Below are 72,089 nucleotides of genomic sequence, written 5' to 3'. Positions count from 1 at the left end.
CCCAAACCATGATGCTGCCACCACCATGTTTGACAGTGGGGATGGTGTGTTCAGCTGTGTTGCTTTTACGCCAAACATAACGTTTTGCATTGTTGCCAAAAAGTTCAATTTTGGTTTCATCTGACCAGAGCACCTTCTTCCACATGTTTGGTGTGTCTCCCAGGTGGCTTGTGGCAAACTTTAAACAACACTTTTTATGGATATCTTTAAGAAATGGCTTTCTTCTTGCCACTCTTCCATAAAGGCCAGATTTGTGCAATATACGACTGATTGTTGTCCTATGGACAGAGTCTCCCACCTCAGCTGTAGATCTCTGCAGTTCATCCAGAGTGATCATGGGCCTCTTGGCTGCATCTCTGATCAGTCTTCTCCTTGTATGAGCTGAAAGTTTAGAGGGACGGCCAGGTCTTGGTAGATTTGGAGTGGTCTGATACTCCTTCCATTTCAATATTATCGCTTGCACAGTGCTCCTTGGGATGTTTAAAGCTTGGGAGATCTTTTTGTATCCAAATCCGGCTTTAAACTTCTTCACAACAGTATCTCGGACCTGCCTGGTGTGTTCCTTGTTCTTCATGATGCTCTCTGCGCTTTTAACGGACCTCTGAGACTATCACAGTGCAGGTGCATTTATACGGAGACTTGATTACACACATGTGGATTGTATTTATCATCATTAGTCATTTAGGTCAACATTGGATCATTCAGAGATCCTCACTGAACTTCCGGAGAGAGTTTGCTGCACTGAAAGTAAAGGGGCTGAATAATTTTGCACGCCCAATTTTTCAGTTTTTGATTTGTTAAAAAAGTTTGAAATATCCAATAAATGTCGTTCCACTTCATGATTGTGTCCCACTTGTTGTTGATTCTTCACAAAAAAATACAGTTTTATGTCTTTATGTTTGAAGCCTGAAATGTGGCAAAAGGTCGCAAAGTTCAAGGGGGCCGAATACTTTCGCAAGGCACTGTATGTATATATATATATATATATATATATATATATATATATATATATATATATATATATATATATATATATATATATATATATATATATATACTGAGATCATGTGACAGATTATGTGACACTTAGATTGCACACAGTTGGACTTTAATTAACTAACTATGTGACTTCCGAAGGTAATTGTTTGCACCAGATCTTATGTAGGGGCTTCATAGCAAAGGGGGTGTCACGTCTGTCACCCCCCCCCCCCCCCCCCCCCCCGGTGCTTGAGGGCGCCAGGCTGCCCTGCATCACGCACTCCTATCATCCATTACACACACCTGCCTTCCCTTGTCACGCGAATCAAAGATGTTGGACTCACTGATTGATTGTTTTTTTGTCTTTGTTTCTTGTATGCTGACGCTGTTCCTGTCTCGTTCCATGTCCATTCTTTATTAAATGTTTTACTCCTCGTACCTGATTCGTCTCTCCAGCGTCAACTCATGTGACAGGGGGAGATAATACATACTATGCACGCACCACTCTTCCATTTTTTTTAAAATAAATTTTATTAAACAAGGTATTTTTCTCATTTCACTTCACCAATTTGGACTACTTTGTGTATGTCCATTACATGAAATCCAAATAAAAATCCATTTAAATTACAGGTTGTAATGCAACAAAATAGGAAGCAAATCCAAGGGGGATTGTAACATCTGCTTCCAACTCACACAATCAAACATGTAGATCTCCTGAACGCAGCTCACTTTCCAGGTCACACTCTCAAACACACAGCTCCCCTGAACGCAGCTCACTCTCCAGATCCCAATCACCGGAATTCTGATAACCTGTTCACACACCTGTATGTCATTATCACACACTATTTAGTTCAGTTCTTTACACCCCATCATTGTGAGGTATCGTTTGTTTTGTGACACATGTCTATTCGGAGCGCTTGGTTTCCAGTAATTTAATCCTCCCGTGTATGGGTAGCCTAGTGGTTAGAGTGTTGGACTAGTAACCGGAAGGTTGCGAGTTCAAACCCCCGAGCTGACAAGGTACAAATCTGTCGTTCTGCCCCTGAACAGGCAGTTAACCCACTGTTCCCAGGCCGTCATTGAAAATAAGAATTTGTTCTTAACTGACTTGCCTGGTTAAATAAAGGTAAAATAAATAAATAAAATAAATATGATAGTTTTGGCCTCCCTCACTAATGACGCCTTTTGCCTATTCGCTGCCGGTACTTTAGCCTATCAGATTTCCTGTTATCAACCTATTGCCTGATCTCCCGGATGATGTTACTAGCATTTTCCCTGCCTGTACTGTTGCCTTTTTGGACCCCCTGTGTATGACCTTCTGCCTGCCCCAGGACCCAGCCTCCTCCTTTGGGCCTTTATAAATAAACACCTGCTGCGCCCTGCGCTTGAAACCAGCTTTCTGTCTCCCATCGTGGGATGAATACTTTGCAAGGCATTATATGTGGACACCCCTTCAAATTAGTGGATTCGGATGTATAGTACTACCCCCCCAGCGCTTAGATTGACTATTGCATTAGGTTTGTTAAAATAGAGCCCTATGAGGTCGACATAACACTCAAATTGTGAAAATTATGATAATGCCCTTTTTGTGTAAGAGCTGTTTGAAAAAAATAAATTCAGACTGGGTGGGGATGTAATTTTGGCTTGCCGTGTAACATCACCCTGTGGTCTGATTACCAACTAATGTTCATAGTTTATTTACAAATTCCCTCCTACTTTTGGTACTGGTCCCACCCAAAAGTAAGAGAGATTATGGCTGCTTTCCACTGTATTCCATCTGAACAATCACTTAGTCTGATTTGTCTTCGATAAATTTTTCATCACCTTCTGCACGCTATTATTGTAAATCAGGCTAGTTAGTTAACATGTCGATTTCCCAGCAGCTCCATCAAGCATCGCATGGATCTTGAAATCGGCAGCGGCAGCAACCATTCATGATGTGTCTAGATATACATGTTTCAATTCTATAATTAAAGGACATGCTAGTCATGGTTTGCCTGCTTCATCACAATATTGTTTTGAAAGTTCTCTTGAGGACTGATGCCCGGATTAACATTCTACTAGTTACTCAATGGCATTCTCTGCTCTGCCATGTGTGATGAAGATTTAGTCTAAAGTGCATTATAGTGACTTGGAAAGACAATTACATTCCTAAAGAAAGCAAATCATTATTACGAAAATCTTTTGTCATCACTGTGATGTCACCAGATTATTTTTGGAGTATAACTTTAGCTAGCTAGCTAAGATTGAGGGACAGGACCAGATAGCCATATCTCTAAAGTACGTTTGACAACATGATAATGATGGCAAACCGGTTTCCTACTAATTACTTGCCTACTTTAGCAATGTCGTCGTATTTTCAGGCCACTATAGTGTCTCCTCAGATAATGTTACTGTAGCTAGATTGCTAGTTACCAAAGTCTGAGATAAATAATGGTAGCTAGCCTGTTGACTGTTGTTCAAGCTGTCAGACACCCAGAACAGAACATGGTAGCCTACTTGATTTAGTTTGTGTCTTGTCTTTTTTTATGTTTCTTTTCTTTGATGACTATACAAAATAAAATGCTAAAAGTTACAATTTGAAGAGTATTTGTCATTAGTTAAGTATTAGAGTGAGAACAAACTGGCTTGTGATTGGATTTGTAGCTATTAGTTTGCCAGCCAGAAGAAAAAGGATAGCTATTATTATGAGCTAACTAGATATCTCATTAGGCGTATGTTCATCTGTGATATGATTCCTAAAAAATGGTCAGCCTTCTGGCTGTTGAATGCAAAAATGAATGTATAACCCTTATGATGGATCATATGACTTATGAAAGCTCAAGCTGGAGGTCTAGATGGTTTGACTCTGCTACATGATCACATTATTTGAGTTATGGACCATCAGATATGACATTTTTACGTTTTCTCAAATGTAACTTTGTCACTTTACCAACAGGTTGATAACTTGTAGCTACACAATTCCCTTCCATTCATGATGCCCTTTCTTATGGGCTAAAGGGCCATCACTGAAGAAAGCCTGCAGGATTTGGAGGACCATGAGGTCATGGACTTCTTGGAATAAGATGCTTTTGATGAGCAGTTACTTGGTGAAGACTAGGACGAAAGGTATGAGACACACACACACACACACACAGGACAGACAGATGAACATCGACTGGCAGAGAAGCAGCTAAACTGGTTCCCCCCCTAACCCTCCTAGGTTGATGCTGGTGGTGCCTGCTGTACAGACCAAGCTGGTGGTGCAGGTCATAGAAATGCTATAGCCTGGTCCCAGTTATGTTTATGCTGTCTTGCCAACTCCTAATTTATGATAGTTGTCATGCCATGATACCATAACAGTTGGCTTGGCTTTACATAGGAGTTAGCTGTATAGCACAAACAGATCAAAGACCAAGCTAACACTTGGCTGGTTGCCAGAACAGAAAGAGTGAAACTTCAATGTACTACTCTAGAAATTGTTGTCTTTGTTACAGGAAAGATAGAACAGAGAATATGGCGTGGTTTGCGTGTGTGGCACCTGAATGTAAGGGCAAGCATTTGTGTATGATGTTATGGTTATGATGTAACTTGCACTTTGTTTTCCTGTTTGAATGAGACAATGTACTCCCCTAAACTTATTCTTTCAATAAATTTATTGTTTTATTAATATTAAATGACTTGTGTAATGTCTTTCTTATTATAAGTAAGACTCAATGCTTTCTGAAATTTGTTTTGATGCGCACAATGTGTTTAATTTACTATCCCCATAAGAAAGTGTCTGATCACGGAAAATTCCATAGACCTTTTGAGAAATACCGTCAGTCACTAAAACAGGTGTTCCTTATTTTGTAAGGTTTCAAATAGAAATAACTATTACTGTGAGCGACTTATACCTTGCAGAGCTTGAGTTGTAAAATCAATAACTTGAAAAGATACTTACAGTACATGCCATGGTTTTAACTTTCATTATAACCTTGTTTATGACCCGAGATACATGTAGACAGTTTAATTTACACAAATACAATGGAGCACTCTGGCAGTTTACAATGAAGAACGCATCATAAACAGACGCACTTGCATTTCAGTTGTGTAAATAACTGACAAGAGAATTTATGAAGAATGACAACCTTTCCTTGCAGTTCTGGTTTCTTTATTTACTTTCAACAACTTAATTCAAGAGTGTTTACTCATTAGAATTTAAAAAAATAATATATATCCAGTATCATCACAAAGTCTATTTTGCAAAATGATGAAATAGACGTTAGGGTTAGGGTTATGATGACACTGAAGATTCTACCATGGGCCATTGTATCTCTGATGCCTAACACAGCAAGCAATACTAAGTATACAGTACTTAACAGTACTTAGTATTGCTTACTGTGTTTGGCCTCAGATGCCGAGGGCCTTTTGTCTTCCCTGTAGATAAATCATGGATTTCTGCAATGAATAGATGGCAGACAGGCTGTTCTGGACCTATTGAAAACAGTACAACAGTGACATAGAAAATGATGATGCATTATGTATGCCTATTGTTTTTAATGACAAAACAAAGTATCATACCCACCTGTACAGCGGAGGTTTGTTGCTTTCAGGGTCCAACTCCAGCTCCAACTGACCGGTTGAATAACATGTGCCTTTGTTGTTGTTTTTTGAAGGGGTAAGGGCTCTAGACCATCCTATCAGCCAATCAGGCTGTGTATGTCATTTCATATTTTATTTGGTTTCCTAATGCCCACACGATCAGGCTGAGCATTTCAGTGGCACAAGGAGGCTCGGGGAAATAAACTAATATATTTTGGAGTTAATTTTAAAAAAAATGAACAGTGATTTATTAGACATAAGAGATTATTAAAACATTGAATTAAAAAGACTGCAAAGGGGCTTTAAATTGCTTAGATCGTAAAAGCCATTGTGCTGCCTTTAGTTATAGACCTTTCCAAGGCCTTCGACACTGTTGACCACTGCATTCTCATTCAAAGGCTGACTGAAATATGCCTGGATCATGTTTCTTTCAAGTGGTTTGATAATTATCTGTCAGATAGGACACAATGCGTGATTTCTGTTGGTGTCAAGTCTAGTTTCCTGGATATTGAAACATATTGGGACCTGTCCCTGTATATAAATACTGTTGGTCTATCTTTTAAAACTTGTAATATTCATCTGCATGCAGATGACACTTATGTATGCTATTGCCCCAACTGTTGATCAGGCTATGTTGCCTTACAGAAAAGCCCTAGTTGGTTTAAAACTGGTAACGCGGGCAATACTAAATATACAGTATCTTGTTCTCAAATTCTCACAAAACAGTTTCAGATGGACTACATATTTATTCATTGGATGGTTCTCCCATCAATCTGGTTCCCGCCTATAAATATCTGGGCATTAGGATTGACAAAGACTTCATGTTTTTAAAAAAACATATGGATGAGCTTTTTTAGAAATAGATCTTACCTCTCCTTAAATAGCAGGAACCAGATTGTACATGCAGTTCTTGACTATGGTGACACCATTTACCAGATTGCAGCAGCCACGTACTACTTTTAAACCTTTGGATGCAGTCTACCGTAGCGCCCTTCACTTTATCACAGGTGACAGTTTTAATAATCACCACTGCATCCTGTTTCAAAAGGTTGGCTGGTCCTCATTAAAATTGTGTAGATCACTTCACTATTCCCTTTTTGTTTACAACGCTCTACTACACAACTTTCTGACTTACCTAACTTTGCTGTTAAAATATAAATAAAACATGAGATACCAAACCCATTCCCACGGCTGGTTAACTCTTGAGGTTCCTCGGGTCTCCACCGAACTAGGAAATTCCACTTTTAGTTTTAAAGCACCTCATTGCTGGAACCAACTACAAAATACATTACAATTGGATGTTTGTTTGACCACCGGTAGGTCCCCATCTACAATTGGATGTTTTTTGGACTACCGGTAGGTCCCCATCTTATTGAGGAATGTATTTGTTTCTCTTGAATATTTGTGTTGTGCAGTGTTTTACTTGTTTTATATTGTATTTTATTTTTGATTTTGTCGTATGAAATTGTTTATCCAGGGTTCCTTTGTGAAAAAGACCCTGGTCTCAATGGTGACTCACTGCTTAAATACAAAAAAAGGGGCGGACTGGCATGATGGACCCCGCCGAAACCCAGAGCAAACTGATATGTGCCCTAATAACCACATAACAATATAACGTCAGCACTCAGGCACATACAACTAACTATCCCACTCACCTCACAGTTCCTTGTACTCAGGGAAACACACAAAGTCTCTGAAGTGACCCGGTGTCACGACTTCTACCGAAGTCGGTTCCTCTCCTTGTTCGGGCGGTGTTCGGCAGTCGACGTCACCGGTCTTCTAGCCATCGCCGATCCATTTGTTTTGTCTTGTTTTCACACACACCTGGTTTCAATTCCCTAATTACATGCTGTATATTTTCCCTCTGTTTCCCCCCATGTCCTTGTCAGGAATTATTTATTTGTAAGTACTTGTGCTATGTGTTACTGGTGCGCTACAGGTTTTGTACCCATGTGTTTGTTGTTTTGTATGCTGTTAGTTTTATATATTAAACTGCTCCGGCTACTCACCAAGTTCTGCTCTCCTGCGTTTGACTTCCCTGCCACCAGTTACGCACCCCTTACACCCAGAGGTCTCCTTTGTGTGGTTGTGACGGGGCAGTATGTCCCCCCCATGCCACAAGGTGCTCAGTCTGTGGTATGGGTCTGTCCTTCTGGGCCACAGGGGATGAAGGCAGGGGATACAGGGGAAAAGGAAGGAGAAACAGGGGAGGGAGGGACTGGATGAGTGGGTGGTCTGGAGACCTGTCTGCGAGGCCTGTGTGGGTTTGTGGGGAATATCATTGCCACAGGGAGGTGTTGTGGGGGTCTCTGGAGTTTATGGAGGAAAAGCGGCTCCTCTGTATGGGGTTAACCTGTTCCGGTGCAGTGCCACCTTTCTCCCACTGGGAGACAGCTGGACTGGGTACACCATCTCCCCCATGCTCTCCAAGACCCTGCAGAGACCCACACAGTGACTGTCCATCTTGGGACAGCACCCTTTCTTTCTCAGGGAGCTGTAGACCCAGACCATCTCCCTAGCCTCAAAGGGCCTCCCCCGGGTTTAAATTACTATCATTAATCCTGAGTCAAGTCTCAAATGTGGCTCAAGACCTGTCTCGAGACCACATATTGAGTGTCTCTTTCTTGTCTCGACGTCGGATACAATTTTCCTTGGTCTCGGACAATAAGGGCTCGTAATTTCTTCTGAAGACCAGCTGAGACCAGTGGAGTAAAAACCTAATAATTATCAGCTCCCATTCAGTCAGTGCATAAAACCACTTTGCCAGGCCAAATATCCACACACCAGTCGTGACACATTAATATCAAATCGTGGGCTTCCTACTTCACTTCATGTCCTTTAGTAACATTAATGTCCTTCAATTTCGTGGAAAAATATCCTAACAATCTGTCTGGCTTTTCAGAACTTCCTTAATTCGTTGGTAGGGAAGAGTGGAAGAAATTATTTGAAGTTGCATGCTCACTATTAATAAGGTGAGACCGGTGGAAGTTGTAACATATTTTGTATTTATCTATTATAGACCCGTTTGGGTTTGTGATAATTTATAGTGGGTCTCTATTTGCCCTCGGCATGCATTCTTTTCACAATTCTGAATGCCTAAAACAGTCTTTTTGAAAGTATGGGTCGTAATGCTAATGTATTTATTTTTGTTATTTTTTACTTTTGAAAGTCAGGGTCTCAACTTACTGTTGAGAGTTAGATTATATATTATATGCCAATTAGCAGATGCTTTTATCCAAAGCGACTGACAGTCATAAGTGCATACATTTTAAGTATGGGTGGTCCCAGAGATCGAACCCACTACTGTGGTGTTAAAATCGCCATGCTCTACCAACTGAGCTACAAAAGACCACCAATTTCATGTACAATAGTAGAATACCCAGCAGTTTCTGTTATGTCAGTCACTGACAGTCACTGTAAGGGTTTTCCTCCTCCTCTTCGTCTGAGGAGGAAAAGCGAGAAGGATCGGAGGACCAATATGCGGCGTGGTAAGTGTCCATGGTTTTTAATATGAAAAACTCAACATGAACACAAATACGAAACAATAAACGTGAACAAAACCGGACCAGTACCTTGTGGCGAACAAACACAGACACGGAAACAATCCCCCACAAAACAACAGTGAAACCCAGGCTACCTAAGTATGATTCTCAATCAGAGACAACTAACGACACCTGCCTCTGATTGAGAACCATACTAGGCCGAGCACAGAAAACCAACCTAGAAACACAAAACATAGAATGCCCACCCAACTCATGTCCTGACCAACTAAAACAAACAAATAACACAAGAACTAGGGTCAGAACGTGACAGTCACTCAATTAGTTGTGTCAGCTAACAATTTTTCGATTGGTAAGTTAGTTTAGCCAACTATATATACTTGTACTAATCATGGTTGAATACCAACCGAGCAAGCAGGGCACATGCCCAGGGTGCCCCCCCACCCCACCACACATATTAACATGGCAAAAGTTATTGCTGAAATTAGCCTTAAAACTGCAAAGATCTCTCCATCTCAAGGCAAAATGGGTAGAATTGCAGGGAATTATTTTTAAAACTGCAATTTTCTTATCTCTTTCCCATGGCAAAATTATTTGTAGAATTGCATTAAATGTGTTATTACGTTTAAAACATTTTTCTCCACCCCATGGAGAAAATGTGTAGAATTGCAAAAAACTTGCTTTAAAACTGCAGCATTTTCTCTCCCCATGGCAAAACGTGTAGAATTGCAGGAAATCAATTTCTCTCTGCTGTCAAGAGGTGGGCCACTAAAATGTTTCCCCCAACCAAATCTTGCTTAGGACCCCCAGAAGGGCGCATGTTGAATTTCTCATTTGGGTCCAAGGCTGAAAAAGTTAACAAACCCCTAGTCCTAAAGAATCAAAACAGTGCCTTGCAGAAAGTATTCACACCTCTTGACTTTTCCTCAATTGTTTGTGTTTCAAGGTGGGATTAAAAATGATTTAATTGCAAAACTCTAATGTCAAAGTGGAAGAAAAATTATAATATTTGTTTAAAATACTAATACTAAAATACTTTGTTTAAAATACTAAATACTATACTACTAAAATACAAAAGTATTCAACCTATGAGTCAATACATGATAGAATCACCTTTGGCAGCATTACAGTTGTATTTCTGGGTAAGTCTCTAGGAGATTTACACACCTGGATTGTACAATATTTGCAAATTATTATTATTATTATTTTTTAAAGTCAAGTTGGTTGTTGATCATTGCTAGACAGTTATTTTCAGCCCAATTTAAGTCAAACTGTAACAAGGCCACTCAGGAACATTCAATGCCGTCTTGGTAAGCAAATCCAGTGTATATTTTGTCTTGTGTTTTAGGTTATTGTCCTGCTGAATGATAAGAGATGTCTCCCATTGTCTGTTAAAAATCATTCTGAGCCAGGTTTTCCTCTAGGAGTTTGCCTATTCTTAGCACCGTTTTCTCCTCCCACATCCATTAAATGCTGTTACTACTTTAAAGTCCCCATTGGACTCATGGTGAAATCCCTGAGCAGTTTCCTTCCTCTCTGGCAACTGAGTTAGGAGAGATGCCTGCATCTTTGTAGGGACTGGGTGAATTGATACACCACCCAACGTGTAATTAATAACTTCACCATGTTCAAAGAGATATTAAATGTCAGCTTTTTTTTTACCCATCTACCAGTAGGTGCCCTTCTTTGCGAGGCATTGGAAAACCTCCCTGGTCTTTGGGATGAATCTGTGGTTGAATTTCACTGCTCAACTGAGGGACCTTAAAGATAATTGTATGTGTGGGGTAAAGAGATGAACCAGCAAACCTGGTTTCAAAAAACAGATGAAACAACACCTCAAAGCACAACGCCTCTCCCCTATTTGACCTATAAAATGTGTGTATGTAATGATACTGTATGTAGGCTACATTTTTTAAATTATGTAGCTCTGTCCTTGAATATTAAATGTCATGTATTACAGTGCCATCGGAAAGTACTCAGACCCAATTACTTTTTTCACATTTTGTTATGTTACAGCCTTATTCTAAAATGTATTAAAATGTTTTTTCCCCCTCGTCAATCTACTCACAATAACCCACAATGACAAAGCAAAAACAGGTTTAGATGTTTTTTTATAAAAAAAAAAACGGAAATATCACATTTATGTAAGTATTCAGACCCTTTACTCAGTACTTTCTTGAGGCACCTTTGGCAGCGATTACAACCTACAGTCTTCTTGGGTATGACGCTACAGACTTGGCACATCTGTATTTGGGGAGTTTCTCCCATTCTTCTCTGCATATCCTCTCAAGCTCTGTCAATTTTGGATCGGGAGCGTTGCAGCATAGCTATTTCCAGGTCTCTCCAGAGAGTCCGGGCTCTGGCTGGGCCACTCAAAGACATTCAGATACTTGTCCCGACGCCACTCCTGCATTGTCTTGGCTGTGTGCTTAGGGTCATTGTCCTGTTGGAAGGTGAGCCTTCACCCCGTTCTGAGGTCCTGAACGCTCTGGAGCAGTTTTTCATCAAGGATCTCTCTGTACTTTGCTCCGTTCATCTTTCCCTCGATCCTGACTAGTCTTCCAGTCCCTGCCACTGAGAAACATCCCCACAGCATGATGCTGCCACCACCATTCTTCACCGTTGGGATGGTGCCAGGTTTCCTCCAGATGTGATGCTTGGCATTCAGGCCAAAGAGTTGAATCTTGGTTTCATCAGACCAGAGAATCTTGTTTCTCATGGTCTGAGAGTCTTTAGGTGCTTTTTGGCAAACTGTCATGTGCCTTTTACTGAGGAGTGGCTCCTGCCTGGCCACTCTACCATAAAGGCCTGATTGGTGGAGTGCTGCAGAGATGCTTGTCTTACTGGAAGGTTCTCCTGAGCTCTGTCAGAGTGACTATCAGGTTCTAGGTCACCACCCTGAGCAAGGCCCTTCTCCCCCAATTGCTAGAAATAGTCTTGGTGGTTCCAAACTCCTTCCATTTAAGAACGATCGAGGCCACTGTGTTCTTGGGGAGCTTCAATGCTGCAGAATGTTTTCGGAGCTCTACAGACCTTCCTTCAACCTCATGGCTTGGTATTTGCTCCTGACATGCACTGTCAACTGTGGGATCTTTATATAGACGGGTGTGTGCCTTTCCATATCATGTCCAATCAATTGAATTTACCACAGGTAATCAAGTTGTAGAAACATCTCAAGGATGGTCAATGGAAACAGGATATACCAGCTCAATTTCAAGTCTCATAGCAAAGGGTCTGAATACTTACGTAAATAAGGTGTTTTTTATTTAGAATAAATTAGCAAAAAAATCTAAAAACCTGTTTTCGTTTTGTCATTATGGGGTATTGTGTGTAGATTGCTGAGGATTTTTTTTCCCAATCCATTTTAGAATAAGGCTGAAATGTAACAAAATGCAGAAAAAGTCAATGGGTCTGATTACTTTCTGATTACTTTCCGTATGTCATATTTTGTGTGGACCCCAGGAAGAGTAGCTGGGTCGCCACCGATGGAACCGGGGGTGCCTAGCCAATTCGTCGGGCTTCCACGCCTTAGCTGGCTCAAGAGGTTTCTTTGCCCCGGTTGGCGCCCATCAGCCCGATCGTCAGTTCATGTTCGCCCAGCCGGTCCAGGACATTTTTTTTGTGTGGTGAAGTCGGGGTGGATTCCGCCGCCGATGGATGGCGCCCCAAGAGGGGGGAGGGGTACTGTCGGTACCCCCCCCCCCCCCGGCACTTGAGAGCGCCAGGCTGCCCTGCATCATGCACTCCTGTCATCAATTACGCTCACCTGCCTTCCCTCGTCACGCACATCAGCCTGGCGACGGGGAGTATCCAGCCAGGTAGGGTTGTGCAGGCCCGGTGCTAGAGACCTCCAGGGTGCCTCCATGGTCCGGTCTATCCGGTGCCTCCTCCACACATCAGCCTGGCGACGGGGAGTATCCAGCCAGGTAGGGTTGTACAGGCTCGGTGCTAGAGACCTCCAGGGTGCCTCCATGGTCCGGTCTATCCGGTGTCTCCTCCACGCATCAGGCTGGTGGCAGCCCCATGCACCAGGCTGTCTCTCCGTCTCCTTCCTCCAGGTGCTAAATTTAACAAAAATTCATTGAAGAAAGGCCCATTAATGTGGTGAAAAATATGAACGTGCTAAAAAATATAGAAACCATGAACCTATTGTATGAGAGCCATGACAACAAAGAGCCTTTGATCACAAGCTGGAAGAATACATTGAGCATGCATCCTCTCTCACTGGAAAAATGATATAAAAAATGAAAAAGACATACACCATGCGTAGAACTAGAGCATAGCTTCAAAATATCAATCATGAAGTTCAAGAGGGTGGATACGGAAAACGTTTCATAGGATAAAGTGTGGGTCTTTTTTCTAAAAATCTGTTTTCAGTTAATTTTTTAAACCTTTATTTAACTAGGCAAGTCAGGTAAGAACAAATTCTTATTTTCAATGACGGCCTAGGAACAGTGGGTTAACTGCCTGTTCAGGGGCAGAACGACAGATTTGTACCTTGTCAGCTCGGGGTAACCTTCCGGTTACTAGTCCAATGCTCTAACCACTAGGCTACCCTGCCGCCCCATTGATAACAGTGATAAATGGTACCCACAAACTGTTAGGGCCTATATAAGCTGTCCTAACTGCAGAGTTTTCTTTTCAGCACCATGTAGTGAATCCTTTCCACTGCTACACCTGGCTATCAGCAGAGCCTTGTCTTGCAGCGAAACAGTTCATTCAGCCTCATTTACTGCCTTCAAAAAAACATAGCTCATATGGCTGACTGCTTAAACAAATGTTGATTCTACTGACAATTGAGATGTATAAACTACGGCATAAGGGGACAACGAGCGAATAAGAGGACATCCATAATTTGGATTAAGACATTAATGAGCGAGCTAGGACGGACATAGTTAATATAACTGTTTGTTCAGCACTTTTGAAATATACAGCAACACAATATTTTCCCTGTACACCAAGTCAGAACCGTAGGATAAATAAAGGGGGCATATAAGCAGACAACGAAAGCTCTTACATGTAGGCTATAGCTATAGGCTACATGCACGCCACCAAGTCAGAACATTATCCTAAATTATGAGGGGTAAGGGACCAAATTATTAGGGTGAGGCACATGGGATACTAACAGCTTACTACACAATATACTGTAAGCGTAGTATTACTTTATTAGCTAAAGTTTACATATCTCCCTGGCAAATTACATAAGTTATGCAGCATACAATACCTTGTTGTGCTCACTTGAACAGGAAGGTGGTGTGGTGGTCCTTCATGTGAGCTCTAGAAAGAGGTCCAAAATCCCAACTTGGAATTCCGAGTTGTTAAAAATTATCATTTTCCCAGTCGGAGCTAGTTTTATCCAAGTTCCCAGTTGTCTTGAACTCCCTGAAGTTTGAAATTTCCCAGTTCCGAGTTTCCAGTTGTTTGAATGTGGGAGAAGTCATGATGGATTGATAGCATGGCCAATGTATTCAAACTTTTCTGTCCCATGGCGTTACCCCCTTTTTCGTGATATCAAATTGGCGCCTCTGGTGTGGGGACCCTCGCCACCGACCCTGGACTGGGACACCTGAATGGTAAAGAAGGACACCTGAATGGAGTAACAATAACTCAGTTCCAGGTCAGTATGAAAAATAAATGGAATGGAGCTAAGCACAGGCCAAATCCTAAAAGCTGGTTCAGTCTACTTTCCACCAGACACTGGGAGATAAATTCACCTTTCAGCAGGACCTTAATCTAAAACACAAAGCCAAATCTACAATGGAGTTGCTTACCAAGAAGACATTGACTTTTCCTGATTGACTGACTTAGTTTTGAATTAAATCTTCTTGAAAATCTATGGCAAGACCTGGAAATTGTTGTCTAGATTGATCAGCAACCAATTTGACAGAGCTTGAAGAATTTTGAAAAGAATAATGGTCAAATGTTGCTCAATCCAGGTGTGGAAAGCTCTTAGAGATTTACCCAGAAAGACTCACAGCTGTAATCGCTGCCAAATGTGCTTCAAAGTATTGACTCAGGGGTGTGAATATTTATTTAAATGGGATATTTCTGTATTTAATTTTCAATACATTTGCATGCAAATACAATACAAATGTCTAAAAACATGTTTTCACTTTGTCATTATGGGGCATTGTGTGTAGTTGGGTGAGAAAAATATATATTGAATACATTTTGAATTTTAACACAACAAAATGTGGAATTGTCACACCCTGATCTGTTTCACCTGTCTTTATGTTTGTCTCCACCCCTCTCCAGGTGTCGTCCATCTTTCCCATTATCCCTGTATTTATACCTGTGTTCTCCGTTTGTGTCTGTTGCCAATTTTTTTTCCCCTGTGAAACCTACCAGTGTTTATTCCCCTGCTCCTGTCTGTTCTTGCTCCGGTTTTCTAGTCCTTCCGGGTTTTGACCATTCTGCCTGCTCTGAGCCTGCCATTCTATACTTTGCTGGATTATTGACCCCTGACCGCCCTGACCCTGAGACTGCCTGCCGTTCTGGACCTTTTGCACCCTCTCTGGATTACTAACCTCTGCCTGCCTTTGTCCTGTTGTTTGCCAATCCCTGTACTAGAAATAAACATTTGTTTCTTTGACACTGTCTGCATCTGGGTCATACCTGATAGTATGAACTGGCCATGACTGACCCAGCAGACTCAGACCAGCTCCACAATGCTGTCTCCCTGCAAGGAGCCACCCTTGGAAGACACAAGGAGTTACTTCAAAGTCTTATGGAGGGACTCCATACCCTGACAGAGCGCCATGACCAGGCATTCGATACCTTACTGGAGCAATTCTGTGGATTTTCCACTGGGCAACAGGTCACACCTGTAATCTCCCAGCCTACCCCAGTGTATCTCCGGAGCGCTTCGCTGGAGATAATGGAACCTGCTGGGATTTTCTCTCCCAGTGCTCCCTCATTTTTGAGCTGCAGCCTTCTTCGTTCATGGAGGAGGTTCGGAAGGTGTTTGATTGTCCGGGAGATAGGCAGCCGCAAGCTACTCCAACTACGTCAAGACTCCCGTAGTGTGGCAGACTACGCTGTGGATTACCGCACGTTGGCAGCTGAGAGTGCTTGAAACCCAGAAGCGCTGTTCGACATGTTCCTACACGGTGTATCGGAGAAAGTAAAGGATGAGCTCGCAGCCCGGAAACTACCGATGGATCGCCTTGACCATTCAGATTGATGGAAGGAGAGGAGATTCGATTTCACTCGCCCATCCAAAGATTCCACCTTGCCTCCAAGCTTTCCTGGAAGTCCCCTACGGCTCCATTGCAGAGAGAACCTGAGGCTACCCGAGTTCCCCCGAGAGCCTCCAAAGACTGCCGACTCACCTCCTCCTGAGCCTATGCAACTAGGCAGAGCTAGGCTGTCTCCAGCTGAACGGCTATACTGGCTTCACACTAAGAGCTGCCTGTATTGTGGGACTACTGGTCATTTGTCCACTAAAAGACCAGGCTCACCGTTAGGAGTGAGTACTCTGGTGGGCCATACTGAGAACTTTTCCTCTCCCCTTACTCGCATCCCTTTTCATGCCATGTTGCTGTGGGGGAAACAGTTGAAATCTCTCTGGGTCCTCGTCGACTCTGGGGCCGATGAGAGCCTTATGGACGCTACCCTGGCTTCCCAGCTGGATATCCACACTCAGCCCCTCTCTATTCCCATGGATGTTAGAGAACTGGCCGGGCGCTCTATACCACCCTTATCAACCTATGTGTCAGGGAACCACAGCGAGACGATCCAGTTCCTGCTCATTAAGCCTCCTCAAGTTCCCGTGGTATTGGGATTCTCCTGGCTCCAGTGACACAATCCCATCATTGAATGGTCTGGTCTGGTCTGCCATCATGGGCTGGACCCCGTTTTGCAACGGCCATTGCCTGAAGTCAGCGCAGCCTGCCCCGGGACGTTTTCCTGGGGGCTCTGAAGTTGCCCCGGACCTCTCCGCCATTCCTGCGGAGTACCAGGACCTCTGGGAGGTGTTCAGTAAGGCCCGAGCCACTTCGCTTCCACCGCACCGACCATATGACTGTGGGATTTACCATCTCTCAGGCACCACTTCACTCGAGCCACTCCAGGGGGCCACGTGTTCTCCAAGCTGGACCTACGGAACGCCTAGCACCTGGCGCGGATATGGGAAGGGGACGAGTGGAAGACGGCCTTCACCACGGCCAGCGGTCACTATGAGTTTCTGGTCATGCCATTTGGTCTTACTAACGCCCCTGCTGTGTTCCAGGCTCTGGTTAATGATGTTCTCCACGACATGTTGAACCGGTTCTTGTCTTCTCCCGTTCCACCCAAGAACACAGGCTCCACGTCTGACAGGTTCTCCAACACGTCCTGGAGAACCAGCTTTTTGTAAAAGCAGAGAAGTGTGAATTCCATTGCTCCACCATCCCTTTTCTGGGTTACATCATCGCTGCAGGGAGTGTACAGATGGATCCTGGGAAGGTGAGAGTGGTGGTGGATTGGCCCCAGCCTACGCCCAGAGTGCAGTTGCAATGCTTCCTGGAGTTTTACAACTTTTAGCGCCTTTTTACCCGGGCTACAGCACCCTGGCTTCCCCCTGTCTGCACTCCCCTCTCCCAAGGTTTGGTTCACGTGGTCCCCAGCTGCTGACCGTGCGTTTTCGGATCTTAAACACGGCTTCACCACAGCTCCCATCTTGGTACATCCTGACCCGTCCCGCCAGTTCGTGGTGGAGGCCGACGCTTCGGATGTTGGAGTGGGGGCTGTCCTGTCCCAGCGGTCTGCCCTGGACCTCAAGTTACATCCCTGCGCCTTTTTCTCCCACCGCCTCAACGCCACGGAGAGGAACTATGATGTGGGGAATCGTGAACTTCTTGCAGTGAAGATGGCGTTGGAGGAATGGAGGCACTGGCCAGAGGGGGTGGAACATCCTTTTATGTGTGGACCGACCACAAGAATCTGGAATATCTCCACACCTCCAAGTGTCTCAATTCCAGGCAAGCTAGGTGGGCCCTACTGTTCACCCGGTCCAACTTCTCCCTCTCATACCGGCCGGGATCCAAGAATGTCAAGCATGATGCATAGTATGCATAGTGACTTTACCCCTACCTACATGTACAAATGACCTCGACTAACCTGTACCCACGCACATTGACTCGGTACCGGTACCACCTGTATGTAGCATCGTTGTTATTTTATTGTGTTACTTTTTATTACATTTTTTACTTACGTTTCTTTAGTAAATATTATCTTAACCAACAATACAGTTCAAGAAATGGAGTTAAGGGCTTGTAAGTAAGCATTTCACGGTAAAGTCTATACCTGCTGTTTTCGGTGCTTGTGACAAATAAAATGTGATTTGATAAATATTTAATTTGACCAACAAATTCCAAATACAACTTCATAATTACATTATACAATGCTGCCTGCAGCTACAGTCACTGGATGCGTGGAGAGTAGGCTAATCCACTATGAACCTGTGCTACAAAGTGAGTTACAAAACCTGGCCAGATAACTTCAAGTCATCAGTCTCAAGTCAAAGTCGAGTCCCGAATCTTGAGGCTCCAAGTGCGAGTCAAGTTATTTTATTTTCTATCCAGTCCAATCAAGTCATCAAATTTGGCACTGGAGTTAGACTCGAGTCCAAGTCATGTGACTTCGGTCCACACCTCTGCCTTAAATGATGATGCATTGTGGGAAAATTGTTGTATTTCAAATGGTATTGTAATTCCACCCCATCAGAATAAAGTATCATATAGTATCTTGGGAGCACCAAAACCCTTTTCAGCACCAGTGAGTGAATGGTAAGGTTGTTGTATTCGGCGCATGTGACAATTTGATTTGATTTGGAATTGTTGTTTCAGGCCTATTAACACATTTTGAAGCGTGCCTTGTAAGAGGCTTTATTTGTTGCACTGGTGAGGGGGAATACTGTAACAATTTAACTCCTATGTGATTATAGTGCCCCATCAATTTAAAATGTATAGGGGACAGATTAGATAACCGTGTATATAGCCAAGTTATCATTACTCATTGTGTATTTATTCCTTGTGTTATTATTTCTACATTATTGAATTTTTGGGGGCCCGTTAGTAAGCATTTCACTGTTAGTCTTCCCCTGTTGTTTATGAGGCAAGATTGGAGTTGCAGCTAGTCTTAACCTTAACAGGTTGAGCATCTTGCCATGTCCTTTTTTCCTGTTGTCGCTGCCAGTTTGGAAGACTTTGTTAGGCCTCTAGAAGTGCAAGTGATATAAAACACCAAATATGAAATAATATGCTGTAACGTGTAAATACTTTACCTAGCAGCCAACCTGCTTGCACCAATCCCTTGTAATTACAGTAAAACACTGAAATACAAGCCCCTCCCCTCGATACATTTCATTCATCCATTCCAATTACGGTAGCATTATTATTTTTTTAAGTATAATAAAGTACATTTTATGGTATTGTACTGTGTGTCATTACACAGTACTTGCTTCGATACCATCTTTATATTACAGTAGATGTACTGTAATATTAAATACAGAATATTATTTACCACAGAGCTGCCTGTAAACTACTATCAAATTCAAGGTAACCTCTTTACAGTGTAACTACTGTCAAAATTAGAAAAAATAACTATTTCAGCAAGAAATTGCATTGTTGATGCAATGGTAGCCTCCGTGCAAGTATACAAGCACAGCCAGCGCAGGCCCATATTTATGGATTAAGGAATTAAAATAATGATTTCTTAAATGTGGTAGTACCAAATACTATAGACAGATAAAATAATCAAAAAATCCAATCTGTTTGTCATTCAGTTTTAAATTAAAGCGGAATGTTTTGTTATGCGATGGCAATGAAAACTGCTGAAAAGTGTTTTGAAAACGGAGTAAAATGTATTGTCGAATAAAATGGTCACAGCCAATATAAGTTTACGGTTCCCCACAATATGACAACTATTTCAATTGATGAAAGTATTTTCAATAAAAAACATTTTTAAATTAGAAATGCCCCAAAATGCCTGTAGTTTCAAAATTACGCATAAAAAAAGCATATTCACAATATGAAAGTGAAAGTCAGCGGATTTGTCGCAAACCGACCTCATTTGCACATCTGACAAGTAGCTAGGTTTTGCGTTTCCTCGAGGGCAAGAGTTGTTGCGAGCGAGTCGACTACCGGTTATATAAGCGCATACAAGATGCTGCTCATCAGTCACCTATTTAGTTGTTGGTGTGCCTTCTCAAGACTTCGATTCTGCCCCCACACATTCATTTATAAAGTGTTCGTTTATTTGCAGCACTGCTTTTGCCCTTTTGATTTGCCGTTGCTGTTTTCGAGAATGCAGGCTCACTTTGAATATCTTTGAACTCTGAATAACTGTGGATTCGTCGCTTTGGTCCAAAATAGGTTATTTCATTCAAAATGCGGATATCAAGATCTGAAGTTCAACCTACTCAATGACAAGTAGTCTATTAAAGATTTCAAGCGATGGCTGTTGATCCAGTCATTTTTTTCAAACGAATGTTTTTTTACGCGCGAGTCCGAGGATGAGAGTCCAAATTAAGTTGTGAAAATGAGACATATGGACCACAAAATCTCAGACCCTTTACATAACCCCCAAGGTCAATATTAATATTACTCTAAGGTCGCGTGCAATTATTTGGACATGGACAATGGATACTTTAAGAATTGCAGTAAATGGTGTTTCTTATACCGAGGCATCAGAGATCTACAAACCACATGCTGATCCGTTCACTGGTCCAATAACAAATCTTGCACCTTGGAATTTCGCAGTTTTGGCTACCTTGATGTTTGTTATAACATCTCTGTCTCTCTTTGAAAATTTCACTGTTATGTTGGCCACTTACAAGTTCAAACAACTGAGACAGCCCTTAAATTATATCATAGTTAATTTATCTCTCGCTGACTTCCTTGTGTCACTCACCGGTGGAACCATAAGTTTTCTAACTAACGCCAAAGGGTATTTTTTCCTTGGAAATTGGGCTTGCGTTTTGGAAGGTTTTGCTGTCACCTATTTCGGTAAGTTCAGCATGGTTCATGGTTATGTATCTGAATAAATTGGATGCTGGGGTAATTTCACACTTACTGTAGGTGTCAGTGTTGGAGCTGTTTAGATTCCAAAATGTTGCAAAAAGAATAACATTTGAAAGTCAAAGACTTGATTGACTGTTTATTTGTTAGATTGGTTTCTTAGACAGTTTTTTTTTTAAGACAGCCGAACAGAAGCCATCCATAATTTGTAGTGCATTTCGCAGTTCTTTTAAAGCACTTTGTTTGCGGTGAAAAATGTACCTAAAACTGATGGCAAAATGACAAACAGATATGGATCGTGTGATAACATTGTCCAATTTAGGAAACACACACATTTTTTGTTGCACAACATAGCCTAATAGTCAACAGTGAAAACACTTTGTTGCTGGGAAAGTAGGCTACAGTAGCTACAGTAGCTACTCATTACATCAGAAGGCAGTAATCTGTTTAGTATGATGCCTTAATCCATTTGTTTTTGAGCTGGTTTGTATGTAAGACATGCTGAGAGAGGTGAGGCCCCTGGAGAGAGTATGTCACACACGCAGTAGTGGGTTATTTCCCTGCTGGTCCGAGGGAAACGCATAGGCAGTCTAGGTTAGGGAGTATGACATTCAATAAAAACTTGAGTGGCAGTTTCAAAAGCTTTCCGGGAAGTATTTAGACTTCAGAGAACATGCTGCCTGCCCAGTTTCATATGTCTTTGGGGATTCGTGTGTATTAGTTGATCGTGATGGAATAGAATCGAGATCGACTATACACAAGTTGCTGTTCTGATCCAACAGGATAAATAGTTGTCAGACATAGTTAAAAACAATTGTGATCCTCATTGAGAAAATCCCAGCTGGACATTTTTGGGGTCAAACAAAGAAGGTTCCATAAATGCACAAAGCTGAATGAATTATTAACATAGTTGTATCCAATTGTCTAATAAATCAAAGTGATTGTAGATACCTTTGTAGCATTCTCAGACAGTTATTTGAACCAAAGGGCAGTAGGGTAAAACTTGATAATAAGTTTACCGGTGTAATATCACTGTCATTACACTAGTAACAGTATTGTATTAACATTAGCATATTATTAGTATAGCAATGGAGTTGAGCACTTTTCATAATTACACAAAAGGAATAGGGGCTGCTCCTTATTTCACGTGTGACCCAAATAGCACTTATTTGGGTCCTTTTATATGCTTTTCTACAACAACAATTCTGAGAGACTGTAGTCTTGCCCCAGAGACTGTAGTACATAAGCAAACCTTTGAGAGTGAATTATACTGTAATTAAGTACAGCTTTTTCACTCTATTAAAGAGGCAGCCTAATGTACCTTTACTGCATCATTAGTCTATTTAAGTGTAAGTGTACCTCAATATGTACCTCTTACATGGATTATATATATCCTGCAAATTGCTGTAGCTATACCCTAAGTGCTGTCACATTTGCATAACTCTCGCTGAGACTGTAACTCAAAATCCTATTGTGGTTGGAATCATAGTGCGCTGCCTTTTCTCTGACATTGTCACAATGCTATGTGAATATCATGTGCATGCACTCTTTGAAAAAGGAGCTACCTAGAATCATAAAGTGTTCTCCCGCTGTCCCTTTGGTAGAACTGAACCCTTTTGGTTCCAGCTAGAACCTTAACACCGAAGGGTTATTTGAGGGTTCTACCTGGAACAAAAAAGTGCTCTATCTGGAATCAGACAGGGTTATCCTACAGGAACAGCCTAAAATCCTTTTAGGGTTCTAGTTAGCCCCTTTTCTTGAATTTTCCATGCATTTCACTGTTAGCTTCTATATTTCAAAGGGAGCCCTCAATCGTGTTTATAAACTTGTACATTTGACTCTGTTCCACAATAAAACATATTTGAAACAGTATTTACCCTTCATAATACCCTTCTTTCAGGGATTGTGGCTATGTGGTCCCTGGCGGTCCTGTCCTTCGAGCGCTACTTTGTGATCTGCCGGCCTCTGGGGAATGTCCGTCTGAGGGGGAAGCATGCAGCGCTGGGCCTGCTGTTCGTCTGGACCTTCTCCTTCATCTGGACTATCCCTCCTGTGTTCGGCTGGTGCAGCTACACCGTCAGTAAGATCGGCACCACCTGCGAGCCCAATTGGTGAGAGGCAACAGAGAGAGCAGAGGGCACACATCCTATAGTAAACATACTGTGGATGTACAGCAACATCAACCTCCTGTTTGTATCATACACGCACTTAGGTACACACGGGTCATTCTTGAATAGCATTGGGATTTTCTAATTGCAGTGGCATTTGGGCATGGCAAAAATTGTTGTGTGAACTACAGATATCCCCTGTAAAAGAATAGTTAACATTGTCATAATATGACTGGGCCATGTAGAAAATGGTGGAAATGTAATTCAAATGTTTATGATCTACTTTCCTCTGACCTCAGGTATTCCAACAACATTTGGAATCACACCTACATCATCACCTTCTTTGTGACCTGCTTCATAATGCCCTTGGGGGTGATCATCTACTGCTATGGGAAGCTCCTACAGAAGCTGAGGAAGGTCAGTTTCCATGTATAGAATACTGGCACTACCGGGAGAGGATACAACTGAACCAAAGTAGTCCTTGGTTGACTAGCAAGCACATGCTTGGGAATATTTTTTGTAATTGTCCTGTCATTATGTCCTGGTGTATTCAAGACTTTCAGGTCAGTTCTTAAAGTCTTTAAACAAACTTACATAACAGACTTTATAGCTCAATAACCTAAGCTGTTTGTTGTCACGTCACTCCTCAGGTGTCCCATGGCAGGCTGGGTAATGCCAAGAAACCGGAGCGCCAGGTGAGCCGCATGGTGGTGGTGATGATCGTCGCTTACCTGGTGGGCTGGACACCCTACGCAGCCTTCTCCATCATTGTCACAGCCTGTCCCACCATCTACCTGGACCCCAGACTGGCTGCCGCGCCCGCTTTCTTCTCCAAGACGGCCGCAGTCTACAACCCAGTCATCTACGTCTTCATGAACAAACAGGTATCTCCCTCTTTCCCCCCTTGAACGCATGGCTACTTATGACATTCTCTGAGTTGTTAATTACACTGAAGGCTTACACCGTATGGAACCGTGATATTGCTGTTGTTATTGTTGTCCAAGGTTTTAGACAACCATTCCCAGGTGTACTGTGAATAAGGCCAGGATACAATCAGATCAACAGTAACATAGTTTGTGATGGCTTTTGTTTCGGTGGTGTCAGAGGTGTAACTGTGTTAGAGCTGTCATATCCACAAGCTGCTCCTGGCATTACCTATCGCGGACATGCCATTGGATGCACTGAATTGCATTAGTAGAAATCCCATGCAGCTACATTACAAAATTTGAACACTGGAATGTGTGATATAATCTACACCTCGGTCAGGCTTCTATAAATCCCTATTATTGGTATCGTTATTTCTATGTAGCCTACACTTTCTCATTCTGAACATCTAACACGGGTTGGATTTAAGGACAGGTGTGGTTTCATGACAATTACCACAAGAGCAGCAAATTACCGATTTGACAGCTCTAACGCAATTACACCGCTGACACCGCCTAAACAAAAGCAATGTAAAATGATGCGTTTGTCGGCTAACATGGGTTACTGCTGATCTGATTTAATCCTGGCCTGTTGCTTATGAATTCTCTGAATTCTGCAATATGAATGGAAATACAATTTGGCAGTTTTCAGGAGGAAAAATGCCCACCAGTTCTCTGCCAGGTTGTGGCAAGTCTCACTCAACTGACACAGAGCTGAGAGGCATCATCAATTGTTAGTCCTGGGATGAAAGCCTTTGAGGAAAACTCAGCTGACAGTTCTTTTTTGTTTGTTTTGGGGTGTTAGCCTGTCCTTAAATAATGTAGGGTGTATGAATAAATGACGTGAAATATAGAACTGTCCATGCTGGCTGGCTGCTTTAAAAATACATCAGCTCCTCGATCCGCAGGGAGGTACCAGTTTTTTTTGCAATTACCAAAAGATATTCTGCACATTGAGAATGGGATATGCGTTAAACAATGTATTATTCTTATTATCCTGAGTGGCGCAGCGGTCTAAGGCACTGCATCTCAGTGCTCGAGGCGTCGCTACAGACCCTGGTTTGATTCCAAGCTGTATCACAAACGGCCATGATTGGGAGTCCCGTCGAGCGGCGTAAAAATTGGCCCAGCGTCGTCCGGTTTAGGGTTTGGCCGGGGTAGTCCGTCATTGTAAATAAGAATTTGTTCTTAACTGACTTGCCTAGTTAAATAAAGGTTAAACAAAAAATATATAAATATATTATTATCAGTGGTTCTTGATTTCTCTCTGCTCATTTAAAGAGAAATATACAGAGTATTCAGACCCGTTGACTTTTTCCACAATTTGTTACACTACAGCCTATTTGTAAAAACAACATTTTACTCATCAATCTACACACAATACACCACAATGTCAAAGCCATTTTGTTATGCAAATGCATTCAATTAAAAAAACATTTACATAAGTATTCAGTCCCTATACTCAGTACTTTGTTGAAGCACCTTTGGCAGTGATTAGAGCCTTGAGTCTTCTTGGGTATGATGCTACACACTTGGTACACCTGTATTTGGGGAGTTTTTCCCATTCTTCTCTCCAGATCCTCTCAAACTCTGTCAGGTTGGATGGGGAGCGTCACTGCACAGCTATCTCCAGAGATGTTAAATTGGGTTCAAGTCCGGCCTCTGGCTGGGCCACTCAAGGACATTCAGAAACTGGTCCGAAGCAACTCCTGCGTTGTCTTGGCTGTGTGCTTAGGGTCATTGTCCTAAAACTTTGCCTCAGTCAGTGGTCCTGAGCACTCTGGAGCAGGTTTTCATCAAGGATCTCTCTGTACTTTGCTCCGTTCATCTTTCCCTCGATCCTGACTGGTCTCCCAGTCCCTGCCGCTGAAAAACATCCCCAAAGCATGATGCTGCCACCACTATGCTTCACCGTAGGGATGGTGGAAGGTTTCCTCAAGACATGACCCTTAACATTCAGGTCAAAGAGTTCAATCTTGGTTTCATCAAACTAAAGAATCTTGTTTCTCATGGTCTGAGAGTCCTTTGGGCTGGCATGTGCCTTTTACTGAGGAGGTGCTTCCATCTGATGGAGTGCTGCAGACATGGTTGTCCTTCTGGAAGGTTCTCCCATCTCCACAGAGGAACTCATGTCCTCATTTTGCCAACAAGTGCTCAGCATATGTGGGAACTCCTTCAAGACTGTTGGAAAATCATTCCAGGTGAAGCTTGTTGAGAGAATGCCAAGAGTGTTCAAAGCTGTCATCAAGGCAAAGGGTGGCTATTCAAAGAATCTCAAATATAAAATATATTTTGATTTGTTTAACACTTTTTTGGTTACTACATTATTCCATGTGTTATTTCATAGTTTTGATGTCTTCAGTATTTTTCTACAATGTAGAAAATATTACAAATAAAGAAAAACCCTTGAATGAGTAGGTGTTCTAAAACTTTTGACCGGTAGTGTATGTAAATAAGTCATTTCTGTTTTCATTTATTTTGTAAATACATTTGCACAAATTTTAAAAACTTTTCTTTCGCTTTGTCATTATTGCTGTAACGTAATGAAATTTGGAAAAAGTTAAGGTGTCTGAAAACTTTCAGAGTGCACTGTAGATTTAGATTTACACAAAGCCACAATGAATTTGGTCAATGAAAGACATTAAATAACACATTTTTAACCAAATCTATATTTTTGATGTAAATGGTTGTTACAAAGCCTCATGCGCGTGCTTTCTCGTTCCCATTGTGGTGATACTGATGGTTTCTCGGGACTGATGGCTTCTATGACAACCAAAATAAATAGTATTCTCTCTGATATAAGGGCATTTATTCTTGTTTTCTGCATGCCCTCGTGTTGCCAAAGGAGCCTGAGGATGTCTATCACTGTGGTGGGGTACGTTTTTCAAAACCAAGGAAAATCACAAAAATAGTATCTAAAAACTTTTGATTTGGTAAAAAAAAAAACGGAACATATGTACGTACTTGGTTGACTGTCCTGTATAGTATACTGTATTGGTCAGGGAGATTTTGGTCACCCGGTGGGTGCATGAATTCTGCCGGTCCATCTGACTGGTTGCTCCACTTTAGATCTGTCCTGTAAATAGGTCACTGTATTTATAAAAGAGCAGGGGATGTGAATAAATATAAATAAGGAAAGCTAGCAGGCAGATCCTGGCATCAACATACCTCAGATGTAGGACAGTTGGAAAAGTCAACTGACCTTAAGCAATGGGGTCTGTGTGGAAGTTACACAATAGTGTCAAAAGAGACATAGGAGGCTTCCTACAATGGATGACTTCTGTACAGTAAAGCAGATTTATACCATAGACAGGTTCAAAGTATATCATACACAGGTCACAGCAAGGTCAAGGGGGAACGTTCTACCATTATCCTTTGATATTTCTTAAAAGAACGAGCAATGATCTCACAAGGTCAGTCCCTCAAAATACAAATGAGGAACCACAGTCCCCAAAGATCACAGTTGTCAGGCAGAAGTTTTTGATTAATAATTGAGCAAATTAAGTCTTGTCTGTGGCTGTGTGATGAATGGTTGGCATGCCATAGTCTCTCTCTTGTGCCATATCAAATCACATCACATTTTTATTTGTCACGTGCCTAATACAACAGGTGTAGAAATGCTTATGTACAAGCCCTTAACCAACAATGCAGTTAGGAAACATAAGTGTTAAGTTAAAAGTAGAGATTTAAAAAAACATTTTTTTTAAAAATAACAGTAGCGAGGCTATAAACAGGGGGGGCACAGGGTAGTCGAGGTAATATGTACATGAAGGTAGAGTTAAAGTGACTATGCATAGATAGTAAACAGGAAATAAAAGAGGGGGGGGGACAATGCAAATAGTCTGGCTAGCCATTTGACTAGCTGTTCTGGAGTCTTATGGCTTGGGGGTAGAAGCTTTCGGTGCGGTAGCAGAGAGAACAGTCCATGACTATGGTGGCTAGAGTCTTTGACAATTTTTAGGGCCTTCCTCTAACACCGACTGGTATAGAGGTCCTGGATGGCATGGAGCTTGGCCTCAGTGATGTACTGAGTCGTATGCATTGCCCTCTGTAGTACCTTGCGGTCGGAGGCTGAGCAGTTACCATACCAGGTAGTGATGCAACCATGCTTTCGATGGTGCAGCTGTAGAACTTTTTGAGGATCTGAGGACCCATGCTAAATCTTTTAAGTCTTCTGAGGGGGAGTAGGTTTTGTCGTGCCCTCTTCATGACAGTCTTGGTGTGCTTGGACCATGTTAGTTTATTGGTTATGGGGACACCAAGGAACTTGAAGCTCTCAACCTGCTCCACTACAGCCCCGTCGATGAGAATGGGGGCCTGCTCGGTCCTCCTTTTCCTGTAGTCCACAATCATCTCATTTGTCTTGATCAAGTTGAGGGAGAGGTTGTTGTCCTGGCACCACACGGCCAGGTCTCGGACCTCCTCCCTATAGGCTGTCTCATCATTTTCGGTGATCAGGACTACCACTGTTGTGTCATCGGATAACTTCATGATAGTGTTGGAGTTATGCCTGGCCATGCAGTCGTGAGTGAACAGGGATTACAGGAGGGGACTGAGTACCCCTGAGGGGCCCCCGTGTTGAGGATCAGCACGGCGGATGGATTGTTACCTACCCTTACCACCTGGGGGCGGCCCATCAGCAAGTCCAGGATCCATTTGCAGAGAGAGGTGTTTAGTCCCAGGGTCCTTAGCTTAGTGATGAGCTTAGAGGACACTATGGGGTTGAACGCTGATCTGTAGTCAATGAATAGCATTCTCACATAGGTGTTCCTTTTGTCCAGGTAGGAAAGGGCATCGTAGAGTGCAATAGAGATTACATCATCTGTGGATCTGTTGGTGTGGTATGCAAATTGGAGTGGGTCTACAGTTTCTGGGATAATGGTGTTGATGTGATCCATGACCAGCCTTTCAAAGCATTTCATGGCCACAGACGTGAGTGCTATGGGTCGGTAGTCATTTAGACAGGTTACCTTAGTGTTCTTGGGCACAGGGACTATGGTGGTCTGCTTGAAATATGTTGGCATTACAGACTCAGTTAAGGAGAGGTTGAAAATGTCAGTAAAGACACTTGCCAGTTGGTCAGCGCATGCTCAGAGTACAAATCCTGGTGATCCGTCTGGCCCTGCAGCCTTGTGAATGTTGACCTGTTTAAAGGTCTTACTCACATGGGCTACGGAGAGCGTGATCACACAGTCATCTAGAACAGCTGATGCTCTCATGAATGCATAAGTGTTGCTTGCCTCAAAGCGAGCTTAGAAGTAATTTAGCTCATCTGGTAGGCTCATATTATTGGGAAGCTCACGGCTGTCCTTCCCTTAGTAGTCTGTAATAGTTTGCAAGCCCTGCCACATCTGACGAGTGTCGGTGCCGGTGTAGTACGATTCAATATTAGTCCTGTATTGACGCTTCACCTGTTTGATGGTTCGTCAGAGGGCATATCAGGATTTCCTATAAGCTTCCGGGTTAGAGTCCTGCTCCTTGAAAGCGGCACCTCTACCCTTTAGCTCAGTGCGGATCTTGCCTGTAATCCATGGCTTCTGGTTGGGGTATGAATGTACAATCACTGTGGAGATGACGTCATTGATGCACTTATTTATGACTGATGCGGTGTACTTCTCAATGCCATCGGAAGAATCCCGGAACATGTTCCAGTCTGTGCAGGCAAAACAGTCCTGTAACTTAGCATCTGCGTAATCTGACCAGTTCTTTCTTGACCGAGTCACTGGTACTTCCAACTTTAGTTTTTGCTTGTAAGCAGGAATGAGGAGGATAGAATTATGGTCAGATTTGTCAAATGGAGGGCAAAGGACAGCCTTGTCTCTGTGTGTGGAGTAAAGGTGGTCTAGAGTTTTTTGTTCCCTTCTGGTTGCACATGCTGGTAGAAATTAGGTAAAACGGATTTAAGTTTCCCTGCATTGAAATCCCCGGACACTAGGAGCGCCACCTCTGGATGAGCGTTTTCATCAAATCAAATGTATTATATAGCCCTTCTTACATCAGCTGATATCTCAAAGTGCTGTACAGAAACCCAGCCTAAAACCCCAAACAGCAAGCAATGCAGGTGTAGAAGCACGGTGGCTAGGAAAAACTCCCTAGAAAGGCCAAAACTTAGGAAGAAACCTAGAGAGGAACCAGGCTATAAGGGGTGGCCAGTCCTCTTCTGGCTGTGCCAGGTGGAGATTATAACAGAACATGGCCAAGATGTTCAAATGTTCATAAATGACCAGCATGGTCAAATAATAATAATCACAGTAGTTGTCGAGGGTGCAACAGGTCAGCACATCAGGAGTAAATGTCAGTTTGCTTTTCATAGCCGATCATAAGTTGTATCTCTACCGCCCCTGCTGTCTCTAGAGAGTTGAAAACAGCAGGTCTGGGACAGGTAGCACGTCCAGTGAACAAGTCAGGGTTCCACAGCCACAGGCAAAACAGTTGAAACTGGAGCAGCGGCACAACCCAAGGAGGGGGGGGGGGGGGGGCAACTCTATGCAGCAGCTGCTTGTGTGCAGTGAATGTTTGCTTATGTTTGCTTATGGCCGTACACAGCTCATTTAGTGCGGTCTTAGGGCCAGCATCGGTTTGTGGTTGTAAAGACAGCTACAAAGAATATAGATAAACTCTCCTGATAAATAGTTGGGTAATAGCTTATCTTGAGATACTCTACCTCAGGCGAGCAAAACCTCAAGACTTCCTTACTATTAGATTTCGTGCCCCTTGTCTTACCGGAGGCGGCTGTTCTATCTTGCCGATGCAGCGTAAAACCCACCAGCTGTATGTTATTCATGTTGTCGTTCAGCCACGACTTGGTAAGATAAGATATTACAATATTTAATTGTTGAACATATTTGATCGTAGTTCTATTTTGTTATCCAATTATTGTACGTTGGCTAATAGGACTGATGGTAAAGGCAGATTACTCACTCGCCAACGGATCCTTACAAGGCACCCCGACCTACCGGTCTCTTTCTCCTTCGTATGATGGGGATGAGGGCCTTGTTGGGTGTCTGAAGTAAATCCTTTGTGTCCGACTCTTTAAAAAAAAAAAATCTTCCAGTACGAGGTGAGTAATCGCTATCCTGATATGTAGAAGCTCTTTTCGGTCATAAGAAATGGTGGCAGAAACATTATATACAAAATAAGTTATATGGCATCTTGGGACTGTAATCTGCCCAGTCCTACAGAGGGGCACATACTCATGATTTAAGCATTGTGAAGCCTGAAGAGAATTAACATTTGGGAATTACTTGATTGACAGGCCTGCTACTTTAGTGCATTATCAAGGAGCATCCCCTTCCCTTCCTCATCTCTCCCATCTCTCTTTTTCTAAGCTGATTGGGGTGTGCTTTGTTCAGCCCTGGCTCTGCGAGTTTGGAGGTGTACTTCTGACTGTTGCACGAAGACCCGTGAGCCTTGTTGTGAAGGCTATTAGAGTAAGTTAGAGAGAAAGAGAAAGTTACTACAGAGAGACATATAGATCTTTATTTGGCCTCAGCACAAAATTCACTGTACACAAGCAGCTACTGCACTGAGAAGGGGATCATTGCAGAGGAATGCTTGACTCAGTACACTCTGCTAGCATTACATCATGTGTACTCATGTCCCTGGCCATATAGTGGCTTGCGAAAATATCCACACCTCTTGGCATTTTTCCTATTTTGTTGCCTTACAAAATGGAATAAAAATGTTTTTTTGGGAGGTTTGTATCATTTGATTTACACAACATGCCTACCACTTTGAAGAAGCAAAATATTATTTTTGGAAGATTGAAAAAAAAAATGAATTCACCATTATTATTCAAGTTTATTCATTATTATTGCAAGTCTCTTGTGATATGTCTCTATAAGCTTGGCACATCTAGCCACTGGGATTCTTGCACATTCTTCAAGGCAAAACTGCTCCACCTCCTTCAAGTTGGATGGGTTCCTCTGGTGTACAGCAATCTTTAAGTCATACCACATATTCTCAATTGGATTCAGTTCTGGGCTTTGACTAGGCCATTCCAAGACATTTAAATGTTTCCCCATAAACCACTCAAGTGTTGCTTTAGCAGTATGCTTAGGGTCATTGTCTTGCTGGAAGGTGAACCTCCATCCCAGTCTCAAATCTCTGGAAGACTGAAACAGGTTTCATGGTGTTCTCAGGGTGATGAGAGGTGTTGGGTTTGCGCCAGACATAGCGTTTTCTTTGATGGCCGAAAATCTCAATTTTAGTCTCATCTGACCAGAGTACCTTCTTCCATATGTTTGGGGAGTCTCCCACATGCCTTTTGGCGAACACCAAACATGTTTGCTTAATTGTTTCTGTAAGCAATGGCATTTTCTGGCCACTCTTCCTTAAAGCCCAGCTCTGTGGAGTGTACGGCTTAAAATGGTCTTATGGACAGATACTCCAGTCTCCGCTGTGGAGCTTTGCAGCTCCTTCAGGGTTATCTTTTGTCTCTTTGTTGCCTCTCTGATTAATGCCCTCCTTGCCTGGTCTGTGAGTTTTGGTGGGCGGCCCTCTCTTGGCAGGTTTGTTGTGGTGCCATATTCTTTCCATTTTTTAATAATGGATTTAATGGTGCTCCGTGGGATGTTCAAAGTCTCTGATATTTTTTTCATAATCCAATCCTGATCTGTACTTCTCCACAACTTTGTCCCTGACCTGTTTGGAGAGCTCCTTGGTCTTCATGGTGCTGCTTGCTTGGTGGTGCCCTTTGCTTAGTGGTGTTGCTGACTCTGGGGCCTTTCAGAACAGGTGTATATATACTGAGATCATGTGACAGATCATGTGACACTTAGATTGCACACAGTTGGACTTAATTTAACTAATTATGTGACTTCTGAAGGTAATTGGTTGCACCAGATCTTATTTAGGGGCTTTCATAGCAAAGGGGGTGAATACATATGCACGCACCACTTTTCCGTTTTAAATTTTTTGAAACAAGTAATTTTTTTCATTTCACTTCACCAATTTTGACTATTTTGTGTATGTCCATTACATGAAATCCCCCCAAAAATTACAGGTTGTAAAGCAACAAAATAGCAAACAACACAAAGGGGGATGAATATTTTTGCATGGCACTGTATGTGGCAAGATGAAAACATTTTTTTTAGGAGAATGCCAGTACATCCTGCTCTGTACCATAATACTACTAAATGGCATATTATTATGAGTATTAGTAATAATAATAATATATGCCATGCATACATTTTACATGGGTGGTCCCAAGAATCAAACCCACTATTCTGATATTGCAAGTGCCATGCTCTACCAACTGAGCTATACAGAACCACTGTACCACTCAACAAAGCTCTTCTGACACACAATCCTGCTGTCTATGTCCAGTGCACAGAAATATGGGAATTGAAATGTGTTCTCCACTTAGCTGAGTGGTGTGAAATGTTATGATGTTTGCCTTCTTCATTTTGGAAAACCATCTAGCCTCCAGAATAGCCTTTCAATGGGACAGAAAAAAGTGTTGTTGACATTATTTTTCTCAAGCCATTCATAGTTCCATTAAGTTCACACATTTATGACCTTATGCTTGGTATGACACATAATGTGCCATAGTTGCTTTCTTGTTTTTGTTTTTTTTGGAACATCAAGCAAACACATTTGTCAAACAAACACTCAAATGTGTTCTCTGCTAAAGCCTTAAAGATGTCAGTGGACAAAACACTGCGAAGTGAACATCCATTTGAGAATAGGCCAGGATTCTATCCGATCGTGGGTTGTAAGTCAATGCAACTTTTAAAGGCAATGTTCCCACGTTCGCAGAGATTGCTTTCACTGCAAACGCAGCATCCCACTGGGCAAAAACTGGTTGAATCAATGATGTGATGACGTTGAATCAACATTGAAAACTGATTGGATCTGCAACAAGTAACCAACGTAAGTAAGGGCATTTAGTCTTTTTTTCTCACCAAACTTTTATCATAAATCCAATGACATGGTGATTTTTTTTTATAAAAGGTATTTCACGTTGAATTTACATCAGCTGAAAACTCAACCAAATGTAAATCATAACTAGAAGTTGAACTGACGTCTGTTCCCAGTGGGATATGTCGTCTCAATGTGAAATGCCCTTTTAAAAGCAGCATTGTCTACAACCCGCGATTGAATTGAAAACCCGGCCATAGTGTTTATTTTCAGCAGCCTTTGGGAAAGTAAAGAGGTGAGATGCATTAGCTTGGACTTTATGTTGAAATGGAAACTTCAATAGTGGCACAGGTCATGCTTGAATTTGCTGGGGGGGGGCGATACATTGAGGGTTTTCCTGGAATCTGCTTTTGGGACAGAAAAAGCTTGCAAAAAAGGTCAGTCACGTAACAGTTTTATCTGCAGGGTAATGTGGAAACAAGTAATGATTCAGAGCTTTTTAGAGTTTTTCTCTCCCACCCTTTTAGACAAAATTGGCATGCCATTGATGTGTTTTCTTCAGCAGGAGGATGGTGGTCAGTACTCCATCCTATCTGTCTTTTAAACAAATAGCAAAAACCAATGGCAGTGTTGCAATATGTGCTGAACATCTCTTGATAAGTATGATGCATATCTCCTACCTGCACAGCCATGTAACTGTCTACCGCTTATCTGCTTCTTTTTATGAGGAGCTACAGTATCCTGCCAGTTCAGATATCACACTGCAAGGCAATAAGTGACTATCACCTTATCACCTGGGTACTGTTCATAAGGCACCAATCAGAAGCCTACATGTCCAAAAATAAAATGTATTTCATTCCCGTTTAAAAATGTTTTATCCCCCTTCTTACTGAAGGAACACTGGCTTTCTGACATTTTCTTTTCGATTGGCTGTTCTAATGGCCTTTGACCTTTGTCCAGTTCAGGAAGTGTCTGATCCAGCTCTTTACCGGCAAGCCTGCGCCAGAGAACATGAACGCAACATCGCAGCGACCGGGAATGACGGGGGAGAGCTGCACGGGGGGCGAGATGTCAGCCATCGCCGCCCGCATCCCGGTCTGCGGCAATGCTCAGCCTAAGAATGAGGAGGAGTCCCCGAGCGAGTGCAGCTCCGTCGCCCAGCTACCGATCCCAGAGAACAAAGTCTGTCCCATGTAGGCCAACAGAAGACTCCCCTCCCCCCCACCTCCAGTCCTCACTGCCTTTACATCCTCCCTTTCCATTCTTATACAGATGCATCTTCTCTTACTCACAAACTTCTTGTGATAATTGTTAGTTTAAAGATGCCAGCTGTAACCACAAAGGTTCTCTGGTTAACTTTGTATGTATTAGTAAAAATAGAGGAAACATGTCCGAAACCGGAGCACAAAAGAGGGACATAATACTTTAATGTATGGCAAGCAGACAGACTACCCAGACTGCCTCTCTCTGCTGGCTTTCATCTGAGCCTAAGCAGGGTCAGGCCTGATTGATGTCTAGGTAGGAGACCAGATGCTGTTGGAAGTGGTGTTAGAGGGCCAGTGAGAGGCATTCTTCCCGCCTCAATACCTTAGGCTGTGATGGGGAAACTGCCACCCAAAGGGTGCCCTTAAACCAAGGTCCTGACTCTTATACAATCATGGCCACCTAATCCTCCCGTTAGCCCTCTCTCCACTACAATACAAGATTCTTTCAGCACGAAAACCGCTAATTCTTTAAGTCCCCTCCATCATTACGACAAGAACATTAAATGCTTGTTGACAGTGATTAAATATTAACAATTCAGCAAGCTAGAAATCGTGGCTGTAAATGTAGTATTTGCTTGTCAGATTCCCTCCCACTTTACTCGAGTCGTGAGTTATTTTTGTTCTGGTAGGCCTAATTATTATCAGCTACCTAACAGTTTGTTGTATTAGAGGGGGCCCGTACACACTCAGCTGGTACAACTGATGTACTCTTTGTTGTATCACAACTGCTGTGCCAAATGCGCTGCACATCAGTTGTACAACTTGAGTGTGCACCACCTGCATTATCACGGTTGTCAGAGGGGGCAGGTGCCGAGTCCTACTCTTACCCAGAAGAGCCAGACTTAGAAGATGAGAGCTGGCTACCGTCAGAATGCTTTAATCTGTAGCTCTTTTCCCCTTTGAAGCCCCTGTGATGGCAACTGCTGAGAGGGTATTGCTTTCTATGTTTCTGTACATTTTTCGTTCTCTTCTTGAGCAGATTCGATGGCGAAATTTCCGTTCAAAACAAAGACAGTTAATGAGGCTTGGTGCAGCTGGCCCCCTGCTGGCTCTACTGGGACACTGAGAGACTGTATATTTATGATGAGTCCACAAAAAAATCCTTTCTTTCTTCAACACACTGTGACTGTACATTGTATGTCGAGAAATAATGTATATGGGACTCTGTGAAGGGGTCCAGTGAATCCGAGTAGCTCTGCTCATCATTAGCGCCGACAAATATCGTTGCATTGTACACAAAAGCATTGTACAATGAGGATCACATCACAAAGCATGGGTCTACAGTCAGCAATATTGTAGCACAAGATACTGTAACACTTGACTTTAGAACTGGTTACAGTAGATGTAGTAATACGTTTCAGGTGTATTCAAACTTATGTAAATGTATCTTGACAACGTCTCTTGTTCACCATTCTGTGCAGCACCATCATTGAATAAGTTGAACAGTAATAATAATAATGTGATAATATCCATATGCCGGGTACAGCAGAGACCCTGATCATATTGCATGAGTCAGTCTCAACAAATACATAATGTACAAATTCATCTCGCATTGCCACACTTCATGGTCTTGTTCACTGGCCTATTGGAACGAATGTAACAAAGCCGGAAAATGAAGGTTTGTATGAATAAGGGCTGAGTCTCCACAAGGATAGTAAAACGAAAACACACACACAAATGCACACACAAACTGTAGGCCTATACACGTTGCACACACAAAAGCAATATGACAATGTTCCGTTTTTTTCAGGATACATGAGCAGGTAGTAGGGGTGGTAACTCGCCTTCGAGAATACAGGGAGAGGAACATTTTTAAGAACACATCAGAGATTTGGACACGAATATGACTGATATACTGATAAGTTGAAGAAGCAGTCCAAATGTGGACAAATAAGTATAATTTATATATTTTTCTCATTTTTGCCCGGACTATCATGCACCTCCGACAGTGTTTGTTGTATTGTACTTACAGTGGCACGTTGAGAATTGTTCTGCTGTGTTTTTGGTGTAACTATTTCGTCATGAGTTGCAGGTCATGCATGCTAGTTGTTAGAAAAACTAATGTCTGTACTGGATTAAAATATATATTTTTAAAAGCAATTATTGGTGGTGATGATGTCTGGGTCTCTGAATCATGACGTGCAAAACCATTGCAGAACAGGGCAAACTCAGCAAGCATTAGCATCTGTGAGATGACATCACGTGGTACATCCACAGGCTATACAAGGAACACGGTTGATTATTAAGATTATATATTTTTAAAAGGAGTTTTCTGGGTTTCTGAATCAACGTGAACGATACCATTGTAAAGGAGGAGATACACAGAAAGCACATATATAACATAGTACATCCACAGACATTACAAGGAAAACATTAGATAAGATAGTCTTAATCCCGTCTCAATTTTTAATTCTCAGAGAAAAGCAGTTCCACGGTTTCTATTCTTTTCTATTCTTTCTTTTCCATACACTATCACAATCAAATGTCAATCTGTGTTTGTGTTGATATATACATTTCTCCATGCATGTATCAGTGAGCCAATCCCATTCTTATTAGCCCAGGTTGCATTGAACCAGATATTATGGAAAGTATGAGATGTCACAAGGTCCCATTACCTCCTTCATTATGGCTATATTACAGAGTGTGTCCCCTGCACCATATTGTATTTATGCTTTAACTTGACAGTGGACTATTGCTGTGGATTAAATTGGCCTGTATAGCCATCAGGGACACCTGGGTTGCATTAGACCTTGATGAATTCGATTCACTAAAAGGGTAGAGAGAGACAATGAGAGAGAGACAGAGAGAGTGAGACAGAGTGAGAGGCCTCCCTCCTCCTCTCCCCCCCCCCCCCCTTCACTCCTGCACCATGTCTCCCTCTCAGCTCTTACCTCTCACAAGTTTCTGTGAACCAGAGGAGAGGGGAGCCAGACATCCGTGGTCAACATGTCACTTTCAATCCCTGCCAATTGTTCAACGGGACTTGGTCTCTCTTTCACCTCCCCACTGCTGTTCACCAGAAGCACAGCAACACATGTGGGATCAAATGGAGTGTAAACTCCCCGCAAAAATAATGCAAACAGTATTACAACAACTAGTCCTCAGGCCACAACTATTATTGATTTAGAATGAGAATGAATGCTAGACTTGTGATACCTTATTTAGTATTGATTCATTCAACACAACTGCTTGGACAAATGTTGCTTTCAGAAAGACATTTAACATTCGGACAATGTTCTAGGTCAGATGATAGAAGCTGTGTAGTGGGAGGTGACATACACTGACACAGAAGATCAATACGTGATGTTAGAGAAAAATAACAACGTCCATACATACTTTAATTTTTTATTTCACCTTTATTTAACCAGGTAGGCTAGTTGAGAACAAGTTCTCATTTACAACTGCGACCTGGCCAAGATAAAGCAAAGCAGTGCGACACAAACAACCACACAGAGTTACACATGGAATAAACAAAGATACAGTCAATAACACAATTGGAAAAAAAAGCCTTTATACAGTGTGTGCAAATGAGGTAAGATAAGGGTGGTAAGGCAATAAATAGGCCATAGTGGTGAAATAATTACAATTTAGCAATTAATCACTGGAGTGATACAGTATATGTACAGGAGATGAATGTGCAAGTAGAGATGCTGGGGTGCAAATGAGAAGAAAAAATATACTGAGGCATGATTGACCACACCATTACATTAGACACCCATTTTGATTCTGTTTCTATTATTATAGTCCCTTACCATTTTGTACTTACACAAATGGGGTTAGCAATAGCTTAAACATGATCCAGACAGACAAAAGGCGGGTTCGTCAACAATGCTGTTGATATCTATGCGTGTTTCTTTTGTCTGCCATGGACATATGCGGTCAATGATGCAGCAAAACAAAACAAGCCCCTTGTTCGACTCTCATTTAATAATTCACCGATGGATCTTTTTTTAAGTGACCTTCCATAAATAATCAGAGCAGTCTGCACTCTCATCGAGTCCAAACGCTGACAGGTGCTGTCCATCACCCCCGTCTGTTTATCGTGTCGAGGTGCGGTAAGGCTGAGGGTGATGGACAAATAGCACTGATGGACCAGCTGAATCTCAGTGTGGACATCAGTCATCTTTTGAAAATAACGGCGATCACACACACACACACACACACCATGTAGGCTCCTCACAGAGAACGCAGGCCACCTCTTCCTAATCATGTCCCGACTCCGTACTTTTGAGATCGTCACAGTTGCTAGATCTATATAGGGTGAGCGGAGAAACTTAGCCTAGAACAAACTAGCCAACCAGCTGCAAGCTCAAAACCTGTTGGTCAGAACACTGTCCGAGTTTTCACTGCGTTAGGTGCTAGCCTGAGACCACCACTGAACCATACTACTAGATTATTCTCGCAAGCTACACGTCTGTCTGTCCGTCCTCTGAGCAGCCATGCTCTTTCACTCTATAGCTGGCTGTAGCCTACTGTACATAGTGACAGAAAAGAGTCAGGGTGAAGACCTGTTGGTGGAGTGTTGTTGGTTAACACCAAAACGGTGCTCCTGGCACCTAGCTACAACCATACCATGTGTCAAAGACACATAAATATTTTGTTTTACCTATTCAGCCTCTGAATGGCACACATCCACAACCCATGTCTCAATTGTCTTATGGCTTTAAAATCATTCTTTAACCTGTCTCCTCCCCTTTATCTAAACTGATTGAAATGGATCTAACAAGTGGGATCAATAGGGGATCATAGCTTTCACCTGGATTCACCTAGCCAGTCTGTTATGGAAAGAGCAGGTGTTGTTAATGTTTTGTACACACAGTGTATGTTTTCTTATTAAATAACAGTTAGATAAAACGGAAAATGTATTATTTGTCATGGTCTTCATATTTTACAGTGTTTTTATATGGTGCCAAAGTCAAGGGACTGCATTTTACCACCACCATTCAAGAATGACCCAGGAGCAATGCTCATTTCCTGTCAGTGTTCCTTTAAATGTGGGTGGTTGTCATGGTAAAAAAAAATGCGTCCAGACAGAGGTCACATATGAAGGATTGGGTTTGTATCAGGATACAGATCCACATGTTGAGGTGGTAAAATCATCAGATTCCATATGTTTTTTTTGCTGTTTACTCATTAGGGAAAATATTAGACAGGATACCAGATACGCAAATAACTGGCAAAATATCTGAATTGACCTGCCTATGTAAACACAGCCTCATTTATCAGCCATGTGTACATTTCTTACTAAATTTTGGCGTATTCTAGGATATGCATGGCAACAAATGTGACTCACCACCTGGATTCGGTCTTATTTAGCAAAATTCGAAATTGTGTTTTTTTCTACATTGGATAAACGTAGAGGTACAAACTTGTATATCATAATGCATTGTTGAGGAACAAAATGGGAAAGTTGATAAACTTGTAACACACTTTTGAGAAAATGGCCTTGGAATGTTTTGTTATCTAGTGAAGAGCTCTTCTTTGTCTACACCCAATCAGCACCGTTCACACCCTCTTAAGCTTTAGCCCCACCCATCTTGTTTCACCCTCGGAGCGTTTAGCTCTGGCCGATGAGTTGTTCACCCATGGATAACACGAAAACAGCGTAACCAACTCTGCTGGAAACAATTTCATTACACTTCTTTGCAGACGTTTACTGACACTGGCCATATTCAACTCATGATGTACACTTTAGCTTAAGACATGTAGCTAGCTTAGTAAACAATGAACCTAGCTAGGCAAAGGTAAGGGAAAATGATTTACACCTGTGACACGCCCTGACCTTAGAGATCCTTTTAATTCTCTATTTTGGTTTGGTCAGGGTGTGACTAGTGTGGGCAATCTAGTTTTCCTATTTCTTTGTTTGGTCTGGTATGGTTCCCAATCAGAGGCAGCTGTCTATTGTTGTCTCTGATTGGGGATCATACTTAGGCAGCCTTTTTTCCACCTTAGTTTGTGGGATCTTGATTTTGTATAGTTGCTGTGTAGCCTGCAGAACTTTACGTTGGTTTTGTATTTTTTTTTTTTCGGTGTTCATTTTAATAAAAGTAAGACGTTCGCCTACCACCTCTGCACCTTGGTCTCCTCATTCAAATGAGCGTAACAACCTGGGAACAGAATAACAGTAACAAAATGTCATCATGGGTCCCTGATCTGTACTACACATAAATGCATAATTATGGATATGAATGTCATCCTCTTCATGTTGATTTATTCTAAATATACACAACATGTGAAGTGTTGGTCCCATGTTTCATGAGCTGAAATAAAGGATCCCAGAAATGTTCCAAACACAAAAAGCTTATTCCTCTAAAATGTTGTGCACAAATTAGTATACATTCTGTTAGTAAGCATTTATCATTTGCCAAGATAATCCATCCACCAGACAGGTGTTGCATATAAAGATAAAACAGCATGGTCACTACACAGGTGCACCTTGTGCTGGGGACAATAAAAGGCCATTCTAAAATGTGCAGTTTTGTCACGCAACAAAATGCCACAGATGTTTCAAGTTTTGAAGGGATGGTGCAATTGGCATGTACGTCCAACAGGCCTCACAACCGCAGAGCACGTGTAACCACAAAAGCCCAGGACCTCCATATCCGGTTCTTCACCTGCGGGATCATCTGAGAACAGCCACTCGGACAACTGATGAATCTCGGTTTGCAAAACGAAAGAATTTCTGCACAAAATGTCATAAACCGTCTCAGGGAAGCTCATCTGTGTGCTCGATTGCCACTGGCACACTGGAGAAGTGTGTTCTTCAGGGATTAATCCCGGTTTCAACTGTACCGGGCAGATGGTAGACAGCGTACATGGCGTCATGTGGGCGAGCGGTTTGCTGATGTCAACGTTGTGAACAGAGTACCTCATGGTGGGGGTGGGGTTTTGGTATGGGTAGGCATAGGCATAGGCATAAGCAACCAAAAAATTGCATTTTATCGATGGCTATTTAAATTCACAGAGACACCGTAACGAAATCCTGAGGCCCATTGTCATGCCATTTGTCCTCCTCCATCACCTCATGTTTCATCATGATAATGCATATTTTTTTTCAGTGTAGGTACTCAAAGGTAGTAATATGCAATATCCTCCTTTGCATACGTGGGTATTATTCTACGCACAGACAGGACCGGACCAAATCTGAACCAATCAGTACAGTACAGTAACCGAACAGTACAGTAGAGTTCAGTACTTTTTACATTTACATCATTTAGCAGACACTGAATTACAGTTAATGCATTAATCTTAGGATACAATACCTTCAGAAAGTATTAACACCCCTTGACTTTTTCAACATTTGGTTGTTACAGCCCGAATTGAAAATTTATTACATTTAGATTGTTTTGTTTTTGGCCTACACACAATACCCCTTAATGTCAAAGTGGAATTTTTTATTTAGACATTTTTACAAATTAATAAAAAAATAAAAAGCTGAAAGGTCAATAAGTATTCAACCCCTTTGCTATGGCAAGCCTAAATAAGTTCAGGAGTAAACATTTGCTTAACAGGATCAGTGATCCCACCCCAGGAGGGTTGGGCTAACGTGGGCTAATGTGATTAGCATGAGGTTGTAAGTAACAAGAACATTTCCCAGGATATAGTCATATCTGATATGGTCAGAAAGCTTAAATTCTCATTGATCTAACTGTATTGTCCAATTTACAGTAGCTATTACAGTGAAATAATATCATGCTATTGTTTGAGGAGAGTGCACAGTTGTGAACTTGAAAATGCATCAATAAACCAATTAGGCACATTTGGGCAGACTTGATACAACATTTTGAACATAAATGCAATGGTTCATTGGATCAGTCTAAAACTTTGCACATACACTGCTGCCATCTAGTGGCCCAAATCCAAATTGCACCTAAACTGGAATAATACATTGTGGCCTTCCTCTTTCATTTCAAAGATGATGGTACAAAAAATATATATTTTACCAGATCTAATGTGTTACATGCTCCTACATTAATTGCCAAAATATATGAGAGTGATCCACCCTCGATAGCCTGCATTCTCTCCAACAAGGGTGTAGGGAGCCAGTCTGTTTTGATTTCAGTTTAGGTGTTATGAAGAAACGTATAACATTCTTCCAACAGAATTCTCTCCGTGACCTTGAGTTGGTGGAGCTTTGTTGTGTCTCAAATATGTTTCATCAGTTATTTCAATGTTACGTTCCTTCTCCCATTTCTGTTTAATATAGTTTGTAGTTTGTTTCTTTGAGGTTGAATACCCAAGTAAAGATTTTAAATTGTTTTTTTGTTCCTTTTTCCGTAAAGTTTTTAAAAAATCTGACACAGCGGTTGCATTAACCCTTTCACACGTACCATCACACGGGTGTGGTTGTTCTACAGTGGTCCCTGAAGCGTACGATCACACCCCGTGTGATTAGAACACTCATTTAGAATGCTCGTTTAGAACGGCAGTTTCGAATGACGCAACAATCAGCGTTTGAGCTGGCCACACTTTTTTCAGAAACTATTTACACAAACACAGTCCTTACAAAGTTATGTCCAGAATGTCAGCAGTTTATTTTTGGATGCATTGTTCAGATATTCACAGAAGTAAATATAGCATAACACGATCATCCTAACCGAAAAAATGTAGGCTACATTTGTCCTAGCGCTGAGGAAAGATTGACCCAACACAAGCAGTCATATTTTCTAACTCTCGGCTGACATAAACTACAATATGAATTAGCTAATAGCACGGGTGAGCTCATCATTGATCGAAATAACTAGGTAAAACACTTTATAGAAATTGAAAGTAATCCGACGATTAGTTTCAGCGCGCAGCCATGCATTTTTTCCTCACAGAAACCGAAGATAATAAGAGAAGACGAGATGAGTTTGGTCTGTTTATAGTATGCATGTTGAAGGGGTGTGTCATCTACCATCTTTCACATCCCACCATTAATTTCCGGAAGTCTTCAAAAAATTTGTGAACTCTTACTCACCTCATTTTGTTATAACATCTTTGGTCAAACAGACTGAATCCCAGAATGCATTGTATGTCAACAAACATGGCTACACAGCTGGAATTAGCTTAGCTCATCATAATCAGTACAACCTTCAAAAAAGTATTTTACACACATAATATGTGCCCATTACAATCTGTGCAAGAATCGGAATGCATGATTTGTCACCTAGAATTGAAAACGTGAATAAAACCGTAAATACACAAATAATTGCCACACAAAACATTTTCTGATAGTGATTTATTGATACAAGTGGCGCGTGCCGGCAGTCAACCACGTAACCTCCCACTCTGGGCCATTCAGTGTTGTTGTTTATGTATGTAGCTAGTGAGCTAAGCTGTAGCATTAACAATGTCTTTCAAAAGGAGACAACTCACAAATGACAAGCGAGACGTCCATGTCCTCTCCACTGTCCATACAGCAACCATGTCGGCCACAGGGAAGGTGGACCACCTGACCGGAGAGAGGTTGGTCAAACCAGATTGTGTGCTTGATTATAACCTCAAAATGGGGTCCGTGGATAAGGCGGACATGATAAACAGCTTTGTGGAATGCACTCGGAAATCGACCAAGTGGTATAAGAAGATATTTTTCCATCTGATCGACACTGCTGTCCTCAACGGCAGCATAGTTCACCGCCAACTAACTGAACAAGGTATTTTTGTAATTGGATGTACAGTTCACATACAAATCCATTATGCAACTATAGTCACAATATCTCACCCACCTACCCACTGCCTCATCATCCTCTAACTTTCCTCATCCTCCCCACTCCCTCATAGGTAAAGTAATTACCTACCAAAAATACAGAGAGAACCTCATGAGAGAGCTGTTAGAGGAGCACCACACCCCTCGGCGCCCATCCACTGGGGGCCGTCCTGCTGCAGACAATCCCCTACGCCTCACTGCACAGCATTTTCCCTGCAAAGTCCCTCAAACTGCTTCTCAAGGTAGTCGCACACGGAGGCATTGCAAAGTCTGCCTGTCTGGCGCCAGGAGAAGTAAGCAGAGGAAGATGACAAAATACATGTGTTTAGCTTGTGATACACCTCTATGTATTTCACCATGCTTTGAGGAGTATCACATGCTCAAGCATTATTGAGCACATCTGCAGCAATAAGTGACTGACTGACCTGACAGGTGACCTGACATGTGACTTGCCATGTACTATGCCTTTAGAGATGGGGGTGGAAATGCAGTTGTTGTTCAGTCACTGCATGAATATTAAATATGGGTTATGCATATTCAGTTTTTTGTCCTCTAGTAAAACAAGTTGTTGAACCAACTACCAATACTGCAATAAAATAGATGACTATTACATATTGGCATATGTGTTTTCTTGCTGTGTTTTCATCCAGTAAAACTGTTAAGGAGTGTACGTTAGCATACAAAAGCTGTCCTCATTCTTCAGCTCCAAAGATGTCCAGCTCCAGTTATAATATTGGCAAATAATGTTTCTGGTTTCTGAAAGTACAGAATAAAGAGGAATTATTCATTAGAACACAATATAAGGATATAGCAATAAAACAATACTACAAAGAAGTAACATAATAAACACTGCTATAAAAAATAGTTTATTGCATTGACAAAATCACAGATTTGAGTTATAACAGTAAGAAACTAACTTTTGAGCTCCACAAGGGGGCAAGGCAGGGCAGAACAGAGCTATGCTGAATAGACCAAATAAACAAACCATGGTCATATTTTTATTTTATTTAACTAGGCAAGCAATTTAAGAACAAATTATTATTTACAATGATGGCCTACACCGGCCAAACCCGGACAACGCTGGGCCAATTGTGCGCTGCACTATGGGACTCCCAATCACAGCCAGTTGTGATACAGCCTGGATTTGAACAAGGGTGTCTGTAGTGACGCCTCTAGCACTGAGATGTAGTGCCATAGACCGCTGCGCCACTTGGGAGTCATAAGGCCAGGGTAGCTTCAAAATACAACACAAGCTAATCGTTTTCTGACGCAACTAGCATTGTTTTACAGAGCTAATAGAATAATGTAGCTAGGTAAGCATGATTGACAATAACACCATAAAGGTTATAAAATGTGTAACGTTACCTCACGTGTCCGCGGTGATAAAGAATATACACAAATATATTATGCTCCATACATACAGTACGCTATGTGGAATGGAAAATGTGAACACGTGTGCAGATCCTGTTCTGACGGGAGATGAGCTGCAGACGTGAACTGCACAAACAATTGGGAAGTGCTTGCGGAATTTTTTCCGTGTCAGAAATGTCCCAAAAATGTAATTATCCGCAAAAGTAAAAATGACTATTTTTATGTGAATGAATGAGGAGGCGGAACACACCTAAATTCAAACTGTTTTTAGAAAATAAAAACTTGTTAGAAAATCATTTGAAATTGAAGTTAAAACAACCTATAAATATAAACAGGCTGCTGCTTTAGTTTGAGGGCAGCGCGGATAAAATGTACTGTTACGTATCAATCACATTCTGGAATGGAGAGGACATTCTAACATCACGTGCATAAAAAAACTCACGCTGAGGCGACCGTTAGAGATATTTGGAACTCACGCATGAAAGGGTTAAGGAGAAGTGTATCTAAAGTTACATGCATAACACTTGCATTTTCATCAACATTTATAATGAGTATTTCTGTGAATTCATGTGGCTCTCTGCACAATCACTGCATGTTTTAGAAGTACTGAACGTAATGCGCCAATGTAAAATAAGATTTGTTTTATATAAATATGCACTTTATCGAACAAAACATACATGTAATGTGTAACATGAAGTCCTGTGAGTGTCATCTGATGAAGATCAAAGGTTAGTGATTAATGTTCTCTATTTGTGCTTTTTGTGACTCCTCCCTTTGGCTGGAAAAATGGCTGGGGTTTTCTGTGGCTTCGTGGTGACCTAACATAATAGTTTGTGGAGCTTTCGCTGTAAAGCAGTTTTGAAATCAGACACTGTGGCTGGATTAACGAGAATTGTATCTTTAAAATGGTGTAAAATATTTGTATGTTTGAGAAATTTGATTTATGAGATTTCTGTTGATTTGTATTTGGCGCCCTGCAATTTCATTGGCTGTTGGCGAGGGGTTCCTGGCGGAACCCCAGTCCTAGACAGGTTAAGAAATAGTGTCGAACTTGTAGGTATCTGTAAAAATCTTGTTTATCCAAGCCATGTTTTTTACTTAGATCCTGGAGGTTCTCTAGGTCCCCATTCCTTTTGATTGTACTAAATGATGTGATGCCTTTCTGCATCCACTGTTGAAATCTGCTATCCTGAATTGCAGGGATGAAGCCGGGGTCATATGCGGGCCAACTCAGCAGTTTGACCTCTGTCTAAATTATTTTGCTTAACTACCCCTAAACCATGTTTTAAGAGAGAAATTAATCCACTGATGTTGTCTATTGTATATTTCTATTACCATGTCCTTATTTCCCAAAACTGACTGTATGTGTATCTCTGTCAAAGTAGTCTTGATGTCTTTCCATTTGGATTTGGATTCTGAATTGCACCAACACACCGGAGGTCTCAATTGGGTTGACACAAAATAGGGGGTTTGGTAAGGCCATACCCCCAATGTGTTTTGGTAGTTGTAATGTTGTATATCTAATTGTTGGTCTCTTACTGTTCCAGATAAACCTTGATATCCGTTTATCCCATTCTCTAAACTGTTTTGGCGGGATTTCTATAAACAGTGATTGGAACAAATACAGTAACCTTGGCACAATGTTCATTTTGATTGTTTCAATTCTACTACTAAGATTCCACCTGTCCAGGTCATCATATATTGTCTTGTGGATGTGATTGTAATTCACGTCATGAAGTTTGGTTTTATCTTTTGGTAAATTTACTCCAAGTTATTTAATGGATGAAGAGGTCCACTGGAAGTTATACCTGCTCTTCAGCTTTTTCTGTGGGGTATAATTATATACTAGGGCTTGGGTCTTGTGTACGTTAAGCACATATCCTGAATATGTTCCAAATGTTTGTAAAACATCCATCAATCTAGGTACACTTGAGCCTGCGTCATTAAGGAATAACAGAATGTCACCAGCATACATGCACATCTCATGTTCACTGTCTCTTATTGTTATTCCCTCTAAAGATGGGTCCTGTTGTATTGCCTGTGCTAATGGCTCGATGTACAAGGAGAAGATCGTGGGTGAAAGAGTACAGCCTTGTCTTGCCCCTCGCTCTAATTTCGTCATTCATGACAAATGTCCAATTATCTTTATTCTTTATTCTAGCAGTCGGACACGAATGCAGTGTTTTGATACACTGTATCACTTCTCTGTTGAAACCAAATCTTTCCATGACTTGGAATAGATAATCCCATCCCACTGAATCAAACGCCTTTTCAGCATCTACAAAATAGGAAAAATGCCAAGGAGGATGAATACTTTTGTAATGCACTGTAACTAGTATCTTTAATATTGTGTTATTTTCTAGATGGTAAATTGACTAATTTGGCAGTCAATTTTGGGCACTCAACTTTTGGTAAGCAGTGCAATTATATTGACTAAATTGGGCGGATAATTTTTGGCGCTTACACTTTGGCAAACAACTTTTGGTATGCAATGCCATGACATTGACCAACAGGACCATCAGCATATATTTTTTTAGCTAATGTTAGCTAACTTGACAAGTTAGAGATGTGGCTGGCTGGCTCCCATGTCTCAATCCCATCAATGTGTAGACATGATTTTGGAGCAGGTCACAGTCACATGTTGACAAGCTGAATATGGTTGCTAGCTAGAAAAGGGAGGTTATGATGCTTTGGCTAAATTATCTGGTAAAAACTTTGCAGGCAGTGTAGGCTTGTAATGCTACTAGTATACAGGTAGCAACATTATGAGAGGGGGGGGGGGGGGTTCATTGTTGGACAAAAAAGACTGTAAAAACACCAGGAAATCCGCTCTAAATGATTCAAATGTTGGAAATCTGTTCCCAGGTATTCCCACGCATAACAGAGAGACATCTGATCGTATACAAATGTAAGCAAGGTTTGAAATCATTATGTTTTAGTCAAATATTATATCTGTTTTGGGTTTTTGTGGTCAATAGCTACTAGAAAAAATTGGCCCGTGACTGAATGTAATTGTTGATTCCTGGATTAAAGAATAGAGAGAGAGATTTGACATCATGAAGGCAATTGATTTGTGTCAACAACTTGACCTATGCAGTATCAATGCGTCAATCTCATTGAATGCAATGTATTCACCTAGTCATCATGTCTCTGAGGCTTGTCTCTAGGCGTCAATATTGTGACACTAATCTTCCCCCCACTGAAGGCAATGTAAGCTTCATGTTCTTTGATTGCTATCTTTTGGGGAAAAAGTACCAGATTGAACCTTTTCTGCTGATACCAGGCTGCCATTTTGTGTGGCAGAGAGCAGATCCAAAACAGATGGCTGATGTCTGTGGTGGTGATGGCTCGACTGGTTTTGGGAACTGTGAAATGGGCACAGAGGAGGTGAAATGGGCAGCCACTAGCAGACCAGACATTCATTTCACCTCACTAAAGTGTGAGACACATGGCTCTCTCCACATTGCTGGGCCTAGAATGGATTCATCTATTTCACGTTCAATCACCTGTACTATTTAGACTTCATTTGTTAATGTAATCAATCAGGCCACTAAAACACTTAACAAAGTGCTGGAAAGGTAAAATGCTGCTGTAAAATGCTACTTTTGCTGCAGAGTTCCTGAAAAGAAAGTGCGTGACGGTGAAGGATGGTGTGCATCGTTAGTTGCAGTTTCCTAGCCACTAGCCCAGGGGTTAGAACCCAAACAAGCAGTTAAAGAGCTACATGCTTCTCCAGAGCCACACATTGCAGTCCCCTGCCCTAGACCCTAGCCCTGGCCTTGCCCATCTCACTAGCTCCTGCAATTAGGCTCCATCATAGGGGCCCGACATTCCTTTCTGTGTCATAGTCACAGCAAGCAACAGAGTGGTACAAGCCACCGACTCAAGAGGGACATGCGCAAATGAGAGACATCTGTTCAAGCATCTGGTCCATGACTGCAGGAGAACCTTAAAATGACAAAAGTTGAAAATAAAACTGCAAGTAGCAAACTTCATCAGACTTAGGACACTTGGAACTAAAAGTGAACAAAAGAGCACATATACAAGACAAGTCTAGAGTAAAAATACCTAAAGTTGTATTACAAAAGTAGTTTGAAATATTTTGGCAAAGTTTATAGGGAACTTTTGAAATGTTTTGTAGTGACGTTGTGTTTTGGCAAGCTGTTTTTTTCCGGATCAAACCTGCTTTATAAATTGACATTTTGGGTATACATGGACGGAATTAATCGAAAAAAAGGACCAATTGTGATGTTTATGGGACATATTGGAGTGCCAACAAAGAAGCTCGTCAAAGGTAATGCATGTTTTATATTTTATTTCAGCGTTTTGTGTAGCGCCTGCTACGCTAGTTCTTTTGTTTACAACTGGTTCAGGTGGGTGCATGCTATCAGATAATAGCTTCTCATGCTTTCGCCGAAAAGCATTTTTAAAATCTGACATGTTGGCTGGATTCACAACGAGTGTAGCTTTAATTGAGTATCCTGCATGTGTGATTTAATGAAAGTTTGAGTTTTATAGCGTTTTATTTAAATTTGGCGCTCTGCATTTCCCGAGGCTATTGGCCACTTGAGACGCTAGCGTATCACTATCCCCAAGAGGAAATTAATCTCTTACTTATAGCTGCAATCGTCTATCTATCAATCTATTGTTCATTGATCGAACAACTGAATGCTGCACTTCTAAACCAGAGAAAGAACAGTAATCTATTGCACTGCAGGATTAAGGTTGGACATTTCGTCGTCAAGCACTCTCCCATATCCCTTATTTTACCTGTTGTTCCCAAAGTCACACACCGGAAATTACTAATATGCTATGGAAGTCCTGCCTACTTCCTGGTTACTGTTTTTGAATGGGCTTCAAGTTTATGCAGTATAATCAAATTCAGGAAAACATGTTCATTTCAGATATACAGTATGTCAAATTATATTTATATTTGTGGATTCATTTCCTTCTACCTGATGCCTTTTCAAGAAGGTTTTCAATTGCATTTTGTTTGTACTCGAAAACCTTAATAAAAGGCATTGGGTAAAGGTAAATTAATCCCAAATACGAATAGAACTTTACACGTTGTATATCGTAAATTATTTTCATGAAGAAAAAAAAAAAATCTAGCATTTTTTATGAATTTTAGGATTTACTGAACAAAAATCTAAACGCAACATATAAAGTGTTGGTCCTATGTTTCATGAGGTGATATAAAATATACCAGAAATGTTTTATACCCACAAAAAGCTAATTTCTCTAATTTTGTGCACAAATTTGTTTACATCCCTGTTAGTGAGCATTTCTCCTTTGCCAAGGCAATCCATCCACCAGACGGGTGTGGCATATGAAGAAACTGATTAAACATCAGGATCATTACACAGCTGCCACTTGTGCTGGGGACAATAAAAAGTATTTATGTCTGTAATAAAGCCCCTTTGTGGGGAAAAACTCATTGTGATTGGCTGGGCCTGGCTCCCCAGCGGGTAGCCCCTGCCCAGTCCTGTGAAATCCATAGATTAGGGCCTAAGGAATTTATATAAATTGACTGATTTCCTTATATGAACTGTAACCCAGTAAAATCATTGAAATCGTTGCATGTTGCGTTTATATTTTTGTTCAGTATATAAGCTTGACGCCCATTCAAAAACAACACATTACTTGAACCAAGAAGTAGATGGGACTTTCATAGGGTTTATACTAGAAAATGAAAAATGGTTTTGGACTAGAATGTTTGTTACTTTTGGTAATTCTGTCAAATTTGTCTCACGTCATGTATGGATAGAGAGCGTATGTATGGATAGAACGCTCAATGAGTGAATGGGTGTGGAGTCAGGCGCAGAGAGCAAAGGATGCGGGAAAAAACACGCTTTAATGTCCAAAATCAAAGGAACAAAATAGTATACCCAAACAGGCGTAACTATAAAAACAATATAGTACCCTTAGGTAAAATACCAAAATACCAGGACAGCGAGAAAACCCAACAAACACTAACACCTCTCACAAATACAGAAGAACAAGCCCGCACAAACAGAAGCGGGCTAAACGAACTTAAATAACCCCACCCTAACAACCAAACAATGAACAGGTGAAACTAGTAGACCGGTGGCAGCTAGTAGACCGGCAACGATTCGTGACAGAGAATGGAGTCTGTCAAGTAATATTTCTCAATCTGGCAGTAGCTAGGCAGGCTGCGCTTGTGCATACAGCTGACGGTCCCACTTTAAATGAAGTTCACCTTATAAAGGCTTTATAAAGGCTTCATAAGCACAACATAAAGCATCATAACCGTACTTTACACTATATAAAATGCGTCATAAATGTGGCATTACTGTGTGACAATCACCTGTGTCAAAAGTTACACAACCCACTGTGTCAAATATAAACATGTGCTTTATAAAGCGTGACATGTTGTGCTGAAGGATTGCATATGCTCTAAAGTGATGTCATGTTAGTCACATTACACCTAATCTTGTACCCAGACACATTCACCCAAATGCGGGGAAGGTCTGGTTGACCAACGCATCAAACTTCACCTTCATTAGTTAGGGTTAGGTTTAAAATCCACATTTAAGGACATACATTGTGGAAATGTGCAGGGTTTAGCTATACTTACACAACAGGTGTTTATAATCCTGAATGCTGATTGGTTAATAGAGCATTCCAACCGGTGTCTACTCCACAAGTTACCAATAAACCAATATAAATGCCTATTTACTCGGTTCCATCTGACGGCACAATCCACTGTCTCATCTGCCCAGCCAGGCAAATTATAAAATTGATCTCCACTATTAAAGCATCTAGACATTATCTCACATTTCTTTTAGACTAACATTTAGTTTTCAACTGCGGTGATTTGCATAAACCTCGCTGTCTGTCTCTCCGACATTTGCAAAAGTGTTTCAATATTCATATTCAATCTCCATGTGTCAGGGTCAGGGGTCAGGGTTAGGGACGATACAGACAGGCAGGCAGCATTTCTCAGCCAGTCAAAATCATAAATCAGCTGGCATCATTTTTATGGATATATACAAAGAAAAAAAGGTAGAACGAAATGGTGCAGCTAATTTGCAGTCTTTACAGCTTCAGTGATTGTGTTAGCTGTGTTGTTGGCTAGCTCCGTAATCGAAAATCTACTGAAACACATCATGAGAGCCCATGAGCTCATGTTGTGCATGTTTCTATAAGCTATGCAACTACGTTAGAAAACAGAGTGATGGCCTCCATTAAAAAGAGGAGATTCCCATCATCTTACTATAGGCCAGGCCTATGTCGTGGAAATTCTAATCAAGTAAGGGAGAAGAGACTTTCAATTTCTTCAAATAATCAACCTGTAATATCGATTAATTATTGCAACAATGGAGCTGGTCAACGACCACCCATAAGTGGAGACCAAGACCAATAAGAGACCAAACAGAAACGCAAGGGGTTTATATGGAAACCAAAAAACTGCTTGTCATGGTTGGTTCCACCCCTTGGGGCATCATAAGCTACCTTGTTTTCTTCTTGTGGCTATGTGTACCGGATGTGTGATGTCATAGCACACAAACAAGTGATAACGTTACTCCTATCTGCCGATAGAATTGTCAATGAGATTCATATCTCCACACAGCTGTTCCCTTGGAAGACAGAAAAAGAACAAGATAGACTGAAGAACTGTGGACACTCTCAACGGCTCTTTGTCTTATGCCACGTGACCAAATTTCTCAGAAGCAAAGATGATTGGAAACAATAACAGGTTGTTCCTCAAGTTATCTATATGCCATAGTAGCCCCATGTCTCTGACTATATGACTAGACCAGCTGCGGGAAGCTAAAATGGGAAAGAAATGTAAGCAAAATTATAAAATATAAAAAACAGAAAGACCTTGTTTACATAAGTATTCCGACCCTTTGCTATGAGACTCAAATTTGAGCTCAGGTGCATCCTGTTTCTATTGATCATCCTTGAGATGTTTCAACAACTTGATTGGAGTCCACCTGTGGTAAATTCAATTGATTGGACATGATTTGGAAAGATACACACCTGTCTATATAAGGTCCCACAGCTGACAGTGCATGTCAGAGCAAAAACCAAGCCATGAGGTCGAAGGAATTGTCCATAACGCTCTGAGACAGGATTGTGTCGAGGCACAGATCTGGGGAAGGGTACCAAAATATTTCTGCAGCATTGAAGGTCCACAAGAACACAGTGGCCTCCATCATTCTTCATTGGAATAAGTTTGGAACCACCAAGCCAATTCCTAGAGCTGGCCGTCTGGCCAAACTGAGAAATTGGGGGAGAAGGGCCTTGGTCAGGTAGGTGACCATGAATCTGATGGTCACTCTGACAGAGGTCTATAGGTAATCTGTGGAGATGGGAGAATCTTCCAGAAGGAAAACAATCTCTGCAGCACTCCACCCATCAGGCCTTTATGGTAGAGTGGCCAGACGGAAGCCATTCCTCAGTAAAAGGCACATGGCAGTCCGATTGGGGATGCCAAAAGGCACTTAAAGACTCGCAGACCATGAGAAACGAGATTCTCTGGTCTGATGAAACCAAGATTGAACTCTTTGGCCTGAATACCAAGAGCCAAGTCTGGAGGAAACCTGGCACCATCAATACAGTGAAGCATGGTGGTGGAAGAATCATGCTGTGACAATGTTTTTCAGCGGCAGGGACTGGGATACTAGTCAGAAAGATGAACAGAGAAAAGTATAGAGATATCTTTAATGAAAACCTGTCCCAGAGCACTCAGGACCTCAGACTGGGGGCGAAGTTTCACCTTCCAACAGGACAACAACCCTAAGCATACAGCCAAGACAACACAGGAGTGTCTTTCGGACAAGTCTCTGAATGTCGTTGAGTGGCCCAGCCTGAGCCCGGACTTGAACCCGATCGAACACCTCTGGAGGGACCTGAAAATAGCTGTGCAGTGACAGTCCCCATCCATCCTGACAGAGACTACAGAGGATCTGCAGAGAAGAATAGGAGAAACTCTCCAAATACAGGTGTGCCAAGCTTGTAGCGTCATAGCGTCATTTTAGCGTCATTCTTCCACTGCAAATCTACCATTCTAGTGTTTTACTTGCTATATTGTATTTACTTCGCCACCATGGCCTTTTTTTTGGCTTTTACCTCCCTTATCTCACCTCATATATAGACTTATTTTTCTACTGTATTATTGACTGTATGTTTGTTTTACTCCATGTGTAACTCTGTGTTGTTGTATGTGTCGAACTGCTTTGCTTTATCTTGGCGAGGTCGCAATTGTAAATGAGAACTTGTTCTCAATTGCCTACCTGGTTAAATAAAAGGTAAATATTTTTTTTAATACTCAAGTCTCAAGGCTGTAATCACTGCCAAAAGTGCTTCAACAAATACCGAGTAAAGGCTCTGAATCCTTATGGAATTGTGATATTTAAATTTGAAAGGTTTTATAAATTAGCAAAAATGTCTAAATGCCTGTTTTTGCTTTGTGATTATGTGGTATTGTGTGTAGATTGATGAAGGAAAAAAATCCAAATTGAGTCAACTTTATAATAAGGCTGTAACCTAACAAAATGTGGGGAAATTCAAGGCTTCTGACTACATCCCGAAGGCACTGTACCTTTTAATTACAGCCTAGCCCATATAAATAACTCTAAATTAAGCATATAGGAGTACCTGTTTCTTTGTTAACCTCTTGAATAGCCCCATGTGCTCACTACCTCAAATTGTTTGGTGAAAATATATATTATATTTTATATTCTTCAAACTATAAAATAATACCACGGAATTCTAAGCAAATCTTGTCTGCTAAATTAACTAGTGTAGCCCACAGCCCCATGGCAGATCAGGGCCTAACATAAGGACTACTGAGAGTACCCTATTCTGTTATTCTGAAATTGAATACATTTTCTTCATATCATGTCTCGTTATTCCTGTCTAAATTAAATCATGGATTTACTGTGAAGGTGTACGCTATATTACATGGATTTATTAGACTTTTTAAAATGTAGATGTTTCAAAGGTCTGCATCAGTGGCTTGTAGGCTATGTGTGGAAACGAGGAGTTGCTAAATGTTGTTAATGTTAATTAAATCATCTTGTTTCAGACCCACACATGCACACCCGTACGCGCGCACACACACACAAATGCAAGCTTAGCAGGTCCATCAACCCATTTAAATACCTCTCACACCCTACAGTAACCTGTGGATCATGAGAGAGCCTTCCTAAATCAGCAGAACGTTAATAACCAATTTATGTACACTTCATTTAGTGTCCTGTAATACTTAGTTTGAAGTGAGACACCTACAGATCACAGATCACTGCACCTGTGCTTAGCCCATCTGTAAACAGCCCCATCTATCTACCTCATCCCCATACTGTATTTATTTATTTATCTTGCTCCTTTGCACCCCAGTATCTCTACTTGCACATTAATCTTCTGCACATCTACCATTCCAGTGTTCAATTGCTATGTTGTAATTACTTCGCCACCATGGCCTATTTCTTGCCTTAACTCACTTATCTTGCCTCATTTGCCCTCACTGTTTAGACTTTTATGTTTTCTTTTTTTCTACTGTATTATTGACTTAATGTTTTGTTTATACCGTGTGTAACAATGTTTTTTCTGAGGTCTTGGCTGATTTCTTTTGATTTTCCCATGATGTCAAGCAAAGAGGCACTGTGTTTGAAGGTAGGCCTTGAAATACATCCACAGGTACATCTCCAATTGACTCAAATGATGTCAATTAGCCTATCAGAAGCTTCTAAAGCCATTACATCATTTTATGGAATTTTTCACGATGTTTAAAGGCACAGTCAACTTAGTGTATGTAAACTTCTGACTTCAACTGTGAATGGCTCCTAGCCCACATGAATAAGGCAAATTACTGTGGCTAACACTAAAACAAAATAACATAAAAATGAAATACATAGGTTATCAAACTGAAACTGAATAAAAACTAGTAAATCAACTTTCCAAAACTATAGTTTTATTAACAAGAAATGTATGGAGTGGTTAAATAATTAATTTAATACATCAACTTATTTAGCTGTTATGAATAATGAATTATAGGTCTAATGAATGTCATTTAACACCAAATTATGGCTATTGATGAGCAAATGAACCCTGAAATGTATCATTTTTTTTATATGGTTTTGTGAAAAATACAATTCTGCTCTGAGTCTCCAATATTGTTTTGCATAAGGAAAATTGAAGGTATTCTTCTGATATTTAATATGGTGTATTATTTTTGTAAGAAATGTAATATAGAATAGAATCTATTCTATTTGCTATTATATTTGTTCTACCAGTTAAACAAATTATTCAATCTAAAAAAATAATAATTTAAACACAGTGGTTATTCTGTGACTTTAGCTAATACGATTTTTGTTTTTGTGGTATCGTTTCGGTGTAGAGTATTCAGACCTATTCAGTCTGTCTACAAACAGGCTCTCAAAGTGCTTGATAGGAAGCCCAATAGCCATCATCTTTGTCACATCCTTAGAAAGCATGAGCTCTTGAGTTGGGAAAATCTTGTGCAATACACCGACGCATGTCTTGTATTCAAGATCCTTAATGGCCTGGCTCCCCCTCCACTCAATATTTTTGTTAAACAGAAAACCCAGACATATGGCAGCAGATCCACAAGGTCTGCCATGAGAGGTGACTGTATAGTTCCCCTAAGGAAAAGCACCTTTAGTAAATCTGCATTCTCTGTGAGAGCTTCCCATGTCTGGAATACACTGCCATCAGACACACATAACTGCACCACATATCACACTTTCACAAAATGCTTGAAGACATGGCTAAAGGTCAATCAGATTTGTGAACATGGTCCCTAGTTGTGTGTTGCCGCTTTCCATGTTGTCTGTTGTCTGTAGCTTGTGAGGTGTGGAAACACTTTGTTGCTTTTATGAATTTTGTCTTGCTGCTTTTTATTTTATGTTGCTCTGTCTGTATGCTGCGTCTTGCTTGTCCTATGTTGCTCTGTCTGTATGCTATGTCTTGCTTGTCCTATGTTGCTATGTCTTGCTTGTCCTATGTTGCTATGTCTTGCTTGTTCTATGCTGCTATTGTCTATATTGTAATTGTTTTTAATAACCTGCCCAGGGACTGCGGTTGAAAATTAGCCGGCTGGCTAAAACCGGCACTTTTACTGAAACGTTGATTAATATGCACTGTCCCTGTAAAAATAAAAAATAAACTCAAACTCAAACTCAGTATATTACTAAACCTGGTATCGGTATTGAAGTAAAACATCTGTCACCGTGACAACACTACCTCCAACATGAATTCAGTACTATTATAATCAACATCTTTACATAATCAATAACTTGCCGCACTGGGTAACTGCGAAAATAAAGGAAATGCTTGAGTAAATTAGGCATATAAAGTAATTGAAAGCAGGTGTTTCCACACGTGTGGTTCCTGAGTTAATTAAGCAATTAACATCCCATCATGTATAAAAATGCCCAGTTGCCCATTCATTTGGCTATAAGATCTGTGACTTTGAAAGAGTGGTCTCAAAAGAGCACATGGGGTTTAAAGGGAGTGTGTGTGTGTGTCACCAGATCTCAACCCAACTGAACACTTATGGGGATTCTGGAGCCGCGTTTGAGACAGCGTTTTCCATCAACAAAACACCACATTAATTTATTGTGGAAGAATGGTGTCACACAGCACTGTACTGATTGTATTGTCTGTAACATAATTCACAATAAAACACATTCCTGTCATGTCAAGCATTGTTGATAGGCAATTAAGTTGTCTGTTCTATTTGATAAAGTAAATTAATAACGGAAGATTAACTACACAAATTAAAATGAGAATCTAACACTCTCCTGGCTGTGTATTTATTTGACCATTTATTGTTCTATTTCATAACAGATCAACATAGAGATCCGCTTCTTGTTTTCAAAGGGTGTTAAACCGTGACCCATCAGAAATATTTTGCAGGTATATTGCTTTAGAGCTTGGTTTAAGCATGAATTAACCTTTATAATGTCATCTGTGGAACTTTGGGACTCAGTGTGTGTGTCTGGTTCTGGTAGTAGCGTGCAACCAGCAGATCTGTGTCCTTGACTTCGGTCTGTCCTAGTCGGCTGAGGACAGCTCTGGTGACTGTCATCTGTCCAGTCTTCACCAGTTCTGACACTGCAGCCACAGCTTCTACACCTGTTCTCTCTCTCTCTCTCTCTCTCTCTCTCTCTCTCTCTCTCTCACCTACCTAGGTATGCATACTCATACACATCCACATGCGTTACATAATACACCTATCTGTAAGGGACACCATGTTTAATAACCTTCAAGGGTAGTTTATCTCTCAAAATATTTATCTGATCCTTTGGCCCCAAGTACACATATTGTAAATCATTCATTTATGCATGTTGTATGTTGTCACTGCGTCAGATAAGCGGCCACTTGCTTGACTATTCAACAACTAGTAAGCCTCTACACTTCCTGCTGAAATACAAAGAAGGAAGCTCCCTGACATCCACTCACTCATGCTCCCTCCCCGAGTCGCCCAAGGATTGTTTTGGAAAAACGTACAAACATCCTTGGTAATTTTATTTGTGATAGGAGGCTCTTAGACATTAGCATGAGGACACAATTTACATTTGAGGAGTGACTGTGACCTCATCATTGTGTGCAGTGTTTTGGAAATAATAAATCATCACTTCCCAACTACACAGCTAACTTTGCTCTGCCCATGAATTTATAAGTAAAACTGAAACATGAAAAGTTGATATCAGAGCTTGGTTTTTAGGGCCCAATTTTTCTATATTTATCTGTCTGGATTTTATGCATAGAAATAGAAGGAAAAGAAAGTATGGCTCATTGACTTGAAAGGAGACTAACATTCTATAAATTATATTTCTATGCATTTAGAGACAGATCAACATTTACTGGGGGAGGGGCTGGTCCAACTAAAAGTGTCATAAAAAAATGCTCCCCCCTCCCCACATGACCCTCCCCTTGTACTGTAAAATAAATTGAACACCTTCCCCCCCTCATAGAATGAACTCAATAATGTTTACGACCACAAATAACAATAATTGTAGCAACCTGTGTTCAGCATGCTTTTGTGGCACAGTCAATGCCACACAGGGCTACGGGTCAAAAGGTTGAGCGTTCGCCGACCACCACTGATGAGCTCCCTGCTTGTTTCATTAACTACGATCAGAGTCAGCTGCAGACAATGATCAGCTAGGGAGAAATCAGATTTTCAACATTTTGATATTATATAAAATATATGCAACGAATTTTCCACCAACAGGTTTCTGTGCCAATGCGCCACACAAACAATAAACAAAACATACCAACAACGGCAATTCAATATCATAGTTTGCATTTTCAACACCACTGTCAATCTCGACAAATAGAAAATAAATCCCTCCCTACCTTGTAGGATTACCCAGTATCAAAGGCTTGGCAACGTCCTAGTATTGAATTGCACGCATCCCTTTTGCCCTCAGAACAGTTTCTTTCTCCAGTGTCACTGCTTTTTTGTCACTCATCTTGAGGCTCTGAAGGCCTTTATATCTTTACTGGCTAGTTCAGGTATGCCCAATTGATCATTCATTGACTTTATGAAGTCGGTTTCCATTCTTACCCTAACAGTTGGTGAAAAGCATGAATCGCCTGTGTTTGTCTTGTTTTCTTTTGGAGATTGGCTCTCCACACTTACCCTGGTTACTCTCTGACATGTTTTGGCATTGACTGTTGCCACAACTTCTCCTGCTCCTCCCCTCCGGTTTCTTCTTCGTGAACAAGGAGGGCGGATTACGCCCATGTTTCGATTACCGAGGACTCAATGACATCCCTAAGAGATGTCGGAACCTTCTCCCCTTGGTCCCGTCAGCCATAAAGCAGGGCGCCAAAGAACCATTCATCATCCTCACCGACCATCGGAACCTAGAGTACATACAGACAGCGAGGAGACTGAATCCGCGCCAAGCCAGGTGGGCACTTTTCTTCACCACGTTCGACTTCACGCTGAACTATCGGCCAGGCTCTAAGAAAATCAAGGCCAACGCTCTGGACATCCGCCAGGCTCTAGAGAGGGAGCCAGCACCCCGGCATTGTCGTCCCGAGCGCATCTACGTTCCCACAGGGATAAGGGATCGGTTGCTAACCTGGGCACACACAGCTGTTGTCGCTGGACATCCAAGTATTTCTCTCACCATCCACTCCATCGCTGAGAAGTACTGGTGGCCCAACTTGGTGCAGGATATCACTTGGTATGTCAACTTCTTTTCAGTATGTGCTCAAATAATGTCCCCCTGGAATGCTCCAGAAGGGAAGCTCCTGCCGCTTCCCTTGCCCCAGCGACCTTGGTCACATCTATCCATTCAAGGTTCTCCGGAGGGTCAACGAGGTGATGTAGAGGTTACAACTACCCAGTCACTATCGTATCTCACGCTCTTTTCATGTTTCCCTTCTCAGGCCGGTGGTTCCTGGTCACCTAGACGAAACAGTCCCCCACGACACACCTCCACCCCCCTGGACATCGTGGGAGTCGGCTCCAGTATCTGGTGGACTGGGAGGGGTTTGGCCCAGAGGAGCAGTGTTGGGTTCCGGCACTCATCATTACGTGCACCTGTTAATCAATATGGCTCACACCTGGACTTCATTACCTTCATCATTTCCTCCCCTTTATGTCACTCGTTTATGTTCACTCTTCAGTTGGTATTATTCTTGTGGACTGGTGTGTAGCCTTGTGAAATTGTCTCGTTATTTGTTTTGTTTTATTTAACATTTCACCTGCACCTGCTTCCTGAATCACAGCTCCATTATTACAACTGTGTTGGTAATATTTGTTGATAAACTTGTCTAGCCTTATTTGTTTTGTGGTCTTCTCCAGATTGAAGGTTATTGCCCACAAATAAGTGGATCAAAGTCGGAACAAAGTGCTAATGCTTAGTCTGTTTTACAGATATTGATTATTACCTTTTTATCGTGAGGCATTCCGCACCACCGTCTTCAATGTCTGTTTGTGTCCAGTGTCTGTTCCTGTCATGTCCTGTCCTATGGGGTTGTTGCACACTATTCTAATAACAAATCTTGAAGCTATGTCAAGCCATTATCAAGTCTTGCCATAGATGACTCAAGTTTGATGTTAAGTCTGCAAGCTAGATCCCTGCAAGTCTCATTAAAGATATAGATCACTTTTCTGTACTCTCTGGACTAAAACCTAATTATGATAAGTGTACAATATTACGTATTGGATTCTTAAAATATACAACTTTTACATTCCCTTGCAGCTTACCTAAAAAATTGGCTGTTGTTGAAGTAGACACACTCGGTATTCATATCACAAAATATATAAATAAACAATGAATTTCAATAGAAAACTTGTAAAAATAGACAAGATCCTGCAACCATGGAGAGGTAAATGCCTGTCTATTTATGGAAAAATTGCCCTGATTAACTCCTTAGTCATATCTCAGTTTACTCACTTATGGCGCTCCCTACTCCTGGTGATTCATTTTTCAAATCATATGAGCAAAACATATTTCACTTTATCTGGGACGCTAAACCAGACAAAATAAAACGAGTCTATCTATATAATGAATATGAATTGGGTGGGTTGAAATTATTAAATATAAAAGCACTAAACATCTCTCTTAAAAACTTCACTCATTCAAAAGCTTTATTTGAACCCTAAATGGTTCTCAAGTAGATTAATAAGAAAAGCTCATCCATTGTTTGAAAATGGCCTTTTTGCCTTTGTGCAGATTGCAATGTCTCATTTTCAATTAATTGAAAATGATACTTTTTTTCAAACTTCAATTTCAATTTCATCCCCCTGAAAAGATAACAAATATTATGGCTGAACTCAAAAGTGCTGGTTGATAAAATACCTGTATTTATGGGAAAGATGTTTGAAAAGGGTATTTTGTTATGTCCTTCATGGAGTTATCAGAATTGTACGGGAAGGTCTGCTCAATCCAAGAGTACAACCAATTGATTACAGCATTGCCCCAAAAATAGAGGAGGCAGGTGGCAGTGGGAGGAGGTAGGGAGCTGGTCTGTCTGCCCAATATAAAGGATCAAAACTGGCGGAGGAATAAAAATAGCATAAATAGGAAAGTATACCAGTTTCATTTGAGGACCAGGATGAGGACAACTGTGCCATTCAGATTGCAAAATAGTTGGGAAGAGATTTTTGATGTACTGAGTCCATGGTACAGGGTGTATGAGTTGATATATAAAACAACACAAGATTCAAGACTTCGTGCTTTTCAGCTAAAATTATTATATAGAATTCTTGCCACCAACAAAATGTTAATATTTGTGGCATAAAATCATCGAAGCTCTGCAGATTTTGTTGTGAGGATACAGAATCAATAGACTATTTACTTTGGTATTGCCCTCAGGTAGCCTGTTTCTTGTCTCAGGTTCTGGAATGGCTGAAAATGCATAGCATTGATCTAAAATTGACCCTAGAAATAATACTGTTAGGAGATCTGGAGAGACCGGGTCAGTCAATTACTAATATACTAATACTCTTAGTAAAAGTATTTCTCTTCAACACGCCATCTGTAGATTCTATTAGATAGATTGAAATTGTACGTTAAACATCACATCATAGTTGAAAGATATGTGTTGCATAGAAACACGAAGTGGGTGACCAGCAGAGATAGATGGGATGGGAAGCTGAGGGTTGGTATGTGGAATTGGAGACAAGTGGGAGTGGAGCTGCTGTGTGTGAGAGAGGATGATGGTCAAAAGATAAAGGAGAAAAAAATTCAAAATAAAACAAAGTACATTTGAATGACACTAATTGGCAGTGTTTTTACAACTAATGCTGAGGCTGATGCCGTGCAGGTGTTTGTACACATGCATATACACACACTCTCATTCAAATACACACATACAAGAACACACACATACATGTAATAGTGCCAGACATGCACACAAACATATAAAGTAGGCATTGCTGTTATGATTTCAGTTGTCCTTGATGTCCTTTGTTTTAAATGTATTGTTTTGTTATATATTTTTTGCATTGTTGTTTGCTGTTTTCTTCTGTCTTTTCCTTTTTTCTCTTTAGTTCATTCTCTTGGTTGTTGGTGCATTGGGGTGTTCTTAGGGGTGGGAATGGAATTAATTGAATATCTTTATTTTTTTCTCTTCCGGGGGGGGGGGGGGGGGGGAACTGAGGGAGGGGTCTCGAATGGTTGAGGGACAGGTATTGGGGAACTGTGGGGGGAGGGTTCGGGTTTCACAAGATTGTGATCATGAAAAAGGAAACTATGACATATATTTTATATCACTCTCATGCACACGCACCCTCACACATAAGGATGGCTCTGTTGCGGAAAGACTGATACATGTTTGATAGTGTCTTGATGCTGTATTGTTTGTCCTTCATGTTCTAATCCTTTAATGTTACCCCTTCCTTGTGTTTTTGATAAAAAAAATTATAAAAAAGTCTTGCCATAGATTTTTCAAGACGATTTAAGTAAAAAATGTAATTTGGCCACTCAAGAACATTCAATGTCATCTCGGTAAGCAACACCAGTGTACACTGACTGTACAAAACATTAAGGACACCTTCCTAATATTGAGTTGCACCCCACCTTTTGTCCTCAGAACAGCCTCAGTTCGTTGGTGCATGGACTCTATAAAGTTTTGAAAGTGTTCCACTGGGATGCTAGCCCATATTGACTCTTTTGGCTGGTGGACTATTCTTGAAAAACACATGAAACTGAGTGTGAAAAAAACTGCAGCTTTGCAGTTCTTGACACACAACTTTTTGTGTTTTGTAACAGATGTCTCTTTCCATTCATCAGTTGGCCACTGCACAGTTTGGATTGATTGTTATTATGGATCTCCGTCTACCCGGCAGGCCCAGAGAGCAAATCAAGTGCACATATGGGCCTAACGCTGCCCAATCAAATAGCTTAGATCACCAGGGCTGCAATTTCCTCACCCCATGCATGGACTGTAAAAAATAAGCCTCGAATGCACAGCAAAGTGGATAATGTAAGATTTCAAAACATGCAGTGCGACTTAAGTTTCGCCATCAGCTGGAAGCCTGTGTCCCCTTCTGTCAGCGAACGGAAGGACAGAGGAGGGACGGTGAGTCGGTTGAGAAGCAGCCTCACCATTGCTCTCTCACTCCCATCAGACAGATGCAGGTCATCAGTCTAGTAAAAAAAAGCTAATTATTATGCTCACTCAGCTGTGCCTTACAAGTAACACAACAAATGATCTATTACCAGTGTGATCATATACCTACAATTTTGAAATATAATTTGAAAATGGTCTGATAAAAACAACATTGGCAGGGCAATTCAAGTGTAGCCAATATGTAGTGATAATATATTGGGCCTTTAGCCTACTGCACAAACCTCATTGTTACGGAATGGTTTTTAATTGGTTAATGTTGCATATGCTTAAGTCATGTAATAAATCAAATCTGAGCGGTAGATCTCGGCTTGTATTTTGGTGGCTATAGCTAGGTTTCCATCCAATTGGTGCCAGATTTTCATGTGAATATTCTAAAGTCTTCATAACTATATGCCACTTCAGGGTTTCCTTTAGGAAAATGATTAACATGACTGGGAAGATTTTAATTGAGAAATTCAACGGACATATGCATATGCATTCAGATTCAGCCATTAATAAATGAGGGACTTTGACCAAATGAGCCACATTTACGTGTCCTTAAAAAACAGCCTATAACAAATTACAAAAACACTATTCCTTTTTTTGATGTGTAGCATATGCAAAGATTTGAGCACTAAATGTACAGTATCAGGGCATTACATGCAAAGGCTTCGGTGTCCACTTTATTGATCAAGTGGTTGTAGCCTACTGTTGTAGCCCAGGCCTATCTGACAGATATTCGTGCCATATCTATGTTGCACTGCATCATTTATTTAAAATGATTTGAATTGGCCTGCAGTGTTAATTTTTTTTTTTTCTTCGTTAAATAAGTATTTTTTTGTTCTGAGATATGCAACATTGTTGTTGCATTTATGACAACTAACCAGGGCTCAAAATTAAGGCTGTCCCGATTAAATGTATTATTATTTTTTGTTAATTTACACACAAGGTCTAAGCTACATTTGGCTACCGCTTTTAACCCAACCCCTCCGCAAGATACACATAGATGTACAGGTTTATGGAGAGTTGTACATGGAGAGTTGTACAGTGTCTCCTAACCCCTCCTGTCTCAGCCTCCAGTATTTATGCTGCAGTAGTTTATGTGTCGGGGGGCTGGGGTCAGTTTGTTATATCTGGAGTACTTCTCCTGTCCTATTCGGTGTCCTGTGTGAATCTAAGTGTGCGTTCTCTAATTCTCTCCTTCTCTCTTTCTTTCTCTCTCTCGGAGGACCTGAGCCCTAGGACCATGCCCCAGGACTACCTGACATGATGACTCCTTGCTGTCCCCAGTCCACCTGACCGTGCTGCTGCTCCAGTTTCAACTGTTCTGCCTTATTATTTTTCGACCATGCTGGTCATTTATGAACATTTGAACATCTTGGCCATGTTCTGTTATAATCTCCACCCGGCACAGCCAGAAGAGGACTTGGCCACCCCACATAGCCTGGTTCCTCTCTAGGTTTCTTCCTAGGTTTTGGCCTTTCTAGGGAGTTTTTCCTAGCCACCGTGCTTCTACACCTGCATTGCTTGCTGTTTGGGGTTTTAGGCTGGGTGTCTGTACAGCACTTTGAGATATCAGCTGATGTACGAAGGGCTATATAAATACATTTGATTTGATTTGAGTTGTGGTGAGCTTCCACACTGACCACCCGGGGAGCTGTTGTTGTGGGGTGTTAGGTGCCTTGCTCAAGAGCACCACGGCAGGCAATGGCATCTAGGATTTGATACCAGCAACTCTTCAGTTGCCAGCTCAATTCCCGTCTGATTTTTCCTGTCGGACTCGGGATTGAAACTTGCAGCCCTCCGCTTGCTAGTTTGCCTCTCTAACCGCTAGGCTACCTGCCGCCCCAGATTATTATTTTTTGCCTATGTCTGGGATGGTTAAAAACAGACTCTGGGACAGTTCTTGGACAATAAAGCCAAAATTCATTAAACCACTTTAAATCCCCAAATTTTAGACTGATGGAACAGATCAGAACATTTTGTGTAAAATGTTGATGAACTAGTATTTCTTGACATAAGCGCAGGCAATACTGCACACTGACTCCCAAAATTGAGGAAAACAAAGTTCTAATGTCAAATCTCCATTTTTTGCAGATGTTTTTGCACCACACATATGACAGAGATGGAAATAACTGTCCGTTAAAAGTTTAGAAAGAGGGGAGATCTGAAGATACAACAACTTGCATGGGTTTCCAATATAACTTGGATTATGTCTTTGGCTGCTAAAAGAACATTAATTTGAAAACCAAGAGAACAGAACAGAAATGTTCAATGGCATGTGAGGAAGTGTTTATAAAGTCATTTCATCAACGTTTCTATGGTCGGATTTTGGCCATGCTACTTTGATGTAAGGTAAAAAAAAATGCCTCATTAGGTCTATACGAAGTAAAACATCCAGGTTTCAAACAATTTATGTTCTCTCCCAGCTTCACGGTGTGAAAAAGGCGTCTAATTCCAGTCTATATAATATACCTACAGTAAGCATAGCTGAATCACGGATATCATCCTATATGTAAGAGTCATGATCCCAGGCCCTGACCCTTTTTTGCATGCTATTGGGACTACCAATGGACTGGCTGTTGAAACCAAATCTGTTGTATTCATGCCCAGCCTTAGCTGTACGAGTTACCATACCCGATCCCAGGGATAGGTAGGAAATCCCTTTCTTCTCCTCAAAGTTAGGTAAATCTACTTTTAGTTTCTTTGCACCACATGTATGGGACAATCTACAATTCCCTCCAACTGGTTGTACTGGTGCAGGTACAGTGCCTTGCGAAAGTATTCGGCCCCCTTGAACTTTGCGACCTTTTGCCACATTTCAGGCTTCAAACATAAAGATATAAAACTGTATTTTTTTGTGAAGAATCAACAACAAGTGGGACACAATCATGAAGTGGAACGACATTTATTGGATATTTCAAACTTTTTTAACAAATCAAAAACTGAAAAATTGGGCGTGCAAAATTATTCAGCCCCCTTAAGTTAATACTTTGTAGCGCCACCTTTTGCTGAGATTACAGCTGTAAGTCGCTTGGGGTATGTCTCTATCAGTTTTGCACATCGAGAGACTGAAAATTTTTCGTCTCCTTTATACTTGTGTACTATTGTTTGTTCAGATGAAAGTGGTACCTTCAGGCATTTGGAAATTGCTCCCAAGGATGAACCAGACTTGTGGAGGTCTACAATTTGTTTTCTGAGGTCTTGGCTGATTTCTTTTGATTTTTCCATGATGTCAAGCAAAGAGGTACTGAGTTTGAAGGTAGGCCTTGAAATACATCAACAGGTACACCTCCAATTGACATGGTCAACGATAGAATTGATTTCCTTGTCCTGACGAAGTACATTTGGGAGCAGCTTAGTAATGTAATTTACTCAAGCTCCGGGATAAGACACTGTTTTTGCACCAGGGAAGGTAATGTGTTTAGGTAATGTGAAGAACAACATGACCTGCACCAAAGTCAAATTAGGATATAATGTTAAGCCAACAAGACAGTGTCCAAGTTCAAAAATTATCTGGTAGAATGCCATGCTTATATTTTGTCACATTCACAACCGTAAGCTATTTTCTGGAACTAGCTTTCCATCAACATATAAATAATGATTTTGTTGTGAGTTTATTTTCCTGTAATAATTAATACAAATTAGCTAGACGTTTGCTAGCCTGGTTTGCTAAATTAACCAAAACAGATGCGTTTATTGGTGTTAAAATACACCAGTTATGCTGTTGTGGACCACCAGGCTGCTAATGCAGCCTGTTGTTTTTATGTTTATACTTTTTTATAACCACAATGACAAGTTTGATGTCGGACAACAATAGAATGTTCATGATGTCACAGCGACGACTGCCTACAAACATCTTGATAGAAATCTTTGGTTGTTTACTACACTACCATACTCACTCTGTTTAGCACATGGCCTCACATGTGAATCCTTAAAGAGACGGATGGGGCTAAAGCTTAAGAGGGTGTGAATGATGCTGAATGGGTGTAGCCAAAGAAGAGCATTTTCTCAAAAGTGAGGTTACAAGTTTATCCACTTTCAAAGCAGAATTACTTTCCCATTGTTCATCAACTGTAGTGTAAATGTAACGTACATTTTTTTTATACATAAGACCGAATCGAGCCGGTCGATCACAAATGGCCAACCCCTGTCCTAGAATCCAGAATTCATTGGGGTGTTTGAACATGTTTGGAATAACATTTCCTTGGAAATGTTAAAGTGCACACACACACACAAACAAACATGAGCACGCACACACAGATGAGTGAACATTCATGTGTGCAGGCACCCAAACACACTCACTCATGAGCGTATGCACACACACACACACACAATAATTGGGCTAGGACATTAGTGTGAGGAGTAGCACTTCCGCCTTCGTAGAGAATGGGAGATGCTGCAGAAGAGCAGGGGGGCATGATAAAATATATGACCATCTTCAGAGCCTACACAGGCTTTTCCACACGCAGCGCAGCTGCATCCTGATACATAAAAAGCAGAGATACAGTAACACTCTTTAGTCAAGAGAAGTTAAAGTGGAGCAGAGAGGACCGCAAAGAAGACAAATGACAACAAAGATGTGTCATTACAGTTTTTTACAATCACTTTGGCACTAATTTCAGAAACCTTGATGTCATTTTTCAAAACTCTAGACACAAAACTCACAACCGATGATCAAAATGCACATTTTTCAAAACTCCAACACTTTTTCCAATTGCTTGGATACAATACACATAAAGCTAAGATCATTTGTTCATTGGACTAAAATCACCTGTTCCAAATGACACAACTTAACATCAAAGTATTACCATTTCAAAATGCAATTCACACATTACAATGACTATACTGAGATGACTGTCTATTCATTTCATTACGATGATCTAACTATCAATTGAAACAACTGCTCAACATGATAAGTAACTGTCATTACTCTTAATGATAGTTTTATGGAAACTGACAAACAATATTCCATGTTTAGATCATGAAAGGTTCAGGATAACGAGATCCATTTACACCAATTACCGTGGATCATGAGCCAATTGGACGATATCTATGGATGTAATATTTCATCATCATTCTTTATCAGATACTGTTTCTATGGTCCCATGTACCACTTTTCCAGACCATGTTTTCAGATTTGACATTACTGTACACTCACCGGCCACTTTATTAGGTACACCTTTCTATTACTGGTTAGGAACCCCTTTTGCCTCCACAACAGCCTGAATTATTCATTGTGTTGTATGTTAAAAGATGCCCTTCTGCACACCATTGTTTTAAAATGGCTGTTGAGCATTTGTGGCCATTCTGTTAGCTTGAATGAGTCTGGACATTCTCCTCCGAACTCTCTCATTAACAAGGTGTTTTTGCACACAGAACTGCCGCTCACTGAATGTGTTTTGTTTATCGCACCATTCTCTGTAAACTCTAGAGACTGTTGTGCGTAAAAACCACCGTGTGTGGCACCAACAATCATACCACGATTACGCATCTTGGTTGAACAACAACTAAAGATCTCTGCTCTATATACTCTATATATTGAGTTGCAGGCAGCCACATGATTCGCTGTTCGAAAGAGCAGGCTACTTGCGTTAACACGCATGTGTATGTATGTAATAGAGTGTATGTATGCAGGCCCTTGTACTTGCTTTTCAAATACTGCCAACTCGTTACTGATGATTGATTTCACATTGTGGTACGAGTATATAGTGAAATGAGTGGTATCCACCTACTGTAGAACAACATAGTGATAACATGGAGCCTTTAGGACAAGGCCACGGACCAAGACAGCGGCAGCAACAGCAAAGAGTGTCAAATGAAATCCGAGCAATAGATGTAGACCATGTCGTAAATCATGGCACGACAATGACTGAGGCAGCTACAATGATTCAACCAAACCTCAGAAGATCAACCGTGGCCTCAATCATCAGAACTTTTTCCGCAATGAGAACCGGTAAGTCTTCAGAATGCACTAAACTTCAGGCTACTCTCAATTGTCAAATGACCATACTGCATGCAGAGTAGGTGATGGGAATAAATGTGTTCTTACTGTAATTTCCCCTGCAGAATTGAGACTAGGCCAAATAGGGGAGGCAGAGGCAACATTCTGACATGACCAACAAGAGCGGGCTGTGGTCAATTTGGTTCGGGCCAGAAATGATATTCGCTTTACAGAAATTCGGGAGCACAGCTTGGACAATGACGACATGTTCAACAATGTGGAATCCATAAGTTTACCGCTTTACATGCTGAAAAGGCACCAGGTGTCTCTAAAACAGCTATACCCTGTGCCTTTTGAAAGAAATGCAGACAGTGAAGCAACTGAGGATTGAGTATGTTCAGTTTCAAGTTGCCTGTTGTGAAAAATTGCCCCAAAGTTCTACATCATTGTAATCAGTAATTCTCTTTCCAAAATGTATTTTTAGAGGGTGACGGAGATGGATGCTGACGAAAACCATCACAAATTCCTCTTTTTGGATGAGGCAGGCTTCAACCTGGACAACGTGGGGCAAACATCCCCACGTGTGCGGCTATATCGGAAGATGGTGTGGTGGGACGCAGACCTCGCATTGAATCATACAATGCAGCTATCCTTGTAACCTTCCTTGATGTGCTAAATCAGGTCTGTAGAGCTGATGGCGTGACCTATGTCATTGTTTGGGATGATGTCAGGTTCTACCATGCTCAAATGGTGCAAGTATGGTTTCAGGCCCATCCATAATTTACCACCATGTACTTGCCCCCCCCCCCCCCTTTGTT

The 72,089-nt window shown here is 41.2% G+C and overlaps 1 protein-coding gene across 1 annotated transcript; it reads left to right on the top strand.

The window, feature by feature from the left end:
- The first annotated feature begins 20,584 nt into the window (after positions 1-20,584).
- LOC110526867 (vertebrate ancient opsin) lies at positions 20,585-37,297 on the top strand. Its single transcript, XM_021608058.3, has 5 exons — positions 20,585-21,028; positions 22,941-23,151; positions 23,448-23,565; positions 23,799-24,032; positions 34,893-37,297. The coding sequence occupies exons 1-5, from the start codon at positions 20,662-20,664 to the stop codon at positions 35,127-35,129; spliced, it is 1,167 nt and encodes a 388-aa protein (XP_021463733.1). The 5' UTR covers positions 20,585-20,661; the 3' UTR covers positions 35,130-37,297.
- Positions 37,298-72,089: the final 34,792 nt, after the last annotated feature.

The sequence above is a fragment of the Oncorhynchus mykiss genome, chromosome 1 (assembly GCF_057628025.1).
Source record: "Oncorhynchus mykiss isolate SJ-2025 chromosome 1, ASM5762802v1, whole genome shotgun sequence".
Lineage (NCBI taxonomy): Eukaryota > Metazoa > Chordata > Actinopteri > Salmoniformes > Salmonidae > Oncorhynchus > Oncorhynchus mykiss.
The sequence above is the reverse complement of the archived record's forward strand: the minus strand, read 5'-3'. Positions and strand labels throughout refer to the sequence as shown.

Bases quoted from the DNA above. Each gene is read 5' to 3' on its own strand.
- LOC110526867 (XM_021608058.3), top strand. From the start codon at position 20,662: ATGGATACTTTAAGAATTGCAGTAAATGGTGTTTCTTATACCGAGGCA. The intron at 21,029-22,940 runs GTAAGTTCAGCA...CCCTTCTTTCAG, and splicing joins TTTTGCTGTCACCTATTTCG to GGATTGTGGCTATGTGGTCC. The intron at 24,033-34,892 runs GTATCTCCCTCT...ACCTTTGTCCAG, and splicing joins ACGTCTTCATGAACAAACAG to TTCAGGAAGTGTCTGATCCA.